Consider the following 62,175-nt stretch of genomic DNA (forward strand, 5'->3'; position numbering starts at 1 on the left):
TTAAAAATGGACAGAGAATCTGAATAGACATTTTTCCAAAGAAGACATAAAGATGGCCAACAGGTCCATGAAAAGGTGTTCAACATCACTAATCACCTGGGCAATTAAGGACATGTCAGTTGTCTTCCTGCTCACTTTTTTTTTTACTAAAGGAACAGGCTCACGAGGCAGTGGCGAATGTAGATTCAGTCATACGTGGGGCCGTATGCAGGTTCCACCCCTTATCAACTCTAGAGCAAAAGTCTTTGGTCTCTGTTTCTTCATGTACAGGATGGAGGTCTCATAGGGTGGATGGGAGGATTAAATTAAGACAACAAATGTAAAGTAGCACAGTGTCTTGCACAGAATGCATGTTTTATTGTATGTGCTTTGTGCTCTCTTTACAGACAATTGACTACCCTCCAAAGCGCTGTTCCTTTGGACTGTCAGTCAACAATATGTTAACTTAAAAAGGAAATGAGAAATAAATATAATAAGTAAAGTCGAAAAACAGAAAAGAAGGAACAATTAATACTTTCAATTTAACTCTGCACTAGACAAGGTTGTCTCTTGCCTAAGTTGCTCCCCTTCCCCCATGCACCCAGACCCAGGGTGATTGGACAACCCTGGATCAGATGTAGCCCCTTCCAAGAGAGCCCCAAAATAAAGAAGCCTCAAGGACTAGGCTGTATGGAGTCTGAAGCGATGCTTCATCTTAAAATAGCTTTTTATTTATTTTAAATTACCTTTAATTCGTGAATAGCAACTTTTGGGGCAAATTAGATTACTCAACAGATAACATTTTTAAGATAATGTGTTATGAGTGGGATTAATGACCCTGTGATAGTCATAGGTAGAGATAATACTGTGTATCAAACAATGTAGATGGAAGATGGTAGGCCCTGAAAAGTAATTTCAGATCAGAAATTGGCCCAAATGAATGATGATATTGATAGGTATGATTCATGAGAAGAGCTTAAATAAAATTGTTTCATGAAATGGGAAAAAAGCAAAAATATAGAATATTTTATGAGTTCATATATGAACATATAACCAAATTACTAAAATGAATACTGAAAGCAGGGGCGTCTCTGTTCCCATGTTAGTATGTTTCTGTAGACTATATATCCTGTTCAGAGCTACAGGAGCCATCAATTCTCACTTCACCTTTGCTTCTCTGAGCCCCTCTTTCCCACTCAGTGCTTGAGATATTCGATATTTTTGGATTCTTCCACCAATACACTTCTGCCTTTGGTTATCCTTTTCCTTCACCTGCTACCTCTTATGGTGCTAGCTCTCCTGGTGGTGGGGCCTCCGGCGGCAGCAGCATTGCCTCCAGCGGCGGGGGAGCCTCCAGCGGCGGCAAGGGGGCCTCCTCCGGTGGGGGGGCCTCCTCTTCTTGGTCCTTCTCTTCTGACTCCTCCTCCTGTAGCCCCACTGGTAGAAACTCCGTTAAGAATCCCTTACTAGTGGTTTCCTCTGAACTTTCCTCCAAGGTACGCCCTAGGGTCTCTACTGACTCATTTACAGCCCTGAGGGTAATGTAAAATATTAAAACTAACAACAATATTAAAAGAAATGAAGGGAGTATGAAAATTAGCTTGCCAACATTTCTAAACTCAATGCTACGATGAAAAGAACCGCCACCTACACCTACACTTTGAATTTCAGTTGGTTTGCCAGGTGGACCACTGTCTACACTACCACCATCTCCTGGACCTCTGCAGTCAGGGGGAGCATAGCCAGCCTCACAATGGCAGTGCCTAAAATTGTTGCAAACTCCGTTACCATTACACATTTCTTCTGGTTTGCAGTCATACTTGAGCACAGCATAATCAGTACAAGAGTAATTTACACAGACTTTGTTTGGAGCACAAAGAGTGCCAGTGTGTACATCTCCATCATCAGGGATATCAGTAGTGTTATAGGCATCCATGCTCCAGCACCAGTCATCTTCATGAGCGACCTGGATCAGTGTATGATTTGGTTTGATTTGTGGTACCTGTCTAACATTTGTACATATAAGTTTCCCACAAAATATATTATCATCTACACACTTCAAATATCTTAACCTAGGTGAGTTGGTAATACCACAGTTTCCAAACCGGTCCCCTCTTCTGTTCATTGAAATGTAACAGTTTTCTGGGGCAGACCTTGCAGAGAACCCATATATATCCATGCACTGATTATCAGGGTTCTTACAGCGACCTCCAGCACAATAGTGAATTCTATCACACATTGTACCATCTATCTTATAGCTGTCTATGGGGCATTCTCCAGAGGAACCATCACAATACTCTGGGAGGTCACACTCCCCCAAAGCAGGACGGCACATGAATCCCTTATATTTCAGTTGGCATTTAACGCAGCAGAGTCCATCACTACACTCTGCATTCTCCTTCAGCCTACATGTTTGGTCACAGCATGGGTGATTGTCACAGTCAGAACCACAGTCACACTGCTCATCCTCTTCTACAACACCATTTCCACAGCGAGAATCCCTCCGTACGCGGCCTTTGGGCCCAGGCTTGTTAAATAGGCAGGCCCCTTTATGTTCCCAGAGGAACTGGTAGAAGAAGTCAGAGCTGCAGTTGCTGAAGCCACTTTCTTTAGTGATATTTTCACGCATGAGGCCAAAGGGTTTATCTTTACAAACGCAGGCCGAATGGTCATGCGGAATACCCAAGTTGTGCCCAAGCTCATGGACCATGAGCGCTGCAAACAGGAGGACATCCTCATGGTGGAAGGATTCAACAGCTGCTGCAAAATCACTTGAACAGGCACCACTGAGAAATGCCTGCCCCGTATCCTCTTTAGGATGGTGTCCAACGATCATGTGGGCAACATCATGCTTCACACGATGGAAGAGCCTCTCTTGTCTCCAGCTATTGAAATTCCTGAGTGCAACTTGCAGGTCCACTGGGACCTGTATGAGGTCCCCCTCGGTCCAAATCTCCATTCCAGCCAGCACCACCTCTGTGTTTATTCCCCTAGTGAAGCTGTTGGCCAGAGCAATGATGTCCATTACTCTCTGGACTGTCTCATTGATGTCATTGCCCCACATTTGGAACCGCTGGTTGTCGACCACGACAAACATCTCCACGTATTTGGTATGTGACCACAAGTAGGATGGCACCTGCCGACTGCGAGGCTTGCTGCTCTCTTGTTGCCGGCTGGTGAATGCCACTTGGCTGTCATTGGAAGTGACACTACAGGAGACTGGAGCTTCACGGGCCATGGTGTACAACACATGTTCAAACCGTTTTGAAGAGTGAATGGGCTCAATGCCATAGGATTTTGCCTCCTTAATCAGGACGCCTCTGAGGCCTGAACAGGTGTTGACAGAAACAAAAGAACCTGGGACTCCTTCTATGTAGCCTTCATAATGACAGTCATGTGAGATCAAAGGCATTTCTTGCCCCAGGATGCCATTGTGGTAGCTGAAGACTGGAAAGTTATTCACAAAATAGTCTCTCTTCACCTTCAGGTGAATCAGCTGTTTCTGGCCCTGCATAAATAGCACATAGGAGAGCTTTTCCACTTGGTCTTCCCTTCCTTCCACTGTCAGACTCTTGGGGGTGACTGTTTCATAGGAAGAGTAATATACTGATCCCAGATCACAGTACAAGCTTGGCAGAGAAATCACCAACAGCAACACAATCCTCAAACTGAAACATGAAGATCCTGGCACTGGCCCCAGCCTCAAATCCCTCTTCTGCTGAGCCCAAGTCTGAAACTTCATCTTACCCTCCTTCAAGGCCACTTGGTTTTTCCGTAGAGAAGGCAGTATAGAGGCAGAGTGTGTCACAGACGCTGCCATGTTAAATCAGTTGATGATGCAGGGCCTATGTCCAGCAGCAGCAGCTTTCCCTGACACGCAGACCCTCCGTCACAGGTATTCACTTCAGATCTATGCTGGCTCCCTTATGGGTGGGCACTGCCCAACTCTGAGTCTTACAGACCTTGGGGCTGTGTTTCTGTTCTTGCTTTTCTCTCTTGGCCTTCAGTGGTTTCCTTACTATATGACTTCCTTCCAACAGCAATGGTTTTAATGCTCCTTGGCTAAGTTCCCTTTACGCTTACACAGAGATATACCAAGTAGAAGGCCTGTAATGATTCAGCCAGGACTGTTACTCAGGTAAATTATCCTTATCCTCAGCCCAGGGCCACGCTACTCCTGATATCCGTTAATCTGCGCATTCTTTGAAACCCAACATTCTGGCAGGAGATCAGGGGGGAGGGGATGGGGATTCTTCGGGATCTCAGAGCAGGACGAAGCTCTCTGTTGCCCATTACCTCTTTTCCTCATTTCTGTAGTATTGAGGGTACTGTTTTTCAGTCCAGCCCTCCTTTGTCAGGGTCTGGTTTTTCTCCTTTAATTCAAGAAAACTTGTATGTGGATGCACAAATTCTCCCTCATTAACTTTTGTTCATAACAGATGAGTTTAGCCACTTTGTGTCTGCATATAAACATAATTTTCCTCTAATAAGTTTTCCTAATGCACAAACGTACTAAGTGTTAAATGAAAGGAGTTCAGTTTCACTACGGAGACTTACAAGTGACTAAGATCAAAGTTCAGTTCCTCCCAACATAAAAACAAAGTCTGGAATAAAACTAAACTCTGATTAACCAGGTATCTAGTTACCATTTCATCAAGAAAATAAAAATGGACGGTATAAGAGCTTTTTAAAGACTTCTTTGCTTTCATAACTAAAATTGAACTGTAATGTCTATGGAAGTCCTTGGATTTGATTTTGATGTTGATCTCCTGGTGTATTTAGCAGTATAAATTTAAAAGGAAAAAAGCCCTATTTAACCACATTCCTTGCCCAGTTATTCTCCTTTGCATCATAAGATGAACTAAAGACTCTACATCTTTTATCTTGCATAAAAATAATTTTATATTAAGTCAAATATCTACAATATAAAACCTTCAAAATAAGGGTTATGGCTATAAGTACCACACAAAAATGGAGAAATGCCTTATATAATTCAAAAGAGAATGGAATAGTACTACAAGAGCTCAGATATAAGCATGAGAGTAGATCAACTCATTAACCCCAATTAATAATATTTAATTCCTAATACAGATGAAAAAATTAATCATCCACATCTAGCAAGAAAATTAATACTATCATATCACAAACATATTAAAAAATTTACAGCAAAAATGGTGAAATGATTTCCAGCTGGATTTCTTTTCTCCTTGTGTTCTGTATAAGAGGAAAGCCTCTTAAAATTATGTAACTTGGAAATTATCACAGATTTAAGATGTTCCCCTGTGTCTTAACCAAACAGGCAGGGAAAATTTAAGTCATTCTGTGGGACAAAAAAATCAATAATGAAAGACCACTTCTACTTTTTTAAATAAATAAAAATATAATTAAAATCAAATATCCAATTTTCCAGTTCTCAAATTGAGACACATTTTCTTCAATAAATACACACGCACGCAAGCATTCACACACAAGATCTGATTTAAATCATTTGACTTCTTCAACCAATAATTCCTTCAACTTGTTCTATCTCAAATGAATACAAAAACAAAACTCTTTTTAAAAAGCAGTTCCTCCTATCATATGTTTCAGACAATAAATTTCTCACAGGTGTTCTCCTATAGCTTATACAATACATTAGCCAGAAAAATACAAAAGTTGTTTCGCATCAAGCAGATTAATAACTATGGTAAAGTCTAAAGGTATTTGAGTAATGGTTTTATAGTAAGCAGAGGGTTAGCAAATCATGTAGGAAAACTGAAGACTCTAACCTCCTGCCTATGAGAACTGTTCTTACAGTGTGAACTTCCTGCAGGTACAGGCATTAGACAGACAGGCCAAAAGAGACAAGGATGATTTTGTTTCACTTCCAGTACATGTGAATGTTTTATTAGTAAACCTGACTGGTAAAGTTAAAGCAGAATTTGCTACTGGCCTACAAACAAATTCCATAAACAAAACTCCACTTTAAAGACCAAACATTGCTAAGTCTTTTGGAAGCTGTTGTTTTGTCAAGGAGCTCTCTGTAGGATAGGACCCACTTTTGAGTTACAACAGCTAGAGCATCCTCCAGGGTATTCACAAACTTTCAGCATGGACCTGTCTGGATACAGCACTCATTTTCGCGGCCAGTTTAATTCAAACTAAAGAAACACGGGCAACTGCTGCTCAGAGTAAAAGGAAGAATCTTTTGGATACCCTTTTAGATCATGCCTAAAATTCACCACACAGGGAAGGAAATCATCTTGAGCCTCTAGAAGACACCCAGATAACAAATTTGAGAAGTTAATGGTAGACTGGGCATGCTAGAAGATTCCTCTGAAGAAAAAGAGTAACAAAGTTAATTACTGCCTTCCTCTCCCAAGTGAACACTGAACCTCTACCGTAAGATAAGAAAAATAACAGGTATTCAGTTGTTCCAGAAACAAGTGCAGAGTTTTTCCTGATTGTAAGAAGTGATTTTGATTTGTAAGACTGCATTTCACTGAAAAAACAGAATTATTCAACCCTTAATTCAACTCTCAGCTAAGTTTTGTGGTTAGTAAATAAGAAAACATTTTGTTTTTCTCTGCTGCCTGTTAGATTTTGCCATGTTTAAAAGTATTGAATTCTCGGGCTTCCCTTGTGGTGCAGATTGAGAGTCCGCCTGCCGATGCAGGGGACGCGGGTTCGTGCCCCGGTCCAGGAAGATCCCACATGCCGCAGAGCAGCTGGGCCCGTGAGCCATGGCCTCTGAGCCTGCACGTCCGGAGCCTGTGCTCCGGCAACGGGAGAGGCCACAACAGTGAGAGGCCCGCGTACCGCAAAAAAAAAAAAAAAAAAAAAAAAGTATTGAATTCTCCTTACAGGTTATCCATTTGTAGCAGTTATCAATCACCGAAGATTAGTGAGCCTTACCTCAAAAAATGCCTTGAATTTAAAACTCTCCAAAGTAAAAGGGAACCAATGTGTAAGGTAATTTCTAAGAGATACTTAATGTTTTTATCATATATTCCTACAGTCATTCACACACACATGGGACATACTAAGCAAATGTCACCCTGAAGACATACTCAGCAAAGTGGAAGAGTTAGAAAATAAGTGAGCTCTGGGGGGTTGATTTTGATTGAAGAGAATTTGATGGGATGAAACTGAATAACTGAGCCTACTGACCCTTTTCTTCTCCTCTGTGAATTGGAGTTGGCCTATTAGCTCTCCCATTTACCAACACAGAACCACCAATCAAGAACTGCTAAAAAAATAAATAAAAATGGTGTGTTATGGATGCCGATATGTACAACAGCAAAGTAGAAAAGCACCCAGCCTTGTTTTCTATTCCAGTATCTGATCTCTGGGCCAGAACCATGCTTCCTGAAAATGAAGGGTGATAAATAAAATACATGCATCCCAGGGGATGCCACCATGAAACCCAGGCAGAAATGTTAGAGAAAAAGGGTAGCTTTAAGAGAAAAAACTTGGACCATCTTTAGATGCTAACCCAATAGTCCAGTTTTTATGATATGTAACTTTCTCAGAAAAATCATCCCATAAAAGGGGCCAGAAGAACAGGGAAAGGAGATAAGAAGCAATGGAGCTGGTGAGGGCTGCAGGAAAGGGAGAGGACAAAGTAGGATCTCAAAGGAGGTGGGAGGGCTGAAGCTCTGGTTAAACATGAAAAGAATAAACTCAACAGAGAATCCCATTAGATTTAAGAAATACACCAATACCTTTTAAAAAAATATGACAAAAAAGGAGTATTACCACTCTTCTCTAGGGAATTAGGGATAAGAGAAATGAGGGCTCAACTCCCTGCCTCTTCCATCATGGGAGGTGGCACCCTGTAACAGGCAAGCAGTCTGCAACATGGATCCACAAAAATTTCTTGGCACCAGAGCTAATCCACTGATAGTGCAGAAAGTAAAATACACAGGGCAATTGAAATCAGATTCCACAGTACTTGATTCAACTGTTTACTAAGGTCAGTATAGTTGGTCCTTTGCCTACCACTGGCAAATGGTTTTTGTATACTTTATTACAAATAAAACAATCTTGCTTGACAATACCATCTGTCAGCTTTACCATATATGACTAAACAATCCTAAAGTAATAATATATTAGGAACTGAGCTTTTCTTAAAAACAAATGAACTATACTATTAGTAAATCCTGTATCTAAATTTATACAGCATCTTTAAGCAATGTGGAAATGAAATTATGATTTATTAATTTACATACAAATTACTTTATACATTAATGAATAAATTTTCAACTTGTTAAAAAACAAAGTCTGAAGCTGTCATTATTGGGATTCGTGGGATGTGGTTTGCTCTTCTATCACTTGCTTCACAATTTCTGCCAGTTTTAGTCGATCTACTTTATCTGTGAATCCACGACCTGAAACCCAAAAAAGAAAAAGGTCAGTCTCCAAACTGTTTGGGAGGTGATAAGATTCTTGACAGGGACCCAATAAGGTACATCTCACCAGTGTCAAATTCACCCTCACCATGGAGGAACCATCACCAACACTGATCAAAAGCAGTTCAACTCCCCCATTTTTCAAGTAGAACTGAGCAGCTTATTAACCTGGCCGTAAAAATCCAATGTTCAGTACAACAGCACAGCAAGAAACCACAAAGAGGGAGAAGTTCTTTGTGATATGTATGTCGACAACAGAACTCATATCCGGACTATATAAAGAACTCCTACACATCTATAAGAGAGATACAACTCAACAGAAAAATGGGCAAAAGAATAGGCACTTAACAAAATCTAAATGGCCAATAAACATTAAAACGTGCTTAAGCTCATAGTCATCAGGGAAAGGCAAAGTAAAATGACACGCAATACCAGTAGTACTTATTAATCAGAATGACTAAAATGAAAAAGACAATAGCAAGGGTTGGTGTGGATATAGAATAACTAGAACCCTCAAACACTGCTAGTGGAAGTGTAAAGTGGTACAACCACTTTGGAAAACTGGTGGCAGTACCTACTGAAGCTAAACAGATGAATATTCCCATGAACCAGCAACTCCAATCCTAGATACATAAGAGAAATGAGTTCATTAAAATATTCATAAAAGATGTACACAAGAGTGTTTATAGCAGTGCTTTCCTTAATTACCAAAACCTGGAAACAACCCATATGTCCGTTCAACAGCAGAATGAATAAATATAAATACAAAAAATATATATGTGTATATATATATGGAGAAAAATATATAGAGAGAGAATATATATATATTTACATACATATATATGAGAATGAATTGCTGCTACACACAACAATATGGTTGAATCTCACAAATATAATCTTGACTAAAAGAAGCCAGACACAAAAGAACACAGACTTCTCTGACTCCACTTACATAAAATATAAAACCAGGCAAAACTAATATACACTGCTAGAAACTGGGATCATAATTACCCTTGTGAGGAGGGAGGTAGCAGTTAAAAGAGGGCACATGCTCCACTACATGTTCTAGGTGCTTGTTACATGGGAGTGTTCACTTTGTGAAAATTCATCGGACGTGCATACTTCAAATGTGATCACTTTTCTGTATTGATATTTCAAAATCTTAAAAAATAAAAAAAATCCTAGGGAAGCTAATCTCCTCCAAGTATGGGAATGGCCAGGCTAGCACTTTGGATTTCTCATGTCCAAGAATCAAGCTAGGCAATGAGTTTGCTTCCTTCCCTGAGCATCCTAGACCTTAAGTCTAGTTTAGTCTGCTAAAGTAGAAAGACAATACAAAAGCAGCTCAAAAAACACACCTGTACCTTGTTTGCCTGTGGGGAAAAAAATTCAAAGAGCAGCAGATTTGGCACTCTCTACTCTTCAGTGAAACAGGTCTTCTCTAAGCTAAGCAGATCAGCAGGGCGGACTCTGTGGTACTTTGCCCTCTTTCTCCCCTTCAGAGTATACTGCTCCTTAATGACCCAGTGAACAGTTCAGGTATCTGGAAGGAGTTCTGAGATCTGACTGTTTTTTTGCCCAAGTGGTATGTGACGGGGGCTCTGCAGCAATGAATCTGCGACACATAATTCATCTGAACTCTGGAAAACAAGTGAAAGGGCCAGATGTCCAGATACGCCTGGGCAGTTACTGTAGGGCTAACCCCCTGTCCCACAGTATTCCACTCACTCGCCAGCCCTACTTTACCTGAAAACAGTCCCAGCTCAGCCCCCAGAGATCCTACATATTCTAAACACAATTACTTCTCTGCATTCCTGGGGAAAGGCATAATTAAGACTCCTACCATTCCAGCTGAAGCTTTGCAGAGTATCTCTTAGGAGTTTGCATTCCCGGTTATACTTCCAAGCTTCCTGAACTACTTCATTCAGCTTTTCATCTTCATTCTCTCCTGTTGATAAAGATGAAGAAGAAGTTGCATTTTCCTGCAGCATCATGGGATTTTAGTGTCAGAGATGGAAGGACATGATGTCCAACTTATTGAGAAGTGATGATTAAAGGTGCAAGCTTTACCAGACTATCATTACTTCTAGTCCCTACATTACATGTAGAGCAGAGGTCCCAACCACTGGGCCACACAGCAGGAGGTGAGCGGTGGACAAGCGAGGGAAGCTTCATCTGTATTTACAGCCACTCCCCATCGCTCACATTACCACCTGAGCTCTGCCTCCTGTCAGCATTATGGTGAGTTGTATAATTATTTCATTATATATTACAATGTAATAATAATAGAAATAAAGCACACAATAAACGTAATGCACTTGAATCATCCTGAAACCACCCCCGCCACCCCCGCCCCCAGTCCATGGAAAAATTGTCTTCCACGAAACCAGTCCCTGATGCCAAAAAGGTTGGGGACCACTGATGTAGACTGCTTCTGGTTTCTCAACTCTTCCTGCTCTGACCACCTCACACAAATTCCCTGATGCCCCCAGAGTCTTAGCACTGGGGGATGGGAAATAGGCATCCCACAGGATGTCAGACTATTGCTGAGCAAAAGCACCTGGTTAACTTAAGAGACCATGAGCGAGAGGGAGAATAAGGCTGAGTGGGCTACCTTCTTTCTCCTAAGCTCATTTCTTACTTTGGAAGACTACCTGAGGCACACTAGTAAGTTCCCTTAAAAGCCAAGGAATCTAGGAAGACTGGTCAACTCAACAGTTTCCTGGCCTACTACTTGAAGCATCTCATTCATCTGCTGAGAAAAGCCCATCATACCCCATTAGGTGGAAAGAGAACATACTGAAAGAGAGCTCTCACTCGAAAGGACTTCTGTTTAAGTCCCACCCTGCCCATGATACAAGTAGCAGCCAGGGCCACTTCTGAACTTGGGAGATCGTCTCTTTATATTCACAAGTTAATGACAGCCTTGTACTCTAAGGGCTCTGGATATGGTATTTCCCAACGCTCCTGACCTTCCCAACCTAATCCTGACCCTGTTCACATTTTCCATTTTCCATCCTCTATCCTGTAATCTCATTAACAAACTAGGAAAATACAAAATTACGTGCTGTGTCTGACGCTGGCAATTACACCGAAACTAGAAATTTTACAGGAAACCAAAGGTGGGCCAGAGCCTCACATTTCTGAGTTCCCACTGTCCATTCTTTTCAGTGGGCACAAACTATATACTGTACTTATTTTCTTATAACACAAAGATGAAACAGACAACTTCAAATTAAACCACTCCTTTAGTCATGTGCACATGCACACACACAGACACGCACAGAGCATTCATAAATGGTGTGACCTTTACCAGCCTGGGGGAGAATACACTGAGCAATCACATCTCGGAGCTTTTCCAAGGCAACATTTGAATCCTCGGCTCCATTCTCACGGTCGTGGATATAAACACCATCCTTTGGCTTGGTGCTTTAGAAGTTTGGGAGAGAGGTAATAACAAGGTGAGACCCCAAAACCCAACTCTTAACAGATGTTAATGCTAAACATAAGGAACAGATTTTTCAGATAAATAAGTAACTATAGAGTATCTCCAACTTCTGATGCTATTTAAAGAACATATCCTTTCCACCCTCTTAAGAGACAAAAAAGGGCAGACCCCTGGCTGACCTTTCAGAACCCTGTACTCAACCACACCAGCCATGAGGGAGAACTGAAGAAATAAGCTCAGTTACCCGAGTAATTTCCTCTTCCTTAGAATGGGGTTGTTCACAGAGTGCAGGGGTTTGAGGCTGACTTTCAGGTCCTGGATTCGCATGTTGGCCAACTGTTCTGCATGGGCCTGTTGGATTCCTGCAACCACCGCCTGAATGCAAACACTGTCATCAGTTTTTCACATTCTGGGCACCTAAAAAGCCAATCTAAGACAGTGGGAAGGAGAATCACAAAGAACTAAGGTGGCAATTTCATTCTTATGCTGGCAGTATACAAATTTTGATAAGGCAGAGGACTCCTCCCCATGGATCAGCAGGGCCCAGGGAATACCAGGCCAACAGCTAGCCCTTCTTTCCTGTGGGCTGACAGAAATGCAAGTAAGAAATACTAACAAGGCTCATACTCATAGTCACTGGCAAGGGCAAGTGTAAAGAGAGTCATACATGTACATCAGGGGAAAAGCTAGCAGGCTGCCACCTGAGAAGCCTCCCTGACTGGCATTTACTCACTGCCCCCATGGTGTAGACAGTCACCTTAGCCCTGATGGCTCAGAACCCCAAGCATTTCACCTGGTGAGCATAGTAGACCCTCACAAACTGATCTATAAGCCAGTCAATTAATTTACAATGAGAAATAACTGTCATAAGGTCTAGCACTCTTCAAGTCTGTCTTTATGACCAGTGTGTTCTCTTACTACGGGCAGACCAATAAGGGAAGGCAAATAATCAGAAAAGGCTTTGTAAGAATGAGACGATCCCACTTCTGTATTTAAAAAAAAAGACAAACTCTGTGAGTGTGTGTGTGTCTCCCCAGAAAAAGATCAGGAAGAATACATCAAGCCATAGGTCACCTCACCTCTGAGGGGTGAGACTGAGGCAGGGTAATGAAAGGGAACTTTTGCTTTTTATTTTATATACCTCCGTGTTGTTTGAATTTCAATAACAAAATTTGACAATTTACAAAAATAGTTCCTTGGTAAGCATGCAATTAGATCAGGAAGAGTTTGAACTCATTTAAGAGAACTATACTAACTGGCCCTGGCTACACACCCCCAGACCCCTGAATCTATTTCCTTATCCGTGATAGCCCGACCAAAAAGATGGGAACACCTCAAGGTTGTGAGCTCAGGCTCCATCTCTTAGGCACAGCTTAGATGGACACTATTCAGCTTCTGCATATGTGGACATTTTTTCTACACTTCCAAAGTTGACCAGCCTGCATCTTGACCACATCATTTCTTTAAAAATGGGAATACACTGTCACATTGCAGTTCCATCTTATAGGCCCAGGAGCTATTCCTCCTCATTAAGAAGATTATGCATATCCATACTTGGCTTCATTATACACTAATCTTAAAGTAACTCCAGAAGGCAATCTTATTTCTCCATTTCAAGATCTTGAGGAAAGCCACAATGTAACACTCAATTGCTGACAACCAGAGGGTGTAAGTAATCCTTTTGTATTTTGGACTGACCAAACAAACCATTTCTGGACTACTGGCACATTTAAACCAGGAAGACAACTGCACACAAATCAGAGATAGCAGAAAACTCTGTTCCTTCTAGCTCTCCTTTCTCTCTCATACTCCAGCTAAACTAAGGGAGGTCTTAGCATTCTTTTTTCCTATTCGCTTACATTTCAACTCCATCCCTTCTAAGTCAGTAACACTCAAGTCTGTGTCACTGCCTTTCCCTCTCAGCCACATTCTGATTCCACACCACACATCCATCTACCACCTTAAACAATATCTAAAACCTAAGAAACCTCCCTTCACCCAAAACCAGCCTCATTCCTGATTTCCCTCTGTCAATGGTGTCACCAGATATGCCACCCACTGTCGCCTTATATCTAGTCAGTCACCAAAAATTGTAGAAATTTGTCTTCAAAAATATTGAGCCTATTCATTCATCTCTACTTCTCTGCTCCTAGAGCAGCTTCTCAGCTTCTAGATTATTGTAAAAGTATTAGGTTGGCAAGTCTGCAAGTCTGACTAACCATCCCTAAACACCTTCCCTGTCGCAAATCTCTTCTCAAAAATCTACAATAGCCTCTCAATTATGTCCTACTAAGACTTAAACCCCTCTGTCTACTTTCAAAGCCAGGTCTGCCACACCCATTTTACCAACTTCCCATCAATGAAGTCAGGCTTCATTACATGTAAAGGGGTTAAACATGTAAAGGGGTTAAAAAATGCCACACAATAGTTAATAATTGTGATGGTTTTTGCCTTCTCTTTGGGAACCCTTCCCTAATTACAGCCCTTCAAAGATGTTCTCTTTTTCTGAATTTCCATAGCACTCACAGAAAATTTAGCATGCAAAAGCTCTGATGTCTGAAAATGTTCCCTCTTTGTTTTGTGTTTATTGGTCTTTCCAACCAGTCTTGTTTAAACTACTTGGGCAAAAGAACGGTGTCTGATACTGCTCTGGGCCCCCAACCCCATAGCACAAATATGAAGGATAGTCCTTGGAGTGTTCCCTTAGTGTATTTACCAGGCCTTGATCTGGTCTTTTACGGAAATAATCTCTTTATTTCCAATCCTGATCTTTGGAAGACCAGAGATATTTCTCTGGGAAAGACTGTGTGCTCTGCATTGTTTTGCCTTTAACCCCTCATTGAGTCAAGCCTCAGCATTCCTTCCCAACACAGCCTTTTCGGCCAACAAAATAAGCATCATTCAAAACCTTATCCATCATCAGTTGAGCAGAGGGTAGCACATTATCCAGGGCCTCAGTTGAGTTGAGCCAGGGGTGATCCAACACTCCCTCGATGGTAAGTCTTTCCTCTGGTTTGACCTTCAAGAGCCTGTGGAGAAAAGGCCAACAGGGCTGCCATGCAGTTGCTTCCAGAGGCCGGGAAGTTCCTGGGTCTGGCTCTAACCAGCTCCAGCTTCTGACTTTCCACCAACTCTTACAAGCCTAGGCTTTCTATTTGCAGGACAGAGGTGGGGCTCTCGTCCCTAACCGTTAGTTGTGAGGGCACTCTGTCCTTAGGCAGTTCTTTCTATACTAAATAAATTGAGATAAGAATGGTAAGAAAAGGCTTAGTCCAGTGATACCTCAGACTGAGTTCTAGGTTCAGTAAAGTAATCTTACATATGGCTTACAGTTCCTGAGACACTGAATCCCCAGACTAATGTTTCTAGGACAGTGGGCTATAATTTCCAAAAGGGACTCAAAGTGCTCTTTTGGCTAACAGTGACTGTAAAATTAGTCGAGGGGTCATACGGTTCTGAAAATCCAGGCTGCTATTTGTGATAAAACTCTTGTCACCATTTGGCAGGACATGAACCCTTTATTTCAAAGACATTCAAAAGCTAAAAATCTAGGGCTTCCCTGGTGGCACAGTGGTTGAGAGTCCGCCTGCCAATGCAGGGGACACGGGTTCGTGCCCAGGTCCGGGAAGATCCCACATGCCGCGGAGCGGCTGCGTCTGTGAGCCATGGCCGCTGAGCCTGCGCGTCCGGAGCCTATTGCTCCGCAACGGGAGAGGCCACAACAGTGACAGGCCTGCGTACCACCAAAAAAAAAAAAAAAAACACACAAAACAACAACAAAAAGCTAAAAATCTAATCTCTGAGAAGGGGATGGCATTTCCTTCTAAGCCTAATGTATTGTTCTGTACCATCGGCTTTTTGACCATAGTTCTTTACATCTTGTACATTTATCCTAATGCAATTCCTAGCTCACCCCAGCATATTCCCTGGGCCTCTTACAGCACCTTCTTCCAAATACATAGCCTCCCATTCCAAACATCAGAGTCAGGACAACATGCCTACTTGCTCTTTCATGTTCTCTGTAACCTTTTGGATCATTGTGAACAAACAGCTTCAGATTCTAAAGAAAGGATTGTTTAGAAAAGAATCTCAATGCTGAAAGAAGATAATCAATGTTGCTCTAGGGAGAGGAAATATATTCTACAGAACTGCAAAGAACCAATTAGAGGATACTGATATTTTGGTTAAGTAACTGAGAATACAGCAGGGAAAGAGCATAGGAAGACAAATGATGATTTAAACATTGCCTCCACCCTCCTAAAAAACTTTCACCTGTATATTTTAGAAACTAGTCCCTTTTTGAATACATAAACACCTAACCAACAGAACAAGCTCACTTCTGAAAGAGAGTAATCTCCATACAGAAACAGCTGTACTGTTAGGAGAGAGTTCCCAGGTACTGCCCTTTTAATGCTTATCTTTATCGCATTACAGATGAAGAAACTGAAACCAAAAGAGGAAAAGTTACTCAGTGAAGAACAAGCAGTAGGATACCAGAACAGCGTCCAAGTTCCAGTCCGCTAAGCCTCTGACACAGGTGGGTAGAAAAAGCAAAGACACCTCATATTTAGGTCTGACTTCTTTCTTAGTGCTCTAGCTAATTTCTCCAAAGGATTCTGAATGTCAAGTCTCCATCATCCATTCACTACCCCTAATTCTTCTAAATCTTTCCATCTTAATATACACCAGAGCAACCAACTAGCAGTAGGAAGGGCAGGAGGTGGGGTCCAGGCCCTGCACAACCAATCACACACTCCCACAGCAGCTAAGGAATGAAAAGCCAAAAGCATCATGGTCATTTTAGCACCCCAGTTCAGTTCCTGGAATCATGTCTGTCCCAAATGACCAACCTCGGTGCAGGAAGGGTACACCAGGGGGGTTACCATTTAAGGTCCTAAATTAATGCTCACAGATACAATGGCTACCAAGGGACCTGGATTCAACCCTAAGGACAAATTCTAGGAGTGCAACAGGAGGGAGCAAAGCTCCAATTTCACCAAGGTGTGGACACTGAGAACTCTCATCTCAGGCTCCAGGGAAAATTTTCTGTGATGCTAAAATGAGAAGGAGCATGCCTGGGAAACAAATGACTTTCCTTTACCCAACATTCCTTTGTGTTCCACCACTTTTAAGGCCTCCCTGGCCTCCCCCCGCAGTGGCCTGGGGACTCACTTCCTCACAACATCTTTGGCCATCTCTGAGATCTGGCTCCACTCTTCCTCTGGGAACTCAAAACTGCCTGTCATGATCTTTCTCCGCATATCCTTTGGGATAGTCCGGCTGTGGTGTCTGGAGTAAAAAGGAGGGTATCCGCACAACATCACGTAGATAATCACCCCTAGGGACCACAAGTCACAGCTCTGAAAGCAAAAAGAACATGGTCACTCACAGCAGAGGCACAGCTCTAAAATAAAGTCCCTAGGACTGACCCAGAAACAGCCCCTGATATACACAGGCTGATATCTCCGAGAATCACTTCACAGAGACTGTAAAAGCTTCAGGAAGTCTTAAGAGAATTAACCATTCTCTCCTTATTTGTTACGTGCTACCAACACTACACATGTGCACACCATATATACAAGGCCAGTCTGGGGTAAAACAGTCACTTATTCTCACTGCTTAGGCCCAAGCTGCTACCTGATTATTGGGTACAGATGTAGGATACTTTGTCCCCAGCCAGAAAAGTGGTAGATATAAGCCAGCTGGTTGTGAAACATTTACTCTGTCCACCTGGGCAGGGCTGAGGGTGCAGGAACAAAGTAGCTAGGACACAGGTGGGCTAACTCTAAAACAGCACAAGTCATTTTATAAAGGCCCAAAGCAGTCTGACAAAGATTAGGGATAGGCACTGCAGGGAAAAACAGGAGGCTAAAAGCAATCCTTTGGCCATGAAGGACTCACTGTGCCCATTTGCAAGACCATTCTTGGGGAAGATATTCTGAACGAAACAAAACTGCCACCAACTACCATGTCTGTAGATATTAAGGTGATTTCATGGCCTGTAGTCACAGCATGCTTATTAATAAAGGACTCCTATTTTAATTAAACGTAGCTCTACCTGCCTCGGAAACTGGGTCCTCAGAGGCTTCAACACAGAGGCTTGTCCTCCTGAATTGCAGGACAAAAGCAGTGTCCACCTGAGAAAGGCAGCCCAGGGAACCTGCCACTGTGGCCACACGCTCCTCACACCACAGCTGTGCGCTGCTCTGAGTGAAGCCTGGAAAATGAGGTGTCTCAGGTACTCTCAGCCATGTCTTGGCATCATACTAGTAGACATTTATAGATGACATGACCCATGCTGTAGAACATACTTATAAAATTATAGAGGTGGAGAGAAATCTTAAAAAATAGTTCACATGAGGAAACTGATACTACAGAGATCTTGTCATCTCTAAGGTCATCTGTCAAGAGTGAAACTAAGTGCACCAACCAACATCATACAGCTGAATGGTGGTGGAGTCACAGCAAGTCACCTGGCCTACTGCCTCTTTTTCTTTTTAATTAACGTTGATGTATTTAACTTTTGAAATTTTAACTACATCTTTTTACATTATTTTTATTTAAAAAATTATTTGTAAATGTAGCAGTCAGTGTTCACTTAGTTGCCAATATAAAGATTATAACTAGACCAACATATATACACATTCAAAAGTAATATGAACTTATTTCAATATACTACTCATCTGTGGAGTGTAAATTTTATGAATGCCATGCTAATTCACAAACACCACTAGATTCACAAAATGGAACAGGAAGAGGAGAAAAAAATAGTACTGGGAAATAATGTATCACACAAGAATCCATTGTATTCATGACGAGAAGACCGTATCAAGTAAATTAATATCTCTGTTAGCTAAGTGCTTCTACCACTCAATTCCTGTCTGCATTGGGAAGCAGGAAGCAGTTTCTGACTGACTATAATCAGCACAGCCCTCACTTCCAACCTTCACTATATAAGGGCACAGCTGCCTACAGTTTTGCAAGTAGATCAAGATGATGTGGAGCAGTTCTTACTTGGGGACTGAACAGTGTTAATCATGAAAGTAGTTGTTTAGCGTTCTGGTCATGCTGTGCCAGTGCCAGTGCCAATGCAAGTGGAGGGTCCTGAGTGCCACAGAAGCCTGTGTGTTCTTCAATATGTATGCCTGCATGTGTGCACGCACATGCATTAGGAATATGTGGGGCCCTCTAAAGGTGTGGGACCGGGAAGAGCTGGCCTGCCTTTCTACCATCCTCAGCTCCCTCTCTACCATCTATATCACCTGGAGTCCCCAAGCAGCATCATTTTTTTCTGATCTACTCAGTGACTCCAGGACCTCTAGGACCTGTTTCAAGAGGCCCTAAACCTCTCATACTTTAGAACAGAGAAGCTTGATGTGTAGGCTACTGATTAAGAACTGTGAAGTACCAGGTAACATTTGGGAGCACTTGCTATGTGTACCAGACACTGTTCTAAGTTGGGTATTTTATGGGGTTAGAAAGAATGGCACCATAAATGGACAAATAATATTCTCTGAAATGGCCTCCACCTCAAAAAAGCAAGACAAACATATCTTTAAATGTGATCAGTGGACTGTACAGCTAGCCAAATAAATAACCTCCAGGTGACCATAGCCTTTGGTTCCTGCTGCAAAACCTAAACTGGTATGAATCTTATTTCATCAGACAAATACTTGAATTCCACTCTTCTGCATATGTGGCTGCTTTCAGCCTCTTGGGCAGCAATATTAAGGGATAAGAATGGAATTTGCCACCTTCCCAGAGGGCCACAAACACCTCATAGGAGAAGAGGGGCTACACCCAAGGGGTAAAGATTAGTATCTCCTCTCCTACCTTGTTATAAGTGTAGGGTGTTGGCGAGGTAGGTATGATGCCAGATTTCTCCTTCTGATGCCTTCTCTGTGCCTCCAGTACCTGTCAGAGTTACACCAAAGGGGACAGTTTACTGAAAATCACACCAGCGACCTGCAGCTTGAGACAGACTGCTGGAAGGCTGAAGAGGGTAGTCACTGGCAGTCAACAATCAACAACTGAAAAAACTCTACATAAATACTTTCAAAAACTTTTTTCTTTCTTGGAATCAGCAATTTATTATCAGTGTTTGCCGAGGTCAAGGACATGAAGATTAAGTCCCTGAAGGAGAATTTATCTCTTCTTCCTCTCGATCTGAGGTTACTTTTCCCTAGGGGAGTCCCTTATGCCTTTGAAAGCAGTGAAAGCAGAATGGTGCTGGCCAGCAGTTCAGGTTCGAGGTATTTGTTGCCATGAGGGACTGTAATAGTCACATGGGTCTGGGTGTTAAGTGCTCCAAGGAGGTAACCACTGCCATCCACAGGGCCATCCTCCTGGCCAACCACTCCGCTGTCATGGGTAATGGGACTCCTGGAAACACAAGATTGGCAAACCCCATACAGTTCCTTGAAGGTGACAGGATACTGCAGCTCTCTGCTGGTATGCTTCATCCTTGCACCCAGATCCACTGCTAGTGTCTTGGTCTTCGTGGCCACAAAGCTGCTGCTGACAGCAGGCACTGAAAACTGTTACCCCTTGGTCAGCGGCTGCACAGGCTCGTTGGGCAACTTTACCAAGGCCACCTTCGATGCCACCTCTAAGACCTACAGCTATCTTACACCTGACCTCTCGAAGGGGACTGTGCTCACCAAGGCTCCCTATAAGCAATTCATTGACCATCTTGTGTTGCACAAGGCTTGTGTTTTCACACAAGAATAATAAAGTGAATTAATTAAAACTGAAAAAGAAAATACCACTTATGAGAGCATAAAAATTTAAGAATTGGGCTTCCCTGGTGGCGCAGTGGTTGAGAGTCCGCCTGCCGATGCAGGGGACAGGGGTTTGTGCCCCGGTCTGGGAAGATCCCACATGCCGCAGAGCGGCTGGGCCTGTGAGCCATGGCCACTGAGCCTGCGCGTCCAGAGCCTGTGCTCCGCAACGGGAGAGGCCACAACAGTGAGAGGCCCGCGTACCGCAAAAAAAAAAAAAAAAAATTAAGAATAAATCTAAAAAGACATGTGAAAGACCTGTACATGAAAACTATACAAATATTGCTGAGCAAAACCAAAGACAAAAATACAGCTGGCTTATGGGTCAGAGGGCTCAATATTGTTATGATGTCAGTGATCCCATACTGAACTATACGTTTAAAACAACCCTAGTCAAAATCCCAGCATGCTTTTTTGTAGAAGTAAACAGCCAATTCTAAAGTTCATATGGAAATGCAAAGAAATTTGAATAGCCAAAACAACTATGAAAAAGAAGAACAAAGTTGGAGGGCTAAAACTACCTTATCTCAAAAATTATTAAAAAGTGTCAATAATCAAAACAGTATGGTATTAGTGTAAAGACAGACAAAGAGATCAATGGAACAGAGTGGAAAATCCAAAAATAAACCCACACATATACATTCGACTGATTTTTGACAAAGGCGCAGAAGCAATGCAGTAGAGAAAAGATAGTTTTTCAACAAATGGTACCGGAACAACTAGATATCCAAATGCTAAAAAATGAACTTGGATCCATACCTCACACATTATACAAAAATTAACTCAAAATGGATCACAGACCCAAATGTAAAGCCTAAAATTATAAAACTTGTAGCATAAAATCTTTGTGGTCTTGAGTTAAGACAGATTTCTTGGATAGAAAACCAAAAGCAGAGTCCATAAAATTTTTTTTTAAAATTAACAAATTGGCCTTCACACCAAAATTAAAATCTTTTGCTCTTCAGAAGATGTTGTTACCACCTCACACCAGTCAGAATGGCCATCCTCAAAAAGTCTACAAATAGGGACTTCCCTGGTGGCACCGTGGTTAAGACTGCACGCTCCCAATGCAGGGGGCCCAGGTTTGATCTCTGCTCAGGGAACTAGATCCCATTTGCATGCCGCAACGAAGAGTTCATATGCCACAACTAAGGAGCCCACCTGCTGCAACTAAAAAGCCCAAGTGCTGCAACTAAGGAGCCTGCAAGCTGCAACTAAGGAGCTGGTGAGCTACAACTAAGGATCCCACCTGCTGCAACTAAGACCCAGCACAACCAAATAAATAAATATTTTTTAAAAATCTACAAATAATAAATGCTGGAGAGGGTGTGGAGCAAAGGGAACCCTCCTACACTGTTGGTGGGAAAGTAAATTGGTGCAGCCACTATGGAAAATAGTATGTAGGCTCCTTAAAAAACTACAAATAGAGTTACCATATGATCCAGTGATCCCACTCCTGGGCGTATATCCAGAAAAGATGAAAACACTAATTTGAAAAGATATATGCCACCCAATGTTCACAGTAGCACTATTTACAATAGGCAAGACATGGAAACAACTTAAATGTCCATCGATAGAGGAATGGATAAAGACGATGTGATAGACACACACACACACACACACACACACACACACACACACACACACACACACTGGAATATTACTCAGCCATAAAAAAGAATGAAGTAATGCCATTTGCAGCAACATGGATGGACCTAGAGATTATCATACTAAGTGAAGTCAGACAGAGAAAGACAAATATCATGTGATATCACTTATATGTGGAATCTAAAAAAGTGATACAAATGAACTCATTCACAAAAGAGAAACAGACTCACAGACTTAGAAAACTAACTTATGGTTATCAAAGAGGAAAGTGGGGGAGAGATAAATTGGGAATTTGGGATTAACAGATACCCACTACTATATATAAAATAGATAAACAACAAGGACCTATTGTATAGCACAGGGAACTATATTCAATGTCTTGAAATAACCTATAATGGAAAAGAATCTGAAAAAGTATATATACGTGTGTGTGTGCATGTGTGTAACTGAATCACTTTGCTGTACACCTGAAACACCGTAAATCAACTATGCTTCAATTTTTAAAAAAAGAAAAAAAAAAGACACTGTTAAGAGAATGAAAGATAAGCCACAGACTGGAAGAAAATCTTTCCAAAGCATATATCTGATAAATGACTTATATCCAAAATATATTTAAAAAACTGTAAAATTCAGCAATAAGAAAATAAACAATCCAATTTAAAATATGGGGAAAAGATCTGATCCGATACGTCACCAAAGAAAATATACAGACAGCAAAGAAGCACCATGGATGCTCAACATCATTAGTTATTAGGGAAATGCAAATTGAAACCACAATGAAATACTGCTACACAGTCACTAAAATGGCTAAAAAGACTGTCCAGGGGACTTCCCTGGTGGCACAGTGGTTAAGGCTCCATGCTCCCAATGCAGGGGGCCCGGGTTTGATTCCTGGTTAGGGAACTAGATCCCACATGAATGCTGCAACTAAGGAGCCCATGTGCTGCAACTAAAGAGCCAGCAAGCTGCAACTAAGGAGCCCTCGAGCCACAACTAAGGAGCCTGCCTGCCTCAACTAAGGAACCCACGTGTCACAACTAAGAAGCTGGCGAGCCTCAACTAAGGAGCCCGTGAGCCACAACTAAGAACCCTACCTGCTGCAACTAAGACCCAGCGCAACCAAATAAATATTAAAAAAAATTAAAATACATAAATAAATAAAAAATAAAAAGACTGTCCATACCAAATGCTAGTAGGAATGTGGAGGACCTGAAACTTTCATACACTGCTGATGGGAATGTAAAATTGAACACCACTTTGGAAAACAACTTGGCAGTTTCTAAGTAAGTTAAATACATCTACCACATGATCTAGCCATTCCACTCTAGGTATTTACCAAAGAGAAAAGGAAATAAATGTCCATCCAAAAACCTGTGCAAAAATGTTTGTAACACGTTTATTTTTAACAGCCAAAAACTGAAAACAACCCAGATGTCCATCAATAGATGAGTGGATAAACGAACCATGGTATATCCACATAGTGGAATACTTCCCAGCAGTAAAAACGAAAGAACTATTGATACATGCAATAACATGGATAAATCTTAAATGTAATTTTGCTGAGTGAAAGAAACCCCCCCCAAAAGAAAATACCATACGATGTGCTACTTTATATATAAATCTACAGAAAATGCAAACTAATCTATAATGACAGAAAGCAGATCAACTGCTGCCTGGCAATGAAGGGAAAAATAGAGAGGCAGGGAAGGATTTCAAGGGGCACAGTACAATTTTGGGGGGTGACAAATATGTTCACTACCTTGACTGTGGTGATGGTTTAATGAGTGTGTGTATATGTCAAAACTTATAAGTTGTGCAAGTTAAATATGTATAGTTTATCATGTATCAATTACATCTCAATAAAAAAATTTTTTTAAAGAAGGCTTATATAAAACAAATCTCGGAAAGAATAAGCACCAGCTATATATATATGTATATGTCCATCAATAGATGAGTGGATAAACGAACCATGGTAAGAACCAAGAAAACAGGACCTGACCAAGACTGAGGCTGGTTCAGAAAAGAGATACCTCTCCACCCATCGTTGCCATCACCCTCCATCAGGCTAGCAAGCACCAAGTAATAAGTAACAGCAGTCCACTGTTAGTGGCAGAAAAAGACTGTGAAGCAAAAGCCCCTCTGAGGCAGAGGCACACAGCCAATGCCAAAGATAAAGATGGAGAAGAAACACAAAAAAACACACAAACCTGTGGCACCCCAAACCCCACCCTAAGCACAAGGTAACAAGAGAGGAATCTCAAGCCAGTGACACAGTAAAAATAACAATAGCAACAACAGAGCTCACACTAAGCTCAACTCCTAAGTAGACTGACTCAATTCCCTACTCCCATACTAAAGGACTAACTGCAGAAGCAGCAAGCCAACTTCTAGACTTCCACCTCCATCTCTACAGATCCTACAAAGATTTAAAAGGTTAATAAGGGATTATCATAATTTTATGCCAATAAATTAAAAAACAGTCAAATTTCTTAAAGACACAAATTACTAAAACTGGCTCAAGAAGAAATATAAAAATTCAATAGACCTATACCTATTTTTAAATTGATTACATCATTAAAAATCCACAATGAAAACTCCAAAATACCAATCTTACACAAACTGTTTCAGAAAATAAAGGAGGAAGACACATTTCCCAACTAATAGTATGATGTCAGCATTATTACCCTGATACCTTGAAACAAGGCAAAGACATTATGAGAAAGGATTATGGACCAATATCCCTTTTGTTAAAAAACACAAAATCCTTAACAAAATATTAGCAAAACAAATCAATCATCATGACTGAGTTTTATCTTAGGAATGTAAGATTGGTATAATGCCTGAAAATCAATTAATTCATCATATTAACAAAATGAAGAAAAAATATATCATCAGTTCAATAGATGCAGAAAAAGCATTGGGTAAAATTTAACACATTCCCTTTCAGTAAACTAGGAACAGAAGGAAACTTCCTCAACCTGATAAAGGACATCTACAAAAAACATAACAGTTAATATCATACTTAATGGTGAAAGACTGAACATTTTTTCTGTAAGGTCAGGAACAAGGCAAGGATGTCTGCTCTCATCACTTATATTCAACTGGTAGTTCTAGCCAACACAATAAGGGAAGGAAAAGAAATAAAAGGCAAACATACTGGAAAGAACAAAGTAAAACTATCTTTATTCACAGATGACATGACTCTGTATGTAGAAAATCTTAATAAATCTATTAAAAAAATCTACTAGAATTAATAAGCGATTTAGGCAAGATCCCAGGATTCAAGGGATCAAAAATCATTTATTTCTCTACAAACTATAAACAAACAATTGGAAAATGAAATTTTTAAAAATATCATTTCCAATAATTTCCATAAACATAAAATATAGGAAAAAATTTAAGAAAATAGGTATAAAACCTATACACTAAGAAATATAAATGTTTCTGAGAAAAATGAAAGACCTAAATAAATGGAAAGATATACTGTTTGGGCTTCCCTGGTGGCACAGTGGTTGAGAGTCCGCCTGCCGATGCAGGGGACACGGGTTCGTGCCCCGGTCTGAGAGGATCCCACATGCCGCGGAGCGGCTGGGCCCATGAGACATGGCCGCTGAGCCTGCACGTCCGGAGCCTGTGCTCCGCAACGGGAGAGGCCACAACAGTGAGAGGCCCACATACAGAAAAAAATATATATATATATACCACGTTCATTAAATAGAAGACTTTATATTGTTAAGATGTCAATTCTCTCCAAATTCATCTATAGATTAAATACAATTCAAATCAAATCCCAGGAGGCTTTTCTGTCATAGAGAATTGAATTCTAAAATTTACAGAGAAATGCAAAGGATCCAGAATAGTGAAAACAATTTTGAAAAAGAATACATTTGAAGGACTTATTACACTATCTGAGGTCAAGACTTAATATAGGTCAAGACTTAATATAAAGCTACAGTGATCCAGATGATATATAGACGTATGTATCAAATAAACAGAATAGAGCCTAGAATAGACCAACACATATATGGTCAATTGATTTTCGACAAAACTGCAAAATAATTCAATTCGACAAAACTGTAAGGTAATTCAATGAGGCAAGGATAGTCTTTTCAACAAGTGATATGGAAACAACGACATCCATAAGGGAAAAAAAGAAGCTTGACCCTTTACACACACACACACACACACACACACACACACACACACACACACACACACACACACACACACACACACCTCAAATGGATCACAGTCTAAAATGTAAAAGCTAAAACTATAACCTTTAATAAGAAAACATGAGAAAATCTTCATCTCCATGGATATGGAAAGACTTCTTAGGAACAAACAGCACTAACCATTGAAAAAAAGAATTGGTGAATTGGACTTGATCAATATTTAAAACTTCTACTATTCAAAAGATCATTAAGGAAACTGATGGGGACTTCCCTGGCGGTCCAGTGGCTAAGACTCTGTGCTTCCAATGCAGGGGGCATGGGTTCGACCCCTGATCAGGGAACTAAGATCCCACATGCCATGTGGCATGGCCAAAAAAAAAAAAAAGAAAACTGAAATGCAAGCCACAGACTGAGAGAAATATTCATAATACATATGTTGTAGGCAGGATAATGGCCTCCCAAAGAAGTCCTGTCCTAATCCCTGGAATCTATGAATATGTTACCTTACATAGCAAAAGGGACTTCTAAGATTTGATTAAATTAAGGATCTTGAGATGGGGGATTATCCTGGATTACCCAGGATAATCTGACCAATTATCCTCAGTCAGAGTCAGAGACACTGGAAGATGCTACCTACATTGCTGTCTTTGAAAATGGAGGAAGAGGCCACAAATCAGGGCTTCCCTGGTGGCGCAGTGGTTGAGAGTCCGCCTGCCAATGCAGGGGACACGGGTTCATGCCCCGGTCTGGGGGAATGCCACGTGCTGCGGAGCAGCTGGGCCCGTGAGCCATGACCGCTGAGCCTGCGCGTCCGGAGCCTGTGCTCCGCAATGGGAGAGGCCACAGCAGTGAGAGGCCTGCGTACCGCAAAAAAAAAAAAAAAAAAAAAAGAGGCCACAAGCCAAAGAATGCAGGTAGCCTCAGAAGCTGAAAAGGCAAGGGAATGGATTCTCCCCTAGAGCCTCCAAAAGGAACACAGTCCTGCTGACATCCTGAACCATTTCAGACTTCTGACCTCCAAAACTGTAAGGTAATAAATGTGTGCTGTTTTAAGTTACTAAGTTTGTGGCAATTTGTTACAGCAGCAGTAAAATATTAATACATATATATGACAAAGAACTTGTATCCAGAATATAATTTAAAAAATTCTTATATCTCATTTATTAAACAACACAAAAAGGGCAAAAGATTTGTACCCATACTACACAACAGAATGTTGTACCCATATTTCACAATAGAACAGCCAGTAGACACATGAAAAAATATTCAACAACAGTAGCCATCAGGAAAATGCTATAATTAAATCCATAACGAAATAACACGAACATACCTACCAGAATGACCAAGATTATAAACACTAACAAACATAAGCTGGTGATAAGAATGTGAAGAAACTGGAACATTTACATTACATTAGTGGTGCATACAACCATTTTGGAAAAAGATTTTACCTAAAGGTAGGGGTATGTCCCCCAAAACTCGTAAATGAATGTTCCTAGCAACTTTATTCCTAATGGTGAAAAATAGGAAACAACCCCAAATGGCCATCAGTCAGTGAATGCATAAACAAATGTGGCTTGGTCATATGATGGAATACTACTTAGCAATAAAAAGGAACTAATTACTGATACACACAGAAACATGGATGGATCTGAAAAACATGCTGAGCCAAAGAAGTGAAACACAAAAGGTACAAAATTCCATTTTTATGAAATTCTACAACAGGCAAAACTAACCAATAATGACAAAGTAGATCAGTGGTTTTAATTAAGGGGATTAAGTTGGGAGCAGAATGACTGCAAAGGCACACAAGACAGTTTTTGAAGTGACGGAAATGTTTTGTATTTTGACTTTGGTGATGTTCACGCAGGAGTATCCATTTGTCAAAACTCATCAAACTACACTTAATGTAGAAGTATTTTATTGTATATTAATCATACCTCAATAAGGCTGCTTTTAAAAGAATAAAATGCCTGCACCAAATTAAGCAGCCTATAGGTTTGTGAAGCTGAGTCCTCCTTCCATTTGTAATATATACCCACTCATGCTGTGGAATGGAAGAAACGTGAGTCTACAGGCAGCTTGGTGACACATCCTACGGAAGAAACAGCACATGCTTACCTGAGGTGCTACATAATATGGGGTGAACTGAGGTGTCATCAAGTCACCTTGGTCAATTTTGGCAAATCCAAAGTCACACAACTTCACTGGGGCATCCTGAAATAAAACAAATGGGAGTCACTGCTCCAGAGTTCTCGGAAAACGTTAAAGGAAAATGCAGGTGCAAGACATGTTACCTTAAGCTCTCAGGAGTTTCTAGCTGAGACCTGAACCTATGAGTAGCATGTCCTCAGCTCTGGAGACAATGATTCATATTTAGAAACTGTTCTTAGTAATACAGAAGTAAGGAATTTCTACCCACTCACAATTATCCCTGTTTTATAACTTGTAAAGGCAGCACTAAAATCAAGATGCTTCCTGACTCTATTGGCCCATTATCTCTCATCAATCTAGGGTGCTGCTTCACCCTCAACATCAGCTTCATGATAGCCAGAGTAAGTTATCTGGTGGGACACAGTGCATGGGGCATGGATTGGGGCTGGAGAGGAAAACACACCTTATGAGGGTTAACACTGAACACAACCACTAAGTTCCAAGGTAACATATAACAGCATATAGATTCCTGCCCCTTCCCAAAGTCCTTCCAAATAATATCCAAAATCTAAAGTCCTTATGTACAAACACACATCAGTGTCATCCAAAATGATCGATGCCAGGGGTATGGTACAATTTCTCTGAGCCTCTAGCAAGGAAACAGATATGGGAAAAGTAAGCTGCTTGCAGCGCTTTGGCCTAAAGCCTCTTCACCATGGATTCAGAGCACTCCAAACATATACACACCTACACACTGTTCCTGAACTATACTGAGAGTAGCAGCACTAAAATACAGAAGGGCAAGTCATCTCACCAAAGAGTTATCCTTGAAGAGCAGATTTTCAGGCTTGAGGTCTCTGTGTGCGATGTTTAACAAGTGACAGTGCTGTAGAGCCAAAGCTATCTGGAAAGGACATAATGGAGCAACCATATCTTAGAAAAGATAGCTCTTTAATTCCCCTGGTTTAGAGAACTCAGGATGTTAAAAAATGATCCTTACTAAGTCAATTAAGACTGTGGTCAGTTTTCAATTTTAAAGCAGAAATTAAGTAAGATTTCAGATATCAAGAAATAGAAATGAATTAAGCTGTATTTTGTTCAACAAAAAGAAAAAATACAACAGTAAAACAATTCTTTGTCATAATCAACTGATGGTTAAATCCTGTATGAAATGGGAAAAATGAAATACTTGCACTTCCATTAATCTGAGATGTGACAAGTACTGCAAAGCAAACACTGGGCCAGGCAGTCTTCAGAGGGCCTGGCTTCCCCCAGCAGGGCAGTGGCACTAACGCCTGACTCAAAGGAAACCTGCACTCTTCAGGGAGCCCAACTTGAAGTTCTGCTTTCAAGAACAACAGAAAGCAGCTGAATGGATTTTTCCACCTGATGTTCTAATCTGCCCGTCCCACTGGTTGAAAATGTTGCCTGTTTAGGTGGATTTAAAGGAGTTTGGTTTTACAGAAGATTATCAGAGCTCATCCTTTAGGCCTAATATTTGAAAAATACAAGCTATAATTTTTAAAATCAAATAGAACAGATTTTATCTGTTCTTTAACACTCTGTATGGAATTGCCTTGGCATTCCAAATATCAGTTCCTCCCTACCAGAAAGGAGGCATCAAAAAATGCTTGAGGCTCACAGAAAATTTGGAAGAATTTTTTCATTAAGAACCAGTTGGGCTACGTATCCTGCTTCTCTCTGCTTTGCTTGCTTGGCCTGAAGAGAAACCTTGAGGGTTTAGCTTTTTCATCTCCTCATGAGGTTATTTCCAGTTGGATTCCTAGTATTGTTTGTGACGTACATCATTCCTCTAGCAATAAAATGTGATGTCAAAATAGAGAGAACATAAAACCAGGAATAACCCAGAATTACAAAGACCTTAGACTACTATTAAAATCTGATGAGAGAAAGGTGACTCATAAGCATAAAGTATCTTATATGTAATTGCCTTAGAACATATTTTTACACCATACAGTCTTTCAGGTAGTATCACTAGCATTTTATCTCAAAGTCCAATAACAGTGCTTGGAAGCTATACGTCTAAAGATTATCTACAATCTAAAAAGGAGTTAAGATTACCTTCCTTCCAGAGTTTATTTAAATCTTATCATAGGCAAACAATTGAAAACCACTTAAGAATACAGGTTCCCCCCACCAAAGCATAAAAGGGGGTCACATTCCTCCTGTCAAGGCATCTTTTCTAATTACATAACAAAGCAGGCAATGAGAGATCAAATAGAGCTTTTCTTCAAGCTTTCTTTTATTCCCCCCAATGAAATTGTGCTTGTTAACCAACACCGTTGGCAGTTTGATTGGTACCCGGGGTTAACTTGCCTGCTTTGTTACTTGGCTGGCTTGCTTCTCTGTAAAGTGCCGGTGCTGGCTGATTCTGTGAAATAGCTCTCCCCCTTCCATCATCTCCATTACAATTAAGAGTCGAGCCCTGTTTGAAAGCATTTGATTTTGTTAAGTTAAAAAACAAAGCAAAACAAAACAAAACTGAAACATCAAGTAGCTAACCTAGATACCTCATCTACAAAGTGTTACTACTTCCTAAATCTAGTCCTACCAAGCCCCTTTGAGTTGGATCCCTTGTCACTACCAGCTGGACACTATGAATGAGGACTATCCCTGACCTAAAGGTTTCTAAGAAGCTAAAAGAAAGCAGAAGAATTAGTTTTGAAGACAATGATCCTTTTGAAGATTCTGTACTTAACTTGTATATACATTTTATGGAAGCTACACTGAAAGTGTATCGAAAACAGAATACGACTTTGTATAGGACATGAATATCAAGTCATTCAGTTGGGCTGTCTTGGTTATTCACTCTCGTGTGTGTGTGTGTGTGTCTCCCCCTCTCTACTCCCTGTGTGTGTGTGTGTGTGTGTGTGTGTGTGTGTGTGTCTCCCCCTCTCTACTCCCTGCCCCCACTCCACTAGTTTTCCATATGACCCACAGCATGCCCAGCAAGATAGCCAGATAGGGTTACACAGCTACTAAATAAAAGCAAAAATTCTCATGTTGTGAAAAAAAAATTCCGAATTTTGGTTACCACTCTTTGATATAAATGCTTCCAGCTTCCATCCAAATGCTTTCACCAACAGAGCACAATTTTAAGAAATAATCATTTGATTTCCCATTCTTCTTTACAAATTCCATCTTTTTCCATCTGGAAAACTCCTACTCACCCCCTTCAAGTCCTCGCCCCCACGTAACTGCTCTGAGACACCTCGCCTCCCTAGCCTACAGAGGGCAGCTCTCCTCCTTTGTAAGCTCAAAATACTTTATGCATGCCTCTCCTTGGTACCTATCACACTGCTAGAATAATAGGTTTACATCTCAGTCCCTTCAATGGAAACCATACCTTATTTAACTTTGAATTCCCTGGAAAAGATTTAGAATGACACCCAATGAGCTTGCCAAACATTTGGAGGCTAAAAGAATGATGTTGATTTCTTCCTTTAAAAGGAATGTCAGATTCAGCAATAAGGGCTTTTTGCCATATCAACTTCTAAGACATTGCCTAGTATAATATTTGGTCTCCTTTTGCTAATTTGAAATAGAATCTGTTTTAATTCCACATTACTCAGGGGGGGCCAGGAGAGTGGGTAGGGTATAGATGAAGCACGGCTGGCAATGAGTTGATAACTGTTGAGGCTGGGTGATGGGTACTTAAGGATTCATTACATGATTCTCTTACAAATGTTTGAAAATTTCCAAATTAAAAAGTAAAGGAGAGAAGAAAAAGAAAGAGGAAGGGAGGGAGGCAGGCAGGGAGGGAGGGAAGGGAAGGGAGAGAAAGAGGGCACAAAAGAAAAGAAGACCCCACTACACCTTGGCTTACATATGGAGAGGTGGTCATGTGATAATGACCCTGTGTAGTCTTACCTGGGGCTGGACTCATGAGGAAACTGTACACTGTTAGCAAACACTTCAATGATTTGAACTATATTTGGGTGTGTGGCACACATCATGTGCAGACGTACCTTAAAGAAGAACAGAGGAAATGTTTCTGTACATAGGGGATGCCAACATTTTCTCTCCAAACTTTCCCCCCAAAACTGACCACACTAGGCCCGTGGATGAGCCTATTACAGTAAAAAACCTTATCACCTGGAATGATGTAAAAAAAAAAGTGTTTTCATACAGAGATTACCTCCTTAATGCTCTTTCCATGAAAAAAAACCTCGCCAACAGGTTTATTTACTTCTACTGTCCTATCTATTAGCAAATGAAAAATTTGGTAAATAATACATCTTATTTCAGAAATTATTCATATATCTCTAAGCAAAAGAATAAGTCCTTCATTGCATATTATTAACATGTCATCACCACATCCAAATAATTTTAAACAAATGCCTATTATTAAAAACTAGAAATACATCCTCAGAGTTCTCCTGCAACATCTTTTCAATACACTATTCACTAGAACCTTCCTCATACTATTTTATCTCCACTCTTTAAAGACCTTTTCCAATAAGCAAAAGCTGAAGTAAACCTGAGTATTTTGGGGTATAAGAATCGCATTAATTGAAAAAGAACAAAAGGTGGTTTGAAAGGAAGCAAGACTTCACTAACAGCTTTTGGTATTGATGGATGAAGAACTGCTTTATAATGATAACATGGAATAGCAAAAAGTATGAATATAAAGAGAGTAAGTATGAACATAAAATGCTTTGTGAATCTCTGTATTCTCTCCATGAAGCTGCCTTACTTGTAAAGAGAATAATTCTTAGGCACTTCAAATATTTAGGCAAATCAAGGCAATAAAGGACCATACCTCATTTCTAGCTTTTGGACGATCAAAAAGAATTTTCAGTGCAAACCGTTCTTGGGTAGATTTCTTCACACAGACTCTAGATTTGGAGAAAAAAGTTCAATCAGAAATTATCTAAGTTACAGTGAAAACTAATTTAGCAAGCTGTTCTTTGAGAACTGTGCTTCTAATCAAAAATATATCCAGGCACATCAGAACAAACTTGCCCCCAGGTCTAGCAGATGGAAAGGCAGAAAGGCATCTCGCCCACCCTTCACAGGCCTTAGACATGTGAAATCAACTTGATGCTGGCCAAGAAAGACAAAATGGCCTCTGCTGGCTACAAGTGACTCATACAGTGGCTCCATGGTATCAACATCTTAAATGATTCTGTTACAGATCATGTGACTTCGTCACTTAAATATATTTCTAAATGGATGAGAAAAAGCCTATCATAAATACCTCTGCTTGTTAAATTAAGGCTGTTTCACAAATCTGGCAAACCTAATGCTTCTAACTTAAGATGTATTTCGAACAGGTCCTCTTGAGAACAATTGTGTCATAGTTTGCACATGGGTCTCTTACCTAACTGGACCACTAATTCCAGCTCCCAGCTTCTGAGTCCAATTGATATTGTATTCCTCTAAAATGGAGGTTTCCTATTAAAATAAAAATGGAGGAGGCAGAGAATGATTCTCCAGTTAAAAAGCTGAATAGTTAAGCAGAGGTGGGACAACAGAAAACCTTAATGCTCAACATCTCAGCTTCTGAAAGAAGCTGATAAGTAGAGCTTTGTGTAGGGCTTTATAATTACACATTTCGCCTACAGGACTATGCTAGGCATTGCTTTCCAACAAGAGAAGGCAAACTTTAGGATAAAAAGAAATTCTTCAGCTCATCTGCAAGGTCCATGTGAGTAAATACTCGTGGTTTTTTTTTTTTCTTGAGTGTGGGAAGAAGATATTCTTTCAAAATGTTTCACTACTAAGTACTTATTTGCCAAATGGTCAAGTATATTTTCTGAGATTCTAGAAAGACTGGTCTGATATATGCTGCTATGATATAGAGGTCTATATCCTTGAACAAGTTGATCAAATTGGAATAACTGAATAAATTAAAACTTAAAAGTTCAAATAAAATAGTAATAAATATTGTAGTACATTTATCTAGTTTTCAAGTGCTATTTTGAGTACAAAGATATTGTCACATTCACTGTATAACTATATTCTTCACAGTTTTAATAGATTCCAATAGCTTTCAATAGTTCCAGATACAGCCTCTACAGTTTAATTAAAGTTTTTATTGAATTACTGTGTAGTCACTAAATATTGAGCTTCTGTTGCCATATGTTTTTAGGCAAGAAAGCCATACACTTAAACTGTGGTAGGCTAAAATTCATTTTTCAGGGTTCCACTAGTAGAACAGAAAACCGACTACAGACCTGGAGAAATTAGGCCAAAACTCATGAGACTATCAAATTGTTTTGTTGCAATGAAAATCTGATAGATTATAATTAGCAACAGAATCTTGATTCCCAGGTAGAGGAACAGAATATTTGTCCATGTAACACAAACTCAATGAGCAGTTAGTAAGTGCCAGACACCAGGATAAGTTCAGAGATGAAAACAGCTTCTGTCCAATGAATATGTAAGTGTATAAAACAAGTTTAGAATAGCCTTCATCTCCACACCTTCCTGCTGCCAGTTCTTGATAAAGGTTCCCATCATATAGTAAATGCTCAATAACTATGGAATGAATGACTAGAAAGGTGGACTAAAACCAGGTGATGGAAGGACATTGATTTGCAAGGGACTAGCAAAATCATTACACAAACTTTCTTCTGAAAAACTGTATATCAGGGTTAAGGAGCTTGTCAAAGTCACACAGTGAGTTACAGGCACTGATAAGACTAGAAACTATGGCTTTGGCCTCTTCCCCAGCATCATTCATCTTTGGCATCATCCCCAGCTATCAGGGGTAACTGCCCAGGCCCCTGCATGAGGATTAGGAATGAATCCTGCCCAATTAGGGAGGTCCCAGGTCTCTACTCACCATCTCCTAAACAGAATTCAAACCTACCCATTTAACCTGTCTACCTCCTTCATGTTTCCACTGCCTATCCTGCCGGATTCAGAAGTATTTGAGAAGACAGAGAGGAAGAAAGAATTGGGAAAGAAAGAATTGGAGCATAGTCTATGCTTCATGGTAGAGTAAAATTTGCCAGGCCTCTAATGAAGACATACACTCACTGGAGACTCAATGGAAAAGACAGATTCATTCTACGGAATTATTTGTTACAGTCAGATCAAAGGACTATTCATATGTCCAGTTCCTGGGATGTAAAAATAATATTAGACCAAATTCTTCACTGCACTGGTGCTTATTAAGATGGTACTCTACCTAATGGACAGCCAAGAAAGTTCAAATTATAGAGGCTCTGACTGAAGTTTTGACACTTGGCTTTGCAGAAGGTAAGAGAAGCACTACCAGATCTCTCTACAGCCCTGATCTCTGAACCCTGTTTTTCTTACGTCTGTTGTCCTCTTTACCAGGTTTAATTCTTGCACATTTGTTGATGGTGCCATAAACACTAACCAGTTCTAAGACTTCACTAAGCCCAGCTGGGCAAAAGAAGTAACATTCTCACATCAGCCGACTCTTCTATGTGTAGATGGCATATTTTCTCACATATTTTAATGGCAAAGAGAAGGTAAAAAGGCATGGGTCAATTAAGACACTTTATTGAAGAAAATTATGGACTACCTCAAATGTATCAATGACAAATACATTGACTGGGTTCTGCTAAAGAAATCTATACACTGGGATTTCCCCAGTGGCACAGTGGTTAAGACTCCGTGCTCCCAATGCAGGGGGCCTGGGTTCTATCCCTTGTCAGGGAACTAGATCCCACATGCATGCCACAACTAAGAGTTCACAAGCCACAACAAAGGAGCCCATGTGCTGCAACTAAGGAGCAGGCGAGCTACAACTAAGGAGCCCTCAAGTCACAATTAAGGAGCCCGCCTGGCGCAACTAAGACCCAGCACAACCAAATAAATAAATAAATAAATATATTTTTAATCTATACACTGTCTTAAATAAGGATATAGACTCATGGAATGAAGTACAGTTGACCCTTGAACAAGATAGGGGGTTAGGGGTGCTGGCACTGGCACAGTCAAAAATCCACGTATAGGGGCTTCCCTGGTGGCGCAGTGGTTGAGAGTCCACCTGCTGATGCAGGGGACACGGGTTCATGCCCCGGTCCGGGAAGATCCGCATGCCGTGGAGCGGCTGGGCCCGTGAGCCATGGCCGCTGAGCCTGCGCGTCCGGAGCCTGTGCTCCGCAATGGGAGAGGCCACAACAGTGAGAGGCCTGCGTACCGCAAAAAAAAAAACAAAATCCAAGTATAACTTTAGGGTCAGACTTCGTATCAGGAGTTCCACATCCATGGTTTCAAACCACAGATCATTTAGTACTGTAATCCATCTTTACTGAAAAAAAATCCATACATAAGTGGGCCCACACAGTTCAAATCTGTGTCGTTCAGGGCCTCTCTGGTGGCACAGTGGTTGAGAGTCTGCCTGCCAATGCAGGGGACGCGGGTTCGTGCCCCGGCCTGGGAGGATCCCACATGCCGCGGAGCAGCTAGGCCCATGGGCCATGGCCGCTGAGCCTGCACGTCCGGAGGAGAGGCCACAACAGTGAGAGGCCCGCATACCGCAAAAAAAAAAAAAAAAAAAAAAGACACATGCACCCCAGTGTTCATTGCAGCACTATTTACAATAGCCAGGTCATGGAAGCAACTGAAATGCCCATCGACAGATGAATGCATAAAGAGGATGTGGTACATATATACGATGGAATATTACTCAGCCATAAAAAGGAGTGAAACTGGGTCACTGGTAGAGACGTGGATGGACTTAGAGACTGTCATACAAAGTGAAGTAAGTCAGAAAGAAAAACAAATATCGTATATTAACACATATATGTGGAATCTAGAAAAATGGTACAGATGAACCAGTTTGCAAGGCAGAAATAGAGACCCAGATGTAGAGAACAAACATATGGACACCAAGAGAGGAAAGTGGGGGGTGGGGGTGGAGGTGGGATGAATTGGGAGATTGGGATTGACATGTATATACCAATATGTATAAAATGGATGACTAATAAGAACCTGCTGTATAAAAAAATTAAATTAAAAAAAAAACCCAGAGGAACAGGCACAAAAGAATAGACAAAATGGATGTTATGAAAATTTTAAATTTTGTGCATCAAAAAACACTATTAGGGGCTTCCCTGATGGCACAGTGGTTGAGAGTCCGCCTGCCGATGCAGGGGACACGGGTTCGTGCCCCGGCCCGGGAAGGTCCCACATGCTGCAGAGCGGCTGGGCCCGTGAGCCATGGCTGCTGAGCCTGCGCGTCCGGAGCCTGTGCTCCACAATGGGAGAGGCCACAACAGTGAGAGGCCCTCGTACCGCAAAACAAACAAACAAACAAAAAACACTATTAACAGTGTAACAAAGGCAACCCACAAAATTGGAGAAAATATTTGCAAATCATATATCTGATAAGGGATTAATATGCAGAATATGTAGAGAACTCCTAAAACACAACAAAAAACCCCCCAAACAACCCAATTCAAAAAATGGGCCAAGGACTCAAACAAACATTTCTCCAAAGAAGATACATGAATGGCCTAGAGCACATGAAAAATGCTCAATGTCACTAATCATTAGGGGAATGCAAATCAAAACTACAATGAGATACTACCTCAAACCCATTAGGATGGCCACTATTAAAAACAACAACAACAACAAAACAGAAAAGAACAAGTATTGGAGAGAATGTGGAGAAAACTGGAACCCCTGTGCACTATTGGTGGGAACGTAAAATAGTACAGCTGCTGTGGAATATGGTATGGTGGTTCCTCAGAAACTTAAAAATAGAATGACTATATGATCCAGTAATTCTACTTCTGGGTATAAACCCAAAAGAGTTGAAAGCAGGATCCTGAAGAGATATTTGTATGTCCATGTTCAAAGTAGCATTATTTACAATAGCTAATACATGCAAGCAACCTGAGTGCCCACTGATGGATGAATAGATAAGCAAAATGTGGGCTATACATACAATGGAATATTATTCACCCTTAAAAAGGAAGGAAGTTCTGCAATATGCCACAACACAGATGAACCTTGAGGACATTATGCTAAGTGAAATAAGCCATTCACAAAAAGACAAATTCTATATGCGTCTACTTATATGAAGTATTCAGAATAGTCAAAATCATAGAAAGTAGAATGGCAGTTGCTAGGGACTGGGGGAAAGGAGGCAATGGGGAATTACTGCTTACTGGGTAGAGTTTCAGTTCTATAAGATGAAAAGAGTTGTGGAGTTGAATAGTGGTAATGGTTGCCCAACATGATGAGTATATTTAACACCACTGAACTATACAGGTAAAAATGGTTAAGATGGTAAATTTCATGCTATGTATGCTTTACTAAAAAAATGAAAAAAAAAAAAGAATGGAAAAAAATATACCACAAGTAACCGAAAGAAAGCTGGAGTAGCTATACCTGACAACAGATAAAACAGACTTTAAAACAGAAGATGTTAATAGCGAAAGAGAGGAACTTTTTATAATGATAAGATCAATTCAAGGGCTTCCCTGGTGGTGCAGTGGTTAAGACTCCGCACTCCCAGTGCAGGGGCCCAGGTTCAATCCCTGGTCAGGGAACTAGATCCCACAGGCATGCCAAAACTAAGGAGTGCAAGTGCCATAACTAAAGGAGCCCCCCTGCTGCAACTAAGACCTGGTGCAACCAAATAAATAAATAATTATTGAAAAGAAAAACAAAAATAATAGTTGGCGATTTCAAAACCTCCACTCTCAATAACAGATAAACTAGACAGAAAATCAGCAAGAATGTAGAAAACAACACTATCAATGAACCTGACCTGACATCTACAAAACACTCCATTCAACAACAGGGGAATATATATCCTAAGTGCACACGGAATATCCTCCAGGATAAACCACATGCTAGGTCATAAGTCTCAATAAACTTCTGAAAATTAAAATTATGTAAAGTTCTCCAACAATAATGGAATTAAGCTATAAATCAACAGAAGAAAATTTGGGAAATTTAAAAATATATAGAAACTAAGTAATATGCTTCTAAATAACCAATGAAGAAGAAATAATAAGGGAAATTAGAAAATATTTTGATCTGAAGGAAAATGAAAACGCAATAAGCTAAAACGTATGAGCTGCAGCTAAAGCAGCATTTAGATGAAAACACTAAACACTGCTTTAGCTATCAATACCTCCATAACAAAGGAAGATCACAAATCAATAATCTAAGCTTCTACCTTGAAAAACTAAAGAACAAACTATACCCAAAGCAAGCAGAAATATTAAAAAGTAGAGCAGAAATCAATAAAGTAGAAAACAGAAAATAGAGAAAAATAAATGAAAACCAAAAGCTGATTCTCTGAAAGGTCAACAAAATTAACAAACCTTTAGCTAGACTGACTGAGAAAGAGAGAAAAAACACAAGTTATTAACGTTAGAAATGGGGGCTTCCCTGGTGGCACAGTGGTTAAGAACCCGCCTGCCAATGCAGGGGACATGGGTTTAAGCCCTGATCCGGGAAGATCCCACATGCTGCGGGGCAACTAAGCCTGTGTGCCACAACTCCTGAGCCTGCAAGCCACAACTACTGAGCCCGTGCACTACAACTACTGAAGCCCACGCACCTAGAGCCCGTGCTCCGCAACAGGAGAAGCCACCACAGTGAGAAGCCCTGCCGCAACTAGAGAAAAGCCCGCGCGCAGCAACGAAGACCCAATGCAGCCATAACTAAATAAATAAATTTATTTTTAAAAACAATTCCACTCTTAATAGCATCATAAAGAATAAAATATTTAGGAATAAATTTATCAAAAGAAGATCTATACACTAAAGACTCAAACACACTGATAAATAGGGGAAAGCCTGGAAAAAAATGGAGAGTTATACCATGTTCTTGGCCTAGTAGACAATATTGTTAAGATGGCAACTGTCCTCAAACTGACCAACAGATTCTATGGAATCCCCATCAAAATCCCAGCACACTTTTCTTGGTAGAAATTGACAAGCTGATTCTAAAATTTATTTGGAAATACAAAGAACTTAAATAACCAACTTAATCTTTTTATATATAGAGAAACCTTCAGTTTCCTAGGTTTCTTGGGGTTTGTTTGTTTTTTGAGATTTATTATTTATTTATTTTATTTATTTTTGGCTGCGTTGGGTCTTAGTTGCGGCACACGGGATCTTTTGTTACAGCTCACGGGCTTCTCTCTAGTTGCAGCGGGCAGGTTTTCTCTTCTCTAGTTGTGGCGCACAGGCTCCAGGGCACGTGGGCTCTGTAGTCTGCAGCACACAGGCTCTCTAGCTAAGGCGTGCAAGCTCAGTAGTCGTGGCGTGCGGGCTTAGTTGCCCCACGGCATGTGGGATCTTAGTTCCCTGACCAGGGATAGAACCCGCGTCCCCTGCATTGTAAGGCAGATTCTTTACCACTGGACCACCAGGGAAGCCCTGCCAGCTTAATTTTGAAAAAGAAAAACCAAGTTGGTTCTCATGCTACCCAATTTGAAAACTTACCATAAAGCTTCAGTAATCAAATCAGTGTGGCACTGGCATAAGGATAGTTATATGGATCAATGAAACAGAAAAGAAATTCAAACAAACAAACAAACAAAAAAAAGAAAAGAAAAAAGTAAAAGAAGAAAAAAAGAGAATCCAAAAATAAACTTATACATTTATGATCAACTGATTTTCAACAAAGGTAATTCAACAAGCAAAAAGACAATGTTTTGAACAAATGGTCTTGGAACAATTCCATTTTGGAAAAGTTTTGCCGTTTCTTAAAAAGTTAAGCATAAACATACTGTACTACCCAATAATTCCACACATAGGTATTTACCCAGAAGAAAATGAAACATACGTTCACACAAAAACTTGTATGGACAACTTTTATTTATCATTTTATTCACAATAGCTAAAAACTGGAAACAATCTAAATGTCCATCAACAGGGGATAAACAATAAAAACATTCCTCAACAATAAAAAGGAGTGAACTACTAATGCATGCACTAACATGGATGAACCTCAAAAGTATAAGTAAAAGAAGCCAAACACATAAGACTACATATTATATAATTTTGATTATTTGGAATTTCTAGAGAAGACAAAAGAATAGTGACAGAAAGCAGATCAGCAGTTGTCTGGGGTGGGGAGTCACAGTAGAGGCTGACTACAATGAGGCAGAAGGAACTTTCCAGGGACAGGGGTGGGGTGGGGGAGACGGAGGTGAGATAGAAAAATTCTAAAACTGGATTGTGAAGACAGATGCGCAGCTCTATAAACTCACTAAAAATTACTGAATTATATACTTACCTTGGGCGAATTTTATGGTATGTGAATTATAACTGCAATTTTTTTAATGTTTTTAAAACTAAGAAAATGAATTTTCATTAAGTTCATAAAGTATTAAAAACTCTGCCATATACAACAGAAAACAAATATGTAAGGCAATCTCTAATCCCAAAACGTTCATTATCTAGGTTTAGCTAAGTGACTTGGGAGCAGTGAAGTCATGGCCTATGGCATTAGAGACAGAAATGAGAAGACAGTCTATGGTTGTAGCCAGTTGGCCTTATCCTAATACCTTGAAGAGTAACAGGATGAGATCTTAAAGTCCAATCCACCCACTCTCAGGTAATCAGGCAGCAGAAGTTTAAATGTTGTGGTGAGAACCCAGGGAAATAGCTTTTCCAGCTGAACTCCAGAGGTCTCAGTTCTTACCAAATGAGGGACAGCCTCAAAAAAGCAAAACAATGAATACAACACAATGCCACAGACCAAAAGTTTTATTTGATGTGATGCTGGCTTGCTGCCAAGGGAACATATCCTCGTCAGTACTGGTTGTTAGATCAGATATTTTCAACTCCACTAATTTGTATTGGTTGGACACACCCAAAATAGTAGGAAGATTCACCAATGACCTATTAGTAAGTACATGAAGAAAAGCTAAAAAGTTTTAAGAAAACTAAGTTGGACAATAGTGACCGACTGAAGAAAACCCCAACTCTTTCTAAACCATTCTTAGGTTGCTATGAGCTAATATCCATTGAGTTCTTACTCAATGTTAGGTACTGTAAGCACATTTAGATACATGTGCTTATTAAATTCTCAAAAAAACCCTAAGCTGAGGAGATTCTTTTATCCTCTTCCTATGGATGAGGAAACTAAGTGACAAAGAAGTAAAGTGACTTATTCAAGGACACAGTTAAATGAATGGCCAGGCTGAATTTCAACTCATCAGTCAACCTGGAGAAACTATAACAACCACTCAGTAACACTGCTTCCCCGTTTATACATTTGCCCACTAGAACTATGTCCCTGTTCTGCTCAAAACTCTCTGAGATTTCCCCTTCTACTCAGGGTCAAAGCCAAAGTTCCTACAATGGCCTACAAGGCCCTGTGTATACTGTGGCTTCCCATCACCTATCTCTAACATAATCTATACTGACCCACTGCATTCCAGCCACCTTGTTGTTCCTGGGTCACACGAGACCCGCACCTACCTCAGGGCCTTTGTACCTGCTGTTCCCACTGCCTATAATATTCTTCCCCAAGACAGTGGAGGTTTGTTCCCTCATTCCCTTCAAAGCTCTATGCAAATGTCACCTCCTCAGGAAAGCCTTCCCTGCCTACCCTTCCTAACGTAGTACTCCCCACTTTTTAATACTTAATTATATCACCTGGCAATGTTTATTACCTAACTCCACCATCTAGATAGAAGCTCTATGAAAGAGGGACATCTAGGAGTCTGGCTTTGCACTACAAGTTGCCTAAGACAGCACCTGGCACAAAGCAGATAATACTTCTTGAATTTAAAAATCTGCCAAATATATTTTGATTCACAACCCAATCATATAACTTTAGGCAATTCACGCCGCTGTACCAATAAAATCCAAACCAAAAGAAAAAAAATGTATCTATCAAAGTAGTCTTTTAGAACCTTTATTTCTACTATTTAAAGTTTGATCTTCCTTAATGTGTATGTTCTGTTTTGATGCCTCGTTTAAATGGTGAATTTTCTTTGAAGTGACTGATGACTTCTATAAACTTTACCACCCCCAAAATTGTTAGATGTGTAAGTTATTAATTAGTTGTTGACTGTAGTGATTGTGTCTTGATAGGGAAAATAACCCCAAGTTGCCTGTCCCTCAAGGGAAAATGAAATTCTTAAATGCACAGAGTTGACCTAATACTGTAAAATAAGTAAATAATACATATCAAACTTTAAGATTCAGTGTTCAATTCACATAAGAACCTAATTTCCTAAGTACAGCTAAATAATAAATTTCTGACTCCTGTGACTGAATGCCTCAATGTCTGCCTGTTTAAAAAAGAGTAAAAAGCAGGTTTTAAAAAATGTGTCATTTTATTTGGGTCACTTTGGAACACACATATTTGCTTTTATTTTGGTTAACAGAGCAGTAACTTACAGGACACCATTAGCTCCTTCTAAATAAACTTAGCGCTACCTAGGAGGAGAAGGAAAAGGAAACAGGAATAGGGGAGCGACCACACGGAAAAGTGAGAACAACTTATTTGCCAAAGGACAGGTCTTGTAAGAAGGCGATCACCTCCTTCCGCAGCAGCAGATTTAAAACAAATCTGGAGCGATGGGTAAGGTCCAGCTCTCCAAGTGGTGTTGCAGCAGATCATCTGAAAGCAAATTCTAATGGCACTTGGGGAATGATCGAAAACAGTAGTGGGGCCCCCTCCGTCCTACTCACATCAAGTATCTCCACGCCACTCACCTTCCATTCTAGCGAAGCGGGGAATCATATCCCTGCTTTAAGCAGGTAAGTCGGAGAGAGTCGGATGTCCCTCCCCACACACACAAACCCTTCGCCCCAGTACTGTAAAATGCAGTCCACGGAACCCAGTGAAAACCGAAACCCGGGAGTTGCTCCAAGTTCTCTCCGCTTTCTGAGGTTGGAGCCGAGAGGAATGTCACAGAGACAAAGCGGGGAGGAAGGGGGCATCTCCCCCTTACCTTGATGGCTTTCTCCATGTCGCGCTCTTCCCACATGCTCCGCGGGGCCCGCACGGCCGGGAGCAGCGGAGGCTGCGCAGCTGCCGGATCCCGCCGCAGCCGAAGGAACAAGGGGCTCAGCGCTCGGGGCCCTGGGTCTCGGGGAGACGGGCAGCAGCCGCCCCCGGGGACCTGCGGGGATGACGGCCCCGGCGCCGGCTCGGCCTCGGCGGGCGGCTCTAGGCTGGGGGCGGCGGCGGCAGCGGCCCCCGGGAACAAGCCTTTGTGCTGGGCCCCGCGCGGCCGCCTCCCGGCCTCATCCCCGGCCGGGGAGGCAGGCTCCCGGGGCAGGGCGAGGCGGGGAAGGCCCCGATCCGGGGCGATGTGCTGGGGCCTCGCGGGGCCGCCGCTTAGGCCCGGGCTCGCCAGGTCCTGAGTAGGAGCCTGCGCCTCCGCCTCCGCCGCCGGCACCGCCGCGAAACCGAGGCCGAGCCCACCGCCGCCGCCGCCGCTGCTCCCGCTGCCGCTTCAGCGCCACACATCGCCGGGACACCCGCGCCGGGCAGCCCCGCCAGGCGCCCGCTTGCCGGCGCTGTGCCCCGCCTGAGCTCCGGGCCGCCTCTCCTGCCGCCCGACTTCGTGTCCCCACGGCTCCACGCGCCCCTCGTCACGGTCAGCTGCGGTTTCCGAGCCGCCCCCGAACCAAGCAGTTGACTTGCAGGCGTCCGCCAAGGCCTCCCCAAGGTGGCGCCACACCCAGGATAGGCCCCCGGGCCCTCCGCAGCGCTGGCGCCGAGTTGATGATGTAAAAGGTTCAGGCTCGCGGGGCGGGGCTATTGGACCTCACCACCGGACTCTAGTGGCTGCGGGAGCGATTCTCTTTTCTCCTAGCGCCGCGGACGAGATTTGTGGCGCCAGAAACACCCTGCGGAAGGAGCCGGGGATATCAACTAGTGATAGAGAAGAGGAAACTGAGGCCACGGGCGGGTCCTACGGTAAAAACAATTATATATAATAAGTTATATATACGGAGCGTTTATTTTACGTGAAGCTCTTTTCTTCTCTTAGTTCCTTTCTCCTTTATGAAGTAGGCATTTGGCCTTTTCAGGTAAGTATGTGCTTATTTCCTGTTAACGGATGCAGTAACTGAGGCCCTCAGAGAGCGGCAATCATTAGCGCACAGCTGAGAAGTGGGCAAGTCGGAACCGGAACCCAGGTTTGTGCTCCTTACACGACACCAACAATCTGTCAAAGAACCTTGCAGGAGCTTTTGGTTAATTACCTCTTGATGCCTCTTCATTCATTCACTTATTTACTGAGCACAGCTGTGTGCCACGCCTACTCGACCCTGGGGAAACAGTAGAAAAAAGACACGGTACCTGCTCATGGATCTTATTTTCAAGAAAGGGAAGCAGAAAATAAAGAGGGAAAAACAGAGTTTGTGGATACTAAAAAGCAAATAAATAGGATGCTGAGGCAAGAGAATAACTGGGTGTGGGGGCTTTTTCCAAGTAGATGATCAGGGAAGGTCTCCCAGGCCGTAACCTTGAAGCTGAGACCTCTAAAGAGAAGGAACTGTCTATTGGAAATCCAAGGGGATTTCTGAGCAGATGGAACAGCAAGTGCAAAAGTCTTAAAGTGGAAGTAAGGTAAATGTGGTCAAGGAGCAGCAAGATCGTTGTAGCTGGAGCAGGGTGAGTAGCAGAGAGTGATACAGGATGAGGTTGGAGAGGTAGGCAGAGGTTGTATCATATACACCCTTAGGGGTCATGGTGAGAACTTTGGGTTTTATTCTAAGCCACTGGAAGGTTTTAAACTAAAGAGTGATATGATCAAATTTATGTTTTAAAAGATAAGACTCTGCTGTATGGAGAATGAAATATTGGCAAGCGAAAGTGGAGACATGGAAAGTTATTAAAATGCTTTTGGAATAACCCAGATTATTATGAAGCTTGAACTAAGAAAGTGGCAGTAAAGATAGAATAGATGGGTTTATGATATGTTTTGGAGGTAGAGTTGAAAGGGCTTCCTGAAGGACTCCACGTGGAAGATGAAAATAAACAAATCAAGGGGACTTCCCTGGCGGTCCAGTGGTTAAGACTCTGCACTTCCACTGCAGGGGTCATGGGTTCGATCCCTGGTGGAGAACTAAGATCCCACATCCCACGTAGCACGGCCAAAAAAATAAAAACAAATCAAGAATAACTTCCAGGAGACTGCCTTAAGCAACTTGCATGGATGGTGGTGCCATTCAGTGAATGAAAGACTCAGATGAGAGTGAAAGCAGGGAATCCAGAGTTCTTTTTTATCTGGTTAATTTGAGGTTCTTGAGTAATGTACCAGAGAATAAGTCAAGTATTTGACTTATTTAGTTGTTCTCTTTGTTGGCCATACACCTACAGTACATTCCTCAACCCTCTTAAAGTGGCCATATGCCTATGCTCTCCCCCAATGGAAAGTGAGCAGAAGGGATGTGCACATATCCAGGCCTGGCCCAGAAAATCTGTCAACAGATGCTCTTACTTACTCTGCCAGCTGGAAGATGATGACCAGGTTCTGGAGAAGGCAAGGCTTTAAGATGGAAGATACCTGGGTGGAGGAGAACTCTGCCCTGTTGACCTAAACACCCACTCAGCATTGTTATATGAGGGAAAAAGAAAAAAAAAAAACCTCTTGTGTTGAGCTTTTATCTATTTACGTCTTTTTATTATAGCAGCTTTGTTTATGCTACCTAATACAAATAAGAACAGTGATCCAGCAGTGAACTTTGGGAGAAAACTTCGAAATGACTTGAATTGACATTATCTATAACAGGAAATAGAAGGTACCTTGGATTCATTCATTCATTCAGTAAGAATTTATCAAGTGCCTCTCTGTGCCGGGCACTGTGCTACATAGTAGAGATGCAGAGATGAAATCCCTGCCTTAAATGTTCTGAGTCTGGCAGTTAAACTTACTGGCTGTTATCTGCACATACTATCTCTCTATCTAGAGACTTACTCTCCCCACCCCGCACACACACACAGCCCAATTTCTACACAGTCTTCAACCACATTCGAAATACTATTTTATCAGAAAGAGTAGGCCTGACCCTTGGTTCAATCTAAATCAGATATTCCTGTTACCTCATAATTTACTTCCTTGTACTTATCACAATTTTAATTTATATATCCACTTGCTTTTTTTCTTTAGTGTTCTCTCCCACACTAGACTAAATACTCTCAAGGGAAAGAACCTTGTCTGTATTATTGGTCACATCCCCAACAGCTGGCCCACTGTAGGTGTTTAATAAATATTTGTTGAAGGAATCAAGGAATGGAGAAGGCAGAGCCCTGAGGAAGGAGAGGTTTCCTCCATTTTTTCCATTTTTTTGCTGGGGAGGTAGTAGATAGCCTAAGATAGCCTTCAATGATGCCCACCTCTGGGTATTCATGATCTTGTTTAATCCCCTCACCCTGCTCGTGGGCTGATCGAGTGACTTGCTTCTAATGATGGGATGGCATGTCTGAGATTAGGTTGCAAAAAGTCTGTGGCTTCCATCTTGGGTACCCCTTTCTCTCCTATTCTCTTGCTTATTTGCTCTGAGGAAAGCCAGGTCAAAAATGTGAGCTGCTTTATTAGTTTCCTGGGGCTGCCATAACAAACCACCACAAACTGGGTGGCTTAAAACAACAGAAATTCTCTACAGTTCTGGAGGCCAAAAGTCTGAAATCCAGGTGTCATAAGGGCCATGCTCCCTCTGAAGACTCTAGGGAAGGGTGGAGTCTTCCAGCAGTCCTTGGCATTCCTTGGCTTATAGGTACATTATTCTAATCTTTGCCTCCATCTCCACATGACCTTTTCTGTGTGCCTCTATGTTCTCTCTTCTTATGAGGACAGCAGTCATTGGATTTAGGGCCCACCCAAATTTAGTATGACCTCATCTTAACCTAACTAATTACATCTGCAGAGACCCTATTTCCACATTCTGAGGTTCCATGTGAACATGAATGGGGGTGGGGATACTAGTCAGCCCACTATAGTTGCCCAATAGACGGCTCCATATGTCAAGGAACTAATGTCTCACCAACTGTCAGTGAGAACCTGAGGCCTGGCCAGTGGTCACATAAGTGAGCTTAGAATGGATCCTCACCTAGTTGAACCCTGAGATGATTGCAGCCTTGGCCAACAACTTGACTGCAACCTTCTGTACCAGGGGCACCCAGCTAAGCTGTGTCCAAATTCCTGACCCACAGAAATTGTGAGATAATAACTTTTTAAAGCACTAAATTTAGGGGCAATTTGTCATGCAGCATAGATAACTAATACAGATTTTGGTGCCTGGAAATGGGGTGCTGTCATAACAACTACCTAAAATGTGGGAGTGGTTTGGAACCAGGCAGTGGACAGAAGCAGGAAAGATTTTGAGGAGTGTGTTAGAGACAGCCTAAATTATCTTGAACAAACTTAGTAGGAATCTGGACTTTGATGATGCTGCCAATGAGTGCTCAAAAGGGAGTAAGGAACATGTTATTGGAAACTGAAGGAAAGAGGATCCTTGTTATGAAGTGGCAGATGGTTTAGCAATAGCATCATCTGCAAGTATATGGAAAGAGAAAATGTTCCTAGTGAACTGGGTGATCTAACTAAAGCAGTTACCAAGCAGAAGGTGCTGCCTGGTTTCGTCTTGCTTCTTGTAGTAAAATGGGAGAAGAGAGATAAATTATTGAACAATAAGGAGTCAGGACTTGATGATTTTGAAATTTTTTAGTCTCTCTAGATGGCAACCAGGGCTAAAATTAAGCTATGGCTTTCAAGCAAAATCAAACCCAGGGTCCTGTAAGGAAAACATGATCTGTCTTTGTCAGTTCAGGCTGCTATTACAAAATATGTGGCCCTGCAGATGCATGTCTTCTCACATGCAAAATATATTCACTTCATTCCAACAGCTCCAAAGTCTTAACTCTTCAGAATCAACTCTAATGTCTAAAGTATCTAGATACTGTTGGACTTCCCTGGTGGTCCAGTGGTTAAGACACCATGCTTCCATTGCAGGGGGCATGGGTTCGATCCCTGGTCAGGGAACTAAGATCCCACATACTGTGTGGTGCAGTCAAAAAAAGAATAAAGCCTTCCTTAAAAAAATAAAGTATCTAAATACTATCTAAATCAGATATAGGTGACACTCTAGGTATGATTCATCTTGAAACAAAATTCCTCTCTAGCTGTGAACCTGTGAAACCAGATAAGTTATCTACTTCCAAAATACAGTGGTGGGATAGGCATAGGGTAGACATTCTCATTCCAAAAAGGAGTGATCAGAAGAAAGAAAGGAGTAATCAGAAGGAAGAAAGGAGTGATGGGTCCCAACCAAGTCCAATTCTAGCAAGGCAAATACCTTTAGATCTTAAGGCTCCAGAATAATCCTCTTTGGTTTGATGCTCTGCCCTCTGGATCCACTGGGTTGTGGTCCTGCCTTTGCAGCTCTGCCCAGGCAAGAGTCCTGCCCACATGACTTCAGATGAAGCCTGTCTGTCCTGTTGAAACCAAGGTGATGGCCCTGATGATTTCTGAATTGCTTTTGGGATCATTCTTCCCCTTTCTTGAATAGTGCACATTCATAGCCAAGTAGCTTTATCATCCTGTCCTGTAGAATCAACATCTGAAAGCATTTCTTCCCATCTCAGTCCCCTTCAGCACAAACAGGCAGTGTTTCTGTTCCTATAATCCAATAATCTCTTATCATTTGATAGTCCATCCACACCCTTTAGTGTTCTCTTCCAAACACATTTGCTCATTTTTTGGGATATGGACAGGCTGAGAATTTTCCAAAGCATTAAATTCTGGTTCCCTTTGCTTAACAATTCCTTCTTTAAGTCATCTCTTTCCTTTCACATTTTATTGTAAGCAGTCAGGAGGAAGCAAGCTACTCTTCAAACACTTTATTTATAAATCTCTTCACTGAATATTCATTTTCTTTTTTTTTTACAAATATGACTTAAATATTTAACTTTGATCTTTTACTTGCAGCAGGATTTTTTCTTTTTTATTAAATTTTATTGGAGTATAGTTGACTTACAATATTGTGTTAGTTTCAAGTGTACAGCAAAATAATTCAGTTATTGAATATTCATTTTCATTGCTCTCCAGCTGTACCTTGCAAAAACACTAGGACACAGTTCAGCCAAGTTCTTTGCCACTTTATAACAAGGATCGTCTGTTCTCCATTGTCCAACAGCATGTTTCTCATTTCCCTCTAAGACCTCAACAAAGTGGACCTTACCATCCATATTTCTGCCAGCACTCTTTTCATGATTATTTATGTGTTTGCTAAGAAAATGAAAGCTTTCTCTCCACCTCTCCTCTTTTCTTTCTGAGCCCTCACCAGAAACATCTATCTTTCTAGCATGTACTTCCAAATTCTTCCAACCTCCACCCTTTCCCCAGTTCAAAAGCTGCTTCCACATTTTTAGGTAATTGTTATAGCAGCACCCCACTTCTCAGCACCAAAATCTGTCATAGCTTGGGCTGCTATAAGGAAATACTGTAGACTGGGTGTCTTTGAATTAGACATTTATGGGTGTGGCCAAGATGATGGAGTGGGAAGACCCAGAGCTCACCTCCACCCATCGGCACACCAAAATTACAACTATTTACAGATCAACTATTGATGAGAATGACCTGAAGACTAGCAGATTTTCCACAACTAAAGATGGAAAGAAGGAACTACAGGGAATTCCCTGGAGGTCCAGTAGTTAAGACTGTGTTTTCACTGCCAAGGGCCTGGGTTCAATCCCTGGTCAGGGAACTAAGATCCCACAAGTTGTGCAGTGTGGCCAAAAAGAAAAAAAAAAAAAAAAAAGGGAACCACAACCAGGCAGATAGGAGGGGCAGAGATACAGTATAGTTAAAACCCACACCTTCAGGGTAGGCCATCCAGAAGAGTCCAGCCCCAAAACGTCTGGCTTTGAAGATGAGAGGGGCTTCTGTATGGGAGAACCAGAGGGCTATAGGAAACAGACTTGGCTCTTAAAGGACATATGCAAAATTTCACATGCTCTGAGACCTAGTACAGAGGCAATAATTTGAAAGGAGCCTGGGTCAGACCCACTTGCTGATCTCGGAGGGCCTCCAGGAGAGGCAGGAGTCAACTGGGACTCCCCATGGGGACACAGACTCTGGTGGCAGCCATTTTTAGGAGCTCATTCTACCATGACATTGGTTCTGCCAAGTGCCATTTTGGAGTCCTCTAGCCTATTAGTACCAGGGCCTTACCGCCACCAGCCAGTTGGGGATCCCAGGATCCCCAAGCTGAACAGCCAGCCATGCAGGGATATGCCCCGCCCACCAGTAGGCCAGCAGCCTCCACACAAGGCAGGGCCTGGCAGCCAACTGGGCTGGAGGCCAGCCCTGCCTACCAGTGTGCTCAAAGTAGTCAGCCCTGTGACAACAGATGGACCCATGAAACCCACATGGGGGCACCCCTAGAGTGTATAGCTCTGGTAACCAGAGGAGAAGGTGCTGCTAAGCCCCACAGGACATCTCTTACATAAGGCCACTTCTCCAAGATTGAGAATTGTATCCAATCTACCTAATACATAGAACTAAAAACAGAATTAGGCAAAATGAAGCAATAGAGGAATATGTTCCAAACAAAGGAACAAGGTAAAACCCTAGAAAAAGACTAAGCAAAGTGGAGGTAAGTAATCTAACCATTAAAGAATTCAAGGTAATGATTATAAAGATGTTCAATGAACTCAGGAGAAGAATGGATGAACACAGAAGCTTAACAAAATATAAAGAAGAACCAAACAGCCGAAGAATACAATAGTGGAAATAAAAAATACACAAGAAGGAATCAACAATAGAATAGATTATACAGAAGAACAGATCAGCAAACTGGAAGACAGAGTAGTGGAAATCACCCAAACAACACAAAAAAGGAAAAAGAATTTTGAAAAATAAGAATAGTTTAAGGTACCTCTGGGACAACATCAAGCATACTGAAGTTCACATTATAGGTTCCCAGAAGGAGAAGAGAGACAGAAAGAGGCAGAGAACTTACTTGAATACATAATAGCTGAAAACTTCCCTATCCAAGGAAAGGAAGCAGACATCCAGGACCAGGAAGCACAGAGTCCTAAACAAGATCATCACAAAGAGGTCCACACCAAGACACATTGTAATTAAAATAGAAAAAAAATTAAAGAGAGAACATTAAAAGCAGCAAGGGAAAAGGAAGTAGTTACATACAAGGGAACTCCTATAAGACTCTCAGCTGACTTTTCAGCAGAAACTTTGCAGGCCAGAAGGAAATGGCACAATATATTTAAAGTGATGAAATGAAAAAACCTACAACCAAGAATATTCTACCCAGCAAGGTTATAATTCAGATTTGAAGGAAAGACAAAGAGTTTTACAGACAAGCAAAAGCTAAAAGAGTTCAGTACCAATAAGCCAGCTTAACAAGAGATGTGAAAGGGACTTCTCTGAGTGAAAAGGAAAAGACCACAGGATTTCCCTGGTGGTCCAGTGGTAAAGAATCCACCTTACAATGCAGGGGACGTGGGTTCAATCCCTGGTCAGGGAACTAAGATCCCATATGCCACGGGGCAACTAAGCCCGCGCACCACAACTACAGAGCCCACATGCCCTGGAGCCTGTGTGCCACAACTAGAAAAGAGAAAACCCACACACCACAACTAGAGAGAAGCCTGTGCACTGCAATGAAAGATCCTGCATGCCGCAACTAAGACCCGATGCAGCCAAAAATAAATTAAATAAATAAATAAATGATAAAGAAATCTTAAAAAAAAGAAAAGACCACAACTAGAAATATAAAAATTACTAAAGGAAAAATGTAAAGGCAAATATACAGTAAAGGTAGTAGGTCAACCACTTATAAGGCTAGTAGAAAGGTTAAAAGACAAAAGTAGTAAAATTATCTATATCCATAATCAGTAGTTAAGGGCTACGCAAAACAAAAAGACATAAAATGTGGTTTCAAAAACATTAAATATTAAACGCAGTGGTGAGTAAACATGCAGGGTGGTTAGAATGTGTTCAAACTTAAGAGATCAACTTAAAATAATCACATATGTATATATGATTGTTATATATAAACCTCATAGTAACCACAACCCAAAAACCTATGATAGATACACACACAAGAAAGACAAAGGAATCCAAACAACACTAAGGATAGCCATCAAATCACAGAGGAAGAAAGCAAAAGAAGAAGAAACGAACAAAAGAGAACTACAAAAACAACCAGAAAACAGTTAACACAATGGCAACAAATACATATCTATCAATAATTACTTTAAATGTAAATGTATTAAATGCTCCAATTAAAAGATTTAGAGTGGCTGAATGGTTAAAAAAAAAAAAAAGACCCATATATATGGTGCCTACAAAAGATTCACTTCAGATCTAAAGACAAACAGATTGAAAGTGAGGGGATGGGAAAAGGTATTCCATGCAAATGGAAATAAAAAGAAGGTTGAGATAGCAATACTTATATCAGACAAAACAGACTTTAAAACAAAGACCATAATGAGACAAAGAAGGACATTAGATAATGATAAAGGGATCTAGCCAATAAGAAGATACAACAATTATATATGTACCCAACACAGGAGCATCTAAATACATAAGGCAAATACTAACAAATATAAAGGGAGAAGCTGACAGTAACATATCATTGTAGGGGACTTTAACATCACATTTACATCAATGGACAGATCATCCAGACAGAAAATCAATAAGGAAACACTGGCCTTAAGTGACACATTAGACCAGATGGACTTAATAGATGTAAGTAGAACTTTTTATCCAAAAGCTGCAGACTGAAAATTCTTTCCAAGGGCACATGGAACATTCTCCAGGAAAGATCACGAGTCTCAATAAATTTAAGAGAACTGAAATTATATCAAGCGTCTTTTCCAGCCACAGTGATAGCTAGAAGTCAACTACAAGAAAAAAATGGCAAAAAATACCAACATGTGGAGACTAAACAATATGCTACTGAACAACAAATTGTTCACCAAAGAAATCAAAGGAAATAAAAAAATACCTGGAGACAAAAGAAAATGGAAACACAGTGATCCAAAATCTATGGGATGCGGCAAAAGCAGTTCTAAGAGGAGAGTTTATAGTGATACAAGCCTACCTCAGAAACGAGAAAAGAAATCTCAAACAACCAAACTTTACACCTAAAGGAACTAGAAAAAGAAGAGCAAACAAAACTCAAAATTAGTTGAAGGAAAGAAATCATAAAGATCAGAGCAGAAATAAGTGCAATAGAGATTAAAAAGGCAACAAAAAAGATCAATGAAACTAAGAGGTGTTTCTTTGAAAAGAGAAAATTTAGTCAAACTCATCAAGAAAAAAAGAAAAAGGGCTCCAATAAATAATTAAAAATGAAAGGGAAGTTACAACCAACACCACAGAAATACAAAGGATCATAAGAGAGTACGACAAACAATTATATGTCAATAAAATGGACAACCTAGAAGAAACGGGTATATTGCTAGAAATGTACAATCTACCAAGACTGAGGCAGGAAGAAATGGAAAATATGTAGAGACCAATTACCAGTAATGAAATTGAATCTGTAATTTTTAAAAACTCCCAACAAGGACTTCCCTGGGAGTCCAGTGGTTAGGACTCTGTGCTTCCACTGCAGGGGGCCCGGGTTTGATTCCTGGTCGGGGAACTAGGATCCTGCAAGCTGCAAGGCACAGCCAAAAAAAAAAAAAGTGAAAGAAGACAGACACAAAAGGTCACATACTGTATGACTCCACTTACATGAAATATCCAGAGTAGGCAAATCCCTAGAGACAAAGTAGATTAGTGATTGCCAGGGGCTGGGGTGGGGGGAGTCGGGGGGGATTAGGGGATGACAGCCAAGGAGTACAGGCTTCTTTTTACAGCAGTCAAAATGCTGTAAAATCTATTATGGTGATAGATGTATAATTCTGTAAACATACTAAAAAAATTCAATTGTACTCTTTAAATAAATGGGTGAATTGTATGGTATGTGAATTATACCTCAGTAAAGGCATTTTAATGAGGAAAGGGGGTGGAGGAAGAAGGAAGGAAGGAAGAAAATGGGAAGGAACCATCCTTTCTTGTGATAAATCAGTGTCTTCCAAACTTTAATGCAGACTGACCCCTGAGGACCTTATTAAAATGCAGATTTTGATTCATTAGGTATGGGGTGGAACCTGGGAATCTGCATTGCTAAGAAGCTGCCTGGTGCTATAGATGCTGCCAGTTGGTCCTGGACCACACTGATGAGTGAGTGTAGACACCTCCAGGGTGCCTATCACCCAACAGCCCCTGCTTAGGGGATGGGCTTAACATCTAGTGAGTACCATGTGGCCCCATCCTGCAGCCACAGCTGACTGCCTCAGGAATGGACTTCTGGGCCAAGCTGGACCTATCAGAAGCTCATGGGAACTGAGACTGGAACATTAAGCCAACCGTGAGTCGTGCTGTCCAGGCTGAGGCAGTCATCGTCTGCTGCATGAATATTAAAGCAGTGAAAGCCAACCTGCAGAGAAAGGAGAAGGCTGTGGAGAGAAGCAAAGAGGAGCAGCATCCAGTCTCTCTTGGTACTTGCTGTCCCTCATCCTGCCCCAAACATCTCCCTTCTGCTTGATACTCAGATTGACGTCTCAACCCTCTGAGTGTCACCGAGTGGTCACTTAATGGACATTTAAGTTGTTTGAAGTTTTCTGCTATCACAAATAGTGCTTGGAAAGAGCACTTAGGAAATAAACATATTTTGTCCACTTGTCCATTTGTTATCTTGGATAAATTTTTAGCAGTGGATTCCCACCAGAAAAGTCATACCAAGTTATATTCTCCTATAGTATGAGAGCATGCACTGGTTTTTTACCTAAATTTCTGTTCCTCAAATATAGCATAATAAAATTTGACAGTCTGTGAATGGAAAGTTCTAGCATTTGCTCAACTTGACTCAGTTCAAATCCTTCAGCCTCTTGAGGTGGAAGGGACCCTAGCAATCATCAAGTCCAACCCTGTGCCCACAGTGCAGCTCTGCATTTCTGCGGCTCCTCAGCCCCTGCTGGAGCACTTCCCTTGACCTGGCGTGAACCTTCCCACATGCAGCTTTTCCTGCCCATTGCCAGAGATTTCCTGCTTGTTTCCGTCACTGTCCACTGACTGGCTCGGGTCTCTCCTTTGGGAGCCACAGAAACATCATCCCTCTTCTGGGATAGCTCCTCAGATGTCTCACTTGGTAGTTTTTGTTTTTTTTTTAAGTATTATTTTGGTAAAAACCGTAAAACATCAAATTTACCATCTTAATTATTTCTAAGTGTATGAATTAGTAGTTTTAAGTATATTCACAACTTTTTTATCTTGCAAAAGTGAAACTCTATACCCATTAAACAACCACTTCACTTGGTAGCCTTTTGAAGCCCCAAGGGGAAAGTAAGATTCTGAAAAGGCACAATTTCCAAAGAGTTACAATATCTCATTTGACGACTGTGATTCCCACTTTTCAGCTGAGAAACAAGACACAGAGATTACCTGAAACGAGACACAGGAACATGACATTTTGATATAGCTTTAAAAATAAACCATTAAATGCTCAGATGATTATGATGATGATGGTTTTTATTGTTGTTATTGCCAGGTAATATACTGAACTGGTATCGTTATCTCTACCCTTTGCAATGGGATTGAAGAGAGGAATCAGCAGGAGTCAGAAATGAGTGAAGGGCAGGTGCTATCTTAGTCTATTCGAGCTGCTCCAACAAAATGCCACAAACTGGGTGGCTTAGAAGCAACAGGAACATATTTCTCACAGTTCTGGAGGATAGGAGTCTGAGGCCAGAGTGCCAACATGGTTTGGGTGAGGGCCCTCTTCCTGGATCATAGCTGGCATATAAGAGTCTCTAAGGAGGCAGAGTAGGACCAGGAAATATCACCAGCTTCCCCCAGGATAATCCTGTTCCTCAGATGTTCCTAGTGTTGTCAAAAGCTCCCACAAGTATTGGGTCAGTGTGTATCAAATGAAATTCCCTGTATTAGGTAACTGAACTGTGGTTACTTAAGGGAGTATCCAAGATAAAAATTCAAACACATTAAAGTATTAAGAAGTAAATGGGCATGAAGCCTGCAACTCACTCATAGATGGTCCAGAAAAAAAGAAAATATATAATGGGAGTTGGGAAGGGGGGTAAGAAGGGATAGAGCAAATGGGAGAAAAATGCTAAAAATGGATGAATTTGGGTAGAGTATATGAGAGATGATTGTACTTTTCTCAAAACTCTAAGTTTGAAATAATTTCAAAATAAAAAAGAGCTAACACAAGTCTTTCTGAAGGAAGTTCAGATCCCTCTCATATTAAGGAAATGAGGGTTTCTGTATGGAAGGGTCAAAGAACGACCTGATACATTTTTTCCTCAGGCGGTGGTTTGCAAAGTGTGGCCGCCAGACCAGCAGCATCAGCATCACCTGGCACTTAGTAGATACACAGTAAATACTTCTTCCTGGGGCCACCAGATTGGGAGCTAGGGGTATATTTCACTGAACATTTTTTTTACCGTGTTTGTTTATTTCCTTTTCAGAAAAGGGTTAATAAAATCAATGTAAATGAATATCAGTTCCCTTTTATTCTTCACAAAATAGCTGAGTGAGAACTGGATGTTACTGTAGGGATCGTGAGGAAATGGAGGCCCAGAGGTAAGGCGGCTAATTTTTTTTAATTAAGGTAAAACTCACATAAAATTGACCATTTTAAAGTAAACAATTCAGTGACATTCAGTACATTCACAGTGTTGTGCAACTATCACCTCTATCTAGTTTGAAAACGTTTTCATCATCCCCAAAGGAAACCCATATCTATTATCCATCCCCTTTCCTCCTTTCCCCAGCCCCTGGCAACTACCAATCTACTTTCTGTCTCTATGGATTTACCTTTTCTGAACATTTCATAAACATGGAATCAGACAATATGTGGCCTTTTATGTTCAGCTTCTTTCACTTAGCATCATGTTTTTGAGGTTCATCTATATTATAGCATGTATCAGTGCTTCATTACTTCTTTATGGTTGAATATTTCATTATGTGAATGGACCACATTTTGTTTATCCATTCATCTGTTGATAGACATTTGGGTTGTTTCCACCTTTTGGCTATTATGAATAGTACTGCTGTGAACATTCGTAAACAAGTTTTTGTTGGAGTCCCTGTTTTCAGTTATTCTGGGTATGTGACCCTGGCCTCTTGATTCTCTCATTGCATTTGCCTGCTAGGTATTGCCCATATACAGTTTTGTTGTATGTAACACCATGTTTTGTTTTGTTTTGCTTGTTTTAACCATTTTTAAAATTGAAGTATAGTTAATTTACAATGTTGTGTTCCAGGTATACAGAAAAGTGATTGTTATATATATATTATATATAATCTTTTTCAGATTCATTTCCATTATAGGTTATTACAAGATTTTGAATATAGTTCCCTGTGCTATACAGTAGGTCCTTGCTTATCTATTTTATATATAGTAGTGTGTATATGTTAATCCAAAACTCCTAATTTATCTCCCCGCCCCCCACTATACTCTTTAGTAACCATAAGTTTGTGAGTCTTTTTCTGTTTTGTAAATAAAATCATTTGTGTAACACCATCTTTGAAAGACATCAGCCTGGTAGGTCTAACCTATCAGCTCTCGGAGAGGATAACACTGTAGTTGTACTTATTGACCACGAGGTGGCGCCTAGACTTAGAAAACGCCTCATCAGCTCAGTTCTTGGGGCTGCGTAGTTCCTTGTGTCCCTTATTCAGCCATTTCCTCTTGGGCACTGGGCAAGGCTAAAGGCAGAAACAGCAGCTTTACACCCAATACTCCTGTGACTGACCCATATCCAAATACCCAGAGAGATTAGGTTATAACCTGAGATCTTTTTGCTTAGATAGCTAGTGTTCTAACTGGTTTGTCACTAAAAGCACAAGGAGATTAATGTGTCTAGGATGTCAGAATCAACATTATAGACATTTCTTAATAGCTAGCATTTCCTTTGTTATTTGTCAGTTTGAAAAACAGATTCTCTTACAATTACAATGAGTCTAATTCACAGGGACTGGGGGCAAGAAACATTACATTCCTCTGTTTTCTCCAATTCACCCCAACAGGGGTTTTGGCAACACTGAAATATTAAAAGGTCGGCAGTAACTCGGGAAACTCTCCAATCTCTATGTCTTCTCCTTCAGGTAAGAGCACCAGTATTCTTTGGGGGATCCATCCCTCCCTCGTTTTCAGCCCAGATGGACTAGAGGGGACTCCAGTCCTGGCCACAAGTGTGGACCATTATGACTCAGGTCTAAGTGAATCATCACATCTCAACCCTCTGGCCACAGTGACTGGTTGAGGGAGGGGCAGGATGTCACATCAGCTGGACCAATTAGCATGAACCTCTTTGCTGGGGCTAGCAAAAAGGGACTTTCTCCTAGCCAGTGGACTTGAGTCTGGCTGGGTGTGAGATGAGAGCTGTTGAGGTCAGTTGGCTCTTCTAAGGATCCAGACCCACCAGAACCAAAATGGGTATGGTCTAAAAATGAAGCCCACCTGGCAGAGGTGGAGCCAAGAGATGGAAACTTTTTGAACTTCTGAATCAAGCCATGGCCAAAGCTGAGATGTCAGGATTTTGGAATATAGGAACCATTTTTTTACACTGGTTTGAATTTGGTTTTCTGACACTTGCAACTAAAATATTCTTAAGTAATACACTGTCTGTTCAGAAAATCTTCCCAGTACTCTCACCCTACATCATGAGATTTGGATTAAATTGGTGGTAAGGTTAGGCATAGGAGAGGCATCACCCAAAATTTTGAGGGTACTGTTTCACATCATGGTAGGGATTGCTATTTGCCTCCCCAAATCCATTTTCCTTTTCTTCTTTAGAATTAAGAACTTCAGTTTTAGCTAGGCACGCTGATCCCTGGCTAAAAAGACAATATTCCTTATCCTTCTTTGCAGCTAGTTGTGGCCATGTATCTTAATTTTGTCCAAAGACATATAAATGGAAGTTTTGTGGGCAACCTCTGGGAAGTTGCCTTATAGAGAAGAGTGTCCCACCTTTCTTTGTCCTTTTTACCGTCCTACTCCCTGGAATGTTGATGTGATGGCTGGAATGTTAGCAGCCATATTAAACCTTGAGGATGAGGGTCATACTCTAGGGATAATGGAACATTGAAATAGTAGGATCCCAGGTTGCTTAAAGACTTTGTGGAATCACATTAATAGCCCTTAACTGCCCAACTTTGGACTTCTTTTACTTGAGAGAGAAATAAACTTTTATCCTTATTTTAGTTGTTATTTTTGCCTGAGAAATGTGGACTGGGAACAAAATCAAGGAGTGGAAGAGTCAGAACCTTGTAACTCAGTGAAAGAGACACCAAACTAGGTAATATAATGCTAGTTTTGCCTCTATAGTTCCTAATTCACTGTTCCTTGTAACCAGTAAAACAAAACATTAAAAGTGTGTTTATTATGATTAACAAAATAAATATTACATTAAAAAATGTGTTTAGTGCATGGAGGGTGACAAAGCCCCCAACACTGTAATCCCACAATCTGGGAGTGTCTAGTCATTTTATTGTGACACTTCACTTTAGTGCAATCGCTTGTTTCATTATCTCCACAGCTAGACTAAGTATCGGGAGCCAGTAATGTCACCAGCATTACTCCCTGAGGAAGCAGTTACCTAGCACAGTACCTAGCCTATGATAAGTGCTACTTAAGACTTCCTGAAATAAGGAATAGATAAATGAATGGAAAAAAGGTAAAATTTTAAAAATCTAAAAAAATTGCCAGAATGATTTGTTAGCACATTGCTGCAAGAGGATAGTAATCTCAGGTCCCCCCATTTATCTCCTCCAAGTTGGCTTGGGCAGTTCCCAAATCTTGTCAGAGAAGCAGTGAACCGAAGGCTATGAATTTGTTCAGTCTGAACTGCTAGAGGGAGACTCTTGGCGCTGGGATGTACAAGGAATCCTGTTTCCCAAAGTAAGTTTTGCCCACCAGTGGTGTTACTGAGATGACTTCAGGTGGTACAAAGGCAAACTTTGTCTTAATGATTACATATTTGTAAATTATCCAAAACTTACAAATATGGCCAAGAAGGTAAATGCATGCCCTTTCAAAGTCATGCCTAACCCCATTTTTTCTCATTTTCTAGGACAAGGGTCAGCAAGCTACGGCCAGGAAACCAAATCCAGTCCGTGGCCGATTTTTGTACAGCCCTCGAGCTAAGAATGTTGGGTTTTCCCCCATTTTTAAAGGACTAAAAACCAAAAAAGAAAATGTGACAGAGATGTTATGTACCCTGAAAAGCCTAACATGTTTATCACCTTGGCCTTTTACAGAAAAAGCTTGTCAACTCTGCCCTAGGAGATCGTAGCATTGTTTGAATTTGCTGTTAACTAATTAAGAGCTCACTCTGTGAAGTGACTTATAATTTATATATAGATTTATGTCCAGTACAGCTGCAAATGATTTCTATCTGGTAAAAACAAAATGCTCATGGTTAGTTACTGTTTCTTGCTTTCTAGGACATTAACCAGTTTTGTATCTAACCTAGCAATCTTTTTTTTAAATTAATTTATTTTTATATATTTTATTTTTGCCTGTGTTGGGTCTTCATTGCTGCAAAAACCTTTATTAAAATGCCCACAAACGGCCAGTTCCTCAATGATTTTTGAACCTGATTCATCATCTTTTCTTTTTAATTGAAGTATAGTTGATTTACCATGTTGTGTTAGTTTC

General features: G+C 41.0%; 2 protein-coding genes across 5 annotated transcripts; both read right to left on the reverse strand.

Moving 5' to 3' along the window:
• Positions 1-1,261: 1,261 nt before the first annotated feature.
• On the reverse strand, positions 1,262-3,799 carry LOC309831257 (disintegrin and metalloproteinase domain-containing protein 1a-like; the record flags this gene model as incomplete). The annotated part of the gene is made up of 1 exon (XM_082668300.1): positions 1,262-3,799. The coding sequence occupies one exon, from the start codon at positions 3,797-3,799 to the stop codon at positions 1,262-1,264; it is 2,538 nt and encodes an 845-aa protein (XP_082524426.1).
• A 1,585-nt stretch (positions 3,800-5,384) lies between these two features.
• MAPKAPK5 (MAPK activated protein kinase 5) lies at positions 5,385-44,924 on the reverse strand. 4 transcript variants are annotated; one of them, XM_082667599.1, is made up of 14 exons: positions 44,418-44,923; positions 33,879-33,952; positions 33,318-33,393; positions 32,426-32,523; positions 30,872-30,980; positions 29,349-29,438; positions 28,502-28,597; positions 19,651-19,731; positions 16,990-17,177; positions 14,726-14,846; positions 12,062-12,192; positions 11,683-11,798; positions 10,213-10,317; positions 8,136-8,348 (listed from the first exon to the last, which is right to left on the reverse strand). In XM_082667599.1, exons 1-14 carry the CDS (start codon positions 44,451-44,453, stop codon positions 8,254-8,256), a joined length of 1,416 nt encoding a protein of 471 aa, XP_082523725.1. In that variant the 5' UTR covers positions 44,454-44,923; the 3' UTR covers positions 8,136-8,253. The 4 variants fall into 4 exon arrangements, with proteins under 4 accessions (XP_082523726.1, XP_082523725.1, XP_082523724.1 ...); XM_082667598.1 differs by having other exon boundaries at positions 11,677-11,798; positions 29,349-29,434; positions 30,868-30,980; XM_082667597.1 differs by having other exon boundaries at positions 11,677-11,798; positions 44,418-44,921.
• Between the last annotated feature and the right edge of the window lie 17,251 nt (positions 44,925-62,175).

Source organism: Grampus griseus (genome assembly GCF_964374135.1).
Source record: "Grampus griseus genome assembly, chromosome: 12".
NCBI lineage: Eukaryota > Metazoa > Chordata > Mammalia > Artiodactyla > Delphinidae > Grampus > Grampus griseus.

Coding starts and splice junctions, on each gene's coding strand:
- MAPKAPK5 (XM_082667598.1), bottom strand. CDS start 44,453: ATGTGGGAAGAGCGCGACATGGAGAAAGCCATCAAG. Junction 19,732..28,501: donor CATATTATGTAGCACCTCAG/GTAAGCATGTGC, acceptor TAACTCTGACAG/GTACTGGAGGCACAGAGAAG. Junction 8,349..10,212: donor GCAAAGCTTCAGCTGGAATG/GTAGGAGTCTTA, acceptor TTTGGGTTTCAG/GTCGTGGATTCACAGATAAA.